The sequence below is a fragment of the Protobothrops mucrosquamatus genome, unplaced genomic scaffold, assembly GCF_001527695.2.
Source record: "Protobothrops mucrosquamatus isolate PMUCROS unplaced genomic scaffold, P.Mucros_1.0 scaffold942, whole genome shotgun sequence".
NCBI lineage: Eukaryota > Metazoa > Chordata > Lepidosauria > Squamata > Viperidae > Protobothrops > Protobothrops mucrosquamatus.
Genome location: NW_015387190.1, coordinates 167,796 through 237,594, shown reverse-complemented (window position 1 = coordinate 237,594; position 69,799 = coordinate 167,796). Strand labels below are relative to the sequence as shown.

At 46.2% G+C, this 69,799-nt stretch overlaps 3 protein-coding genes across 3 annotated transcripts in view; 2 read left to right on the top strand and 1 right to left on the bottom strand.

Moving 5' to 3' along the window:
• FOXK1 (forkhead box K1) overlaps window positions 1–22,230 on the top strand; it is a 39,679-nt gene extending 17,449 nt beyond the window's left edge. The window contains exons 2-9 of the mRNA XM_015819516.1: window positions 1,759–1,956; window positions 15,599–15,755; window positions 16,820–16,966; window positions 18,156–18,349; window positions 19,323–19,489; window positions 19,848–20,117; window positions 20,336–20,560; window positions 21,967–22,230. Coding sequence (XP_015675002.1) covers window positions 1,759–1,956; window positions 15,599–15,755; window positions 16,820–16,966; window positions 18,156–18,349; window positions 19,323–19,489; window positions 19,848–20,117; window positions 20,336–20,560; window positions 21,967–22,187 — 1,579 coding nt within the window. The 3' untranslated portion in view covers window positions 22,188–22,230. The remainder of the gene's footprint in view (window positions 1–1,758; window positions 1,957–15,598; window positions 15,756–16,819; window positions 16,967–18,155; window positions 18,350–19,322; window positions 19,490–19,847; window positions 20,118–20,335; window positions 20,561–21,966) is intronic.
• An 8,350-nt stretch (window positions 22,231–30,580) lies between these two features.
• AP5Z1 (adaptor related protein complex 5 subunit zeta 1) lies at window positions 30,581–41,862 on the top strand. The gene is made up of 17 exons (XM_015819529.1): window positions 30,581–30,630; window positions 31,653–31,790; window positions 32,170–32,356; window positions 32,880–33,024; window positions 33,201–33,310; window positions 33,781–33,949; window positions 35,098–35,238; window positions 35,669–35,706; window positions 35,793–35,955; window positions 36,204–36,382; window positions 37,227–37,369; window positions 37,946–38,092; window positions 38,186–38,297; window positions 40,068–40,165; window positions 40,365–40,497; window positions 40,924–41,138; window positions 41,410–41,862. Exons 1-17 carry the CDS (start codon window positions 30,590–30,592, stop codon window positions 41,693–41,695), a joined length of 2,445 nt encoding a protein of 814 aa, XP_015675015.1. The 5' UTR covers window positions 30,581–30,589; the 3' UTR covers window positions 41,696–41,862.
• Window positions 41,863–45,717: 3,855 nt separating this feature from the next.
• RADIL (Rap associating with DIL domain) lies at window positions 45,718–65,151 on the bottom strand. The gene is made up of 14 exons (XM_015819528.2): window positions 64,602–65,151; window positions 56,881–57,209; window positions 55,528–56,196; window positions 53,860–53,897; window positions 53,437–53,597; window positions 52,532–52,644; window positions 50,411–50,648; window positions 50,036–50,208; window positions 49,646–49,796; window positions 49,038–49,228; window positions 48,157–48,574; window positions 47,041–47,180; window positions 46,470–46,609; window positions 45,718–45,981 (listed from the first exon to the last, which is right to left on the bottom strand). The coding sequence occupies exons 1-14, from the start codon at window positions 65,149–65,151 to the stop codon at window positions 45,873–45,875; spliced, it is 3,420 nt and encodes a 1,139-aa protein (XP_015675014.2). The 3' UTR covers window positions 45,718–45,872.
• Between the last annotated feature and the right edge of the window lie 4,648 nt (window positions 65,152–69,799).

Here is a 69,799-nt window from a genome sequence, read left to right as displayed (position 1 = left end):
TCTGATCTCGGTTGTTTCCTTCCAAACATTTCATGACCCAACTGGGTAACGTTATCAGTGCCATTGGGTGATGTTACCCAGTTTGAGTAATGAAACATCTGCAAAAAAACATCCAAGCTTTGACAGCACCAAGGACCCCTTCCATTTGAACAGGTAGGCAAAAATGCCAAATGCTTGCCTGACTTTAGGGGGAGAAAATATATATAATTTACATTCAGTAATTGAACTGTAAAAAACGGCAACAGTTTATGATGGAGTGCCCAGAATCATGGTCTGTGCCTGTATGTCTTTTTTAGAAGACCCCCATGCTTACTAACCAGGCTTATGCCCTGGAGATAATATTGCTGCAAGCGCCACAGAAATCCCTAAGTGTAAACAAAGCTTTCCAACGCACATATTTCCAAGCAACAGTAATGTTAAGATGTCAGTAGAATTTACAGTTTGGCTGTGATTTATGGAAGTCCTCTTTATTGGGGTTTGCTTATAGTTCCCGCAGCCCAGGGAGCTGTAGTTGTAAAAAACGGGGGGAAAGCGAAATACAGAGGGATCAACCCCGAAGCAGCTCTTTTTTTACAGATTTCTTTCAGGGTTTTTTTAAAAAAAAATTCTCCTTTTCCTCTCTTTTTTTTATGGTGGCTCCCTTAAGTAAAGAAAAACACTGCGGTCTTTTATACTTCCTGTTCCTTGGTTTGTTTTTTTTAAAAATACTACTGTTTTTCTTCTGCTTCGTCCTTCCTTGTTTGGGCTTTGCATGCATTCCCAGGGTGGGTAGCTGACTTTTCAAAAGAAGTCACAAAAGAATTGCAGTAGGGGCAGCCCTTGACGTACCGCCACAACGGAGCCCAAACTTTATGTTGCTAAGTGAGGCATTCGTTAAGTGAGCCTTGCCCCCCCTATTACGACTTTTCTCGCCACGATTGTTAACTGCGAATCATCCCAGTTCTTGAATTAGTGACACGGTTGTTAAATGAAGCTGGCTTCCCGGTTGACTTTTGCTGGTCAGAAGGTCGCAAAAGGGAATCACATGATCCTGGGATATTGCAACCGTCTTAAGTACCTGCCAGTTGCTAAGCCATCTGAATTTTGATCACCTGACCAACCCTCACTTAAACCGCCTTGCTTAACAACGTGAATGTTGGACTCGGTTGCAGTCATAAGTCAAGGATTACCTATACCAGGGGAAGGCAACCTTGGCTCTTTTATGACTCGTGGACTTCAACTCCCAGAATTCCTGAGCCAGCCACGCTGAGGGGAAAGGGAGAGGTTTCCAAGCTGAGCCATGCTGGCTCAGGAATTCTGGGAGTTGAAGTCCACGAGTCATAAAAGAGCCAAGGTTGCCTACCCCTGACCTATACTAGTTGTTAGCTAAACTCCCATTGATGGAGGTGTCAGTTTCAGGCTAAGGTTTGGGACCCAAGATCTGGTTCTACATCAAGACCCTCCAATTCTGCATCCTTTAATGGTTCCGTGGAGAAACAGACCGGAGAGTGCGTGGTTTTGTGTGCTGCCTGCATTCCACAGATGGGTCTTTGCTTGTTTGTGTGGACCGGAGTGTGCGTGGTTTTGTGTGCTGCCTGCATTCCACAGATGGGACTTTGCTTGTTTGTGTAGACTGGTTGCTGGCGTGCCGCAGCCCGGTACCGGTCCACATTGGGGGTTGGGGACCTTGCTTTAAAACAGTGCCTGATGTTTAACTCCAGTTGATGTTTCACACACTCAGTTGTACCCGTGTGTTTTTTTTTTCCCTCCCTCCCTCAGGTGTATCATTCGGTTTCCAAGCACAGTCATCAAAATCCAGTTCACGTCACTCTACCATAGAGAGGAGGCGAGAGAGGACACAGCATCTCCTCCACTCCGGCCACTCTACCCCCAGATATCGCCGCTTAAGATCCACATTCCGGAGCCGGATCTTCGGAGCCTGGTCAGCCCTTTGCCTTCTCCCACTGGGACCATCAGGTAAGTAAGGGGGTGTGGTTCTCCAGCACAGGTGTGGCCAGCCCAGTGTCAACAAAACGCCACTTCGCTTCTTTTCCCAAAATTCTCATTTCTCCCCTTATACAAGGTAGTCCTCGTCTTACAGCCACAATGGAACCCCAGATTTTTGTTGTTAAGTTGGGTTTGGGGGTTTTTTTTGGGTGTTTTTTTAAAAAAATACTACTGTTTTTCTTCTTACCGCTTTACAAAGCCCTAGTAAGACCACACCTGGAATACTGCAGCCAATTTTGGTCACCATGTCACAGAAAAGATGTTGAGAGTTTGGGGAAAAAATTCAGAGAAGAGCAATTAAGATGATCCAAGGCCTGGAGACCTTACACATAAGAAGAACGGCTGTGGGACTTGGGTTTGGCTAGTCTAAAGAAAAGAAGAAATAGGGGAGACATGATAGCAGTCTTCCAGTATCTGAGGGGCTGCCACAAAGACGAGGGGGTCACGTTATTCTCCAAAGCGCCTGGAGGCAGGACAAGAAACAATGGTTGGAAACTGAACAAAGACAGAAGCAACCTAGAATTAAGGAGAAACTTCCTGACAGTGAGGACAATCAACTAGTGGAACAGCTTTGCCTTCAGAAATCGTGGGTGCTCCATCACTGGAGATTTTTCAGAAGAGGCTAGACAGTCACTTGTCTGAGATGGTATAGGTTCTCCTGCTTGAGCAGGGGGATGGACTAGAAGACCTCCAAGGTCCCTTCCAGCTCTATTCCATTCTATTCTATTCTATTCTGAATTCTATTCTATTCTATATTGCTATTCTATTCTATATTGCTATTCTATTCTGCTAAGTGATATAGGCCAATCACCAGGAGACTGTGGGTTCTAGTCCCGCCTTTGGCATAAAATCCAACTGGATGATTTTTGGGTCCGTTACCAGGAGACAAGGGAGTTCCAGTCCCACCGCATGAGAGCTTGGTGGATGACTTTAAGCCAGTTCCCCTCTCTCAACCCAACCCACCTCGGGGGGTTGTCGTTTGTGGGGAAAATAGGAGGAGGGAGGAGTATTCAAGTACGTTGCTGCCTTGAGTTGTTTATAAAAATAAGAAAGGCGTGCTATAAAATGATGATGATGATGATGATGATGATGATGATGATGATGATGATGATGATGATGATGATGATGATGATCTTGGACAACTTGGGTCAAAGCTCACGGGAAACTTGAAGCTGTGAAGTCATGAGTTATCTTCTGCAGGCTTTGTCAGAGGTCCTGGCTGGAACTATGGCGCTGAAGTGGGAAGGGGGAAGGCGATGGGTGTCTTTTTATTTCTGTGGTGACTTCACTTTTTTTCAGGAAGCAAAAAAAATCACGTGCCCCAGACTGATACGTTGAGCTTGACACGCCCTAGAGCCAGTGTTGACACAGGCAAGCTTGAGCTTGCTGGTCTGGATGGGAAACGAGTCATTTCCCAAGCTGGTGGAGGGAGAGACCCAAGATCTCCATCGCAGAGTCCAAGGGTCCTGAGAAGTGTGAAGTCTCCTCTGAACTGGAGATGCTGGAGACCTGCTAGAGTAGAGGTCTCCAACCGTGGCAACTTGAAGACTTGTGGACTTCAACTCCCAGAATCCCTCAGCCAGGTCTCCAACCTTGGCAACTTTAAGACTTGTGGACTTCAACTCCCAGAATTCCTCAGCCAGGGTTTCCAACCGTGGCAACTGGAAGACTTGTGGACTTCAACTCCCAGAGTCCCTCAGCCAGATCTCCAACTTGGCAACTTTAAGACTTGTGGACTTCAACTCCCAGAATCCTTCAGCCAGCTATGCGGGCGAGGAATTCTGGGAGTTGAAGTCCACTAGTCTTAAAATTGCCAAGGTTTGAAGGCCCCTGCTCTAGAGGCTGAGAGAGGACCACATCTGGCTGCATCAGCTTGGTTCCACTTGATGCTCCGTTAGATGGGCTGGAATTACAGTTTTCAGACTTTTCTTACCTGCGTCACTCAAGCAGGTGGCCTCACCTGATCGAGCAGCATCCTTCTTCTCTTTTGGGGCCTGGGTGGGACGCAGCAAGGAGGGAAAGGGGTGGGCCAAACTGGCAGCAGCTAAGCCCCCCCCCGCCACCTTGCTGTGGTTTTGAAATGCACTTTGTCATGGAAATGAAAAAGTGGGGAGGGGTCTTTTGATGGCTGCCTGGGATTGACCCCTGAGCATCCTTTTGAGCAAAAGAGTTAAGGTGGAAGTGGGGGCAGAGCAGCCCCCCCCTCACTATCCTATGGTCTCATTCTGAGTCTTAATACAAAATTTCACTTTCCCCTTCCCTTCTTCTCTCTTTTTTTCCTTCCTTCCTTCCTTCCTTCCCCTCCATTTCTTTCCCTCTTAACCTTCTTTCCTTTCTCTCTACCCCTCCACTACCTTCCTCCCTTCTTTTATTTTCTCTTCCTCTCCCTCCCTCCTTCCCTCCCTCCCCCTCTTCTTTCCCTCTTAACCTTCTTTCCTTTCTCTCTACCCCTCCACTACCTTCCTCCCTTCTTTTCTTTTCTCTTCCTCTCCCTCCCTCTCTCTCTCCCTCCCTTCCTTCTTCTCTACTCCTCCACTTCTTTCCTTCTTAACACTTCCTTCCTTCCATCCTTCCTTCCCCTCACCTTTCCTTTCTCCCCCCCCCCCCTTTAAAAAAATTTGTTCTTCCTTCCTCCCTCGCAAAGAAGGAAAAGTTTAAGCTCGGGCATTGCCCTCGTCCTATAAAGTCACTCAAAACTTTTCACTTCCGCTGAACGGGCTGAAAAAGGAGCCCTCCGGGTTTTCTCCTTCCCTGCGTCCTTCACTACTTCTCCTTTCATTCACTTTTACTTCCTTGACTGCAGGCAGCTGGGATTTACCCCCACAGCCCTGCAAGGGGGAAAGCCGGTGCCAAGCAGAGCCTCCATATTCCAAGGCACTCTATCTTAGCGCACCAGATCTCTCATTTTTTTATGCAAACGGGGGCTAGGGGAGGATCCGGTTGGTCCAAGAGGCTTTGTTACTCAAGTCTGCCACGACACCAGGCATCTCTCTCCCTCTCTGCCTTTGCAGGCTCGTTTTTTTTGAGGAATGCCAACCATCCCAGCAAGAAGGCGAGAGAGAGAGAGAAAGAGAGAGAGAGAAAGAGAGAGAAAGAGAGAGAGAGAGAAAAAACCTTTCTCTCTTCGGGTTCCTCCCCCTCCTGGTTGTGCTAGGAAACTGTTCTCCTGCGATCAGCTTTCCTTCCCTGTCCCCCCCACCCCACCCCATCCCATCCCACCCCTTTTGGCAGCCTTCGCTTACCTAATTTGGTGTGCCCGCACCCTGCGTGCTCCTGATTGGTCCCCGGGAAAGTTTTCCAACGCAGATCCCAAGTTCGTTTCCTTTTTGGAAATCAGAGACCGCCCCCTCCCTCCTTCCCTTCCCTCCCTCCTTCCCCTGTGCTGGCAGACACTTCCCAACTTTGATGATGATTATGATTATGATTCCTTCTTTTTTCCCCCCCCCTCCGTTTGTTTGTTTTGCTCAAGCTAAGCGGCAGCGTTTACCGGAATACGATTCGCAAACAAACAATCTGTTAGGCCATCCCTGCTCTGCTTCTCTGTGGTTTCTCGTTGTGGCTCTTCCCAGCCTTTTCTCTCTATAACTTTCTTTCTTTTTTAAAAAAAATACTGGGAAAAAGTTCGTCTGTTTTGTCTTGATTTGCTCAAGACCATCCTCTAACCATCTTGGCTTCCAAGGAAACGCAATTTAAATTCTACTAGCGCCCTTCGATTAAAGACAATCTGCCCCCCCCCCGTAGAAAACGTGTCCGTGTTTTTGCAATTCTCTGGAATTTCTGTTCCAGGGAAATTTTAATCAAAAGCTGGGTCTGGGGGGGGAAATAAAATCTATCCATCTGACGATGGTTCTCAAGGCAGAGTCAGTCCTAAGGTGGAGATGGTGGACTGTGTCCCATCTCAGAGAGTGGTGGGTTCAAATGACACCCTAGTCTTTGAGAAAGGAATTTTACATTCCTTCTTCCTTTCCAACACTCTACAAGTAGACCTCAACTTAACAAGCGTTCGTTTAGCGACTGTTCAAACTTGCAGTGAAAAAAGCGACTTATGTCCGTTTCTCACACTTAACGACCGTTGCAGCCTCCCCGTGGTCACGTGACCAAAAATCCAGACATTTGGCAACTGACTCATATTTATGAGCGTACCGGGTCACGTGATCCCCTTTTGCAACCTTCTGACAAGCAAAGTCCATGGGGGGGGAAGCCAGTTTCACTTAACGACGGTGTTTTACTAATGTTAACAACTGCAGCAATTCACTTAACAATTAGGGCAAGCCAGGTGGTAAAGTGGGGCAAAACTCCTTGAACAAATGTTTCGCTTAGCGACATAAATTTTGGGCTCAGCTGTGACAATAAGTTGAGGACTATCTCTCTACTCCTTAGAAATAAATTGAAGGAGTTAAGTCTGACACTCTGCTCTTCCAAAGTCATTTAAAATCGAAAGTATGGCGGTGGAGTGGTTTTTTTTTAATTAGAATTATGCCTTGCTTAGCAAGTCCTACCAGCTTTAGCAGTTTCAACAAAAAGAGCCTGTTGTGTTTAAGAGTTCTTTGCCTCTGTTCCTTCCTCCTTCGTCTTCCTCTTCTCCCACCCACCCCTCTGTTTTTTTTTTCCCCTCTTAGACCCTCACTTAAATCTTAAGTTGCTGTTTCCCCACGTTAAAGGCAAGGCAATAATAATTCGATTTTTTTCTCCAGTCCGTGAGAGCAGTAGTTAGTTGGCTTTGAACAGGCTAAAAGCCTTTGTTTTGAATTTGGAATTTGTTAAGCCAGGGACTATTAAAAAAAAGGAAAGCCAGTTATGTGTGGGCAATTTTCTGTTTTGTTTACTGCGTTGCAGAACAGAGAAGGAAACAGCTCTTGGCTGGGTGTAAAATGCCAGTAGGAACATCCTTCGCTGAGATCATGCTTTGTCTGCAAACTGCCAGAATAGAAAAAACGGTGACAAGCCAAGATTTATTTTTTTTTACAGAAAATATAAAGCAGGAACGTTGGGTGTACGGGCGTTTTAGAGGCAGAGGGGTGTTAATAAGGCCCTCGAGGTTTAAAACAAAAAAAAAACTTGAAATGCAAGTTGGTGTACCGTATTTCTTCCTGTTTTGTACAGGAGCTGGTTTACCTTTGTGAACAAATCCAAAGGTTAGGATGAGCTGCAAACCATTTAAAGCTGCAGGGTGTTAAAAGTCTTTTAATATTTTTAACCACGGCCTTCAGTTTTTTTGTTGTTGTTTTTTTTTAAAAAAAACAACAATAATACAGAAGAAAAACAGTTTAGTTAGAAACAGATCGAGATAAAAATGGCTTACAAAAAAAAGGAGAAAAAAACTGGCATGCCAAAATGAAAGTCAACCCGGTTAGAAATAAAGTAATAGATATGGGTGTTGTTTTTTTATTGTAGTAAATTTTGTTTGTAAGTGAAAATATCTAAAAATGATGTTTCCGTTGGGATGTAAGCAATTGAAGGACTGCCTGTTCGTACATAAACTCGTACATAAATTCGTACATAAAACTTGTTTTTAAAGAGCTTCTTGCAGGCTTGGCATCTTGTGTCTTCATGATCTGATTTTCAGCAATTTAGCAACTCACTAAGAGATTTCTTAGCGGTAGCATAAAAATAATTAGTAATTTTTTCTCTCTCTTTCAACTCCTAATTAGGCTGCTGGAGTGGACAGTTTTCATTTTTTGTGACCTTTTTTTCATTCTAATTGTTACATAACTGTGTCAACATCAAAAACGTGAGAGCTTTCTCTGGGGGGGCGGAAATGCCTAGAAAAACTGGGAATCAGTAATAACAGTCATTTTTGCAGCTCCTTTCACTGATCTGTATTGATTTTGCTACTTGAAAAACATAACACGCTTTATTATGAATGAGCCTTAGCATGCTCATAAAATTACCAGGTTTGGTATATTTATTAAATGTAAATATGAAGTTTAACCAGACAGAAGAAACCAGCCATCCTTACGATCATAAAATAGAGTTATACCTTCTGGCTTTCAGCTGTTCATATTTTTAAGGGGGGGGGGGAAACCTGGAATAGACAGGGAAAAATAAGATTAATGGTGTGAAGGCTTGGCTGTTGGGCATAGTGTGTTCACTCTTAATTTCTGCTTCTCAAACTTCATTCTTAACATCTTGATAGGTGTCTGAATTTAAAAACCTTTGCTTGGACTGATCTATATTACTGGTTGAGATGTTTCTCTTCTTGTTAGACAAACTGTGATTTTCTGTTGCTGAAACTAAAGCATCCCGATTAGAAAAACACTTTCTAAAATATGCATTACAGGTCCTTTTATGTGGCCTTTGTCTCTAAATAGCTGAGAAGCCACAATCAACAACAACGCCAGGCAATTGTTTTTTAAATATAAACAGAAATTATCAATCTCCCAACACAATCTACCAATCTGTCGATTCAATCAGTACTCAAAATAATCATAAAAACATAGCCCTGTTTCTTACCACAGAATCATCATGAATGTGGGTATCTATTACCCTGCCAGCTTGAAGTTGTGTGGACTTCAACTCCCAGAATTCCCCAGCCAGCAGGCTGCTGAGGAATTCTGGGAGTTGAAGTCCACCCAAGCTGATTAGGAAATCTGGAGGCTTTATCTAGCTATCTTATCTATCTAGAAGCCACCCATCTCCCTCATAGAGCAAGGATTGAAGTCCACCCATGTTGACTAGGAAATTTTGGGGTTGAAGTCCACACATCAGGTTGCTTAGGTTGAGAAACCCCGATTGAAATACAGACTTTTTAATCCAATGAATAAAGGAAGCAGATGACAAGCCTTAGGGAGATCCAGTCCAGTTAATACTTGGATGGCAGGTCTTTCCAGGAGTCTAGGGTTCTTGGCCAAACCACAGGACATTGAACAACCATCTCTAACCCAGAATTGGTAAATCATTTCTGTCATTGCCACGAGGTATGGATGGACACAGTCATCCAGACTCCAGTCCACCTTGAACTCACAAGGTTTCTTAAAATTTGTTACATCTTGGCCTAGGAGAGCCTCGTGTTTTTCTACCTCCCACCACCTTTTGTGGAACCATTAATGCCACAGCGGTGGTCCTGTTGCTTCAATTCAGCATTTCCAAAAGCTCTCTCTCTTCCCCCCCCCCTTTATCTACAGCTCTTGACCAATACAATCAAGGTCACAAAATTGAAAATCTAGAAAAACAAAAACCAGGCACAAGAAAGGATGAGGCCAGGGGAACCAGCTGTTTTCTGCAAGGCATAGCTGTTGCCAGGAGCAACCTTGAGTTCCACAAGTCACAAATTGCAGAAAGACCATCTGGTAGGTTGTGAGGTCGCTCCTTTGCTGGACCACAAACCATGACGTTGCTTTTCATTCCAAGAAGTTCTCTTGATGCCGCAAGTCAAGAAGTGCTTAAAGGGGGGGGGGAGGATATCTCTACTTCGTTCCGGGCCAGGTAGTAAGAGATGAACAAGTGTTTTCTTACCTCTTTCCTGCCTGACCTTAAGGTAATTTGTCTCTTCCTTAAAAGAAGACCAGATTCGAGTTTCTGACCATTTTTTAACTCTGGTTGTTAAACAAGTCAACATGGCCATTAAGCAAATCGTATAGCAAACGACGACGACGATGATGATGATGATGATGATGATGATGATGATGATGATGATGATGATGATGATGATAAAGTTGGAAGGGACCTTGGAGGTCATCTAGTCCAACCCCCTGCTCAGGCAGGAAACCCTATACCATTTAAGTCTCAGATCTGCATAAAATCTTGTTAGCCACTGTCGCCGTTCTGCTCTCCGAATGCAGGCTGTGTGTGTGCGTTGTGTTGAATGGAATGCAACCACTATGGGTCAGATCCTGGCTCGGCTACAGTGTGGAAGGCTTCAGACAGTCTCCAGGAAACGATCCGGGAAAACCCTTTACGGGTGTGGCTGTCTCTTATCTGCTGCACACATTTTGAGGTTCTGGGGCAACATTTTTGAAGCTGTAATGAAAGGTGTGCACCAAACTGACCAAGCCTGTTCCTTACACAACATGTCCCTTTCAGAAAATACACACACACACACACACAGACACACACATATATATACAGTATAAATATATATATAGGTGCAGTCTTGCTTCCCTTGGCTGGGTGCCTATCAAAAATTCAGACCCTCTCCTTTTGAAGGAGGGGTCATCGGCTTATTTCAGTGGAGCCCCCCTCCTTGTGTGTGTGTGTGTGTGTGTTTAGAAACAAAGAGAACCGCGACTGGAAAAAGTTTGCAGCCTTGAAAAGAACTTTTCCCTATCTTGGTCTAGTTTAGGGGTAGGCAACCTCGGCTCTTTTATGATTCATGGACTTCAATTCCCAGAATTCCTGAGTCAGCATTCCTATGCTGACTCAGGAATTCTGGGAGTTGAAGTCCATGAGTCATAAAAGAGCCGAGGTTGCCTACCTTTGGGTCTAGTTCTTCCCTGGAGTTGTCTATTCTGCTCTGTATAATTTTGCAAACCTTGGTCTGTTCCATGTACCCCAATTTCTTCATCGGGGAAGGCAAGTCGGTCAGTTTGTCTACTTAGAGCCCAATGCCAGATAGTCCTCGGCTTAAGACCACAATTGGAACCAGAATTTCCAAGGCGCTTATTAAGTGAGTCACGTCTAATTTTATGAGCTTTTTTTTTTTTTAACCACGAATTACTGCAGTTAAGTGAACTGCATGCGGTCATTAAATGAATCCAGCTTCCCCCGTTGACTTTGCTTCTTGGGCGCTGGCTGGGAAAATCACAAACGGTGATCACGTGACCCAGGGATTCTGCAACCATCATAATTACATACTCAGTTGCTAAGGAGCTGAATTTTGATCACCAAAACTGTTAATATATGTTACTATGCCATGCGTGATACGCCATAGGCTAAATAAATTGATCGCCAGTTCTTGGAGATGCCACAGAGGTCATAATTGCAGGACGGATTATTAAGTCAGTTTTTTCATAGCTGTTGTAACTTTGAATGGATGCTAAGCGAATGGTGTAACTTGAGGGACCACCTTTACTTCTGTGTCCATGCCATTCATGGTCCCTAAGAGACGTTGAACTTCCAACTCCCAGAATTCCTAGGGACCAAGGCCGAAAGGAATTGTGGGAGTTGATATCCAGAAGAACAGGAGGGGCCCCAGTTCAGGAAAAAGAACGACACAGCAACCTGTTGCTCAATTGGATTATGTTTAGGTTTGGATTATAATCCTGTTTTTCCTGTCGCTAAGTTGCATGGGTTGCTTGACGGGGAAAACACGAGGTGCACGGTCTTCAGCCAAATGTAGAAACCAACATCTCTTTCCATGGTGATGCCAAGAATCTTTCAGTTCTTTCTGAAGCTCTTTTTGCAAATATTTGAGAATCCAATCACCTCCTCAAACGGGAATTGGAAGCAGTTTCAGAGGATGGCCAGTTGTATTGACTGAAGCTACATATACCTGAAAGAGCAGAAATATGTTTTTGTAATTTCCACAAAGAACATACCTTTCAGTTTTGGATTCCTCATATCCCTTGTCGATTCTTTCCCACAAATTTCTGGTCTATATGATATTGCATCTCCGTTGGCTAAGTTTCAATGGAGGGTCCTTGATGATCTCTGCGTCTAGCACTGATGACGTTACTTAGTTCAGGTAAGGAAACATCTGCAAGAAAAGAACCAAGCTCAGAGAGCACCAAGGACAGAAGAGTCCTCCTCCTCTTCCTCCTGGCCCCCTTCCTCCTCCTCTCCACCAATCCTACTTCCTTCTGGCACTGATGATGTTATCTAGTTGGGTCACGAAATGTCTGCAAGAAAACCATCAAGCTCAGAGAGCACCAAGAACCCCACAGTCCTCTTCTCCCTCCTCCTCCTCTCTGCAAACCCCTCTTCCTCCTAGCACTGATGATGTTATCTAGTTGGGTCACGAAATGTCTGCAAGAAAACAACCAAGCTCAGAGAGCACCAAGGTCCCTTGAGCTACAAATATCCTCCCTTTTTTGGAGGAAAAACTTCAATTATTTCCTGAAGGGCAGTATTTTATGTTGCTTTTCTACTCATAGATAGCTTCTGGGTAATGTTCACAACGTCTCATAACCCATAACCAAGCATTCTGTTCAGCATACTTCGCACATTGCTTTAACTATGGTGGGTTTGGCCCATGATGGTTGAAGACAGATGAAAACACAGCTTACATGAAGGAGGGGCTACAAGAAGCAGTTAATCGAAGAAGTCAAGATGACGGAAGTAATTGTGGCCATCATCTTGACACCCTCTTGACCATCCCATGGAGGTGACCCTTGAGGGCCACACAGTATGGGCTTTGTAATACTTGCAGTATAGTTTTTGTGAGCCTGCGTGTGAAATCATCCCATTTTAGCCTGCCTTTCTTGAAAGATGGCCTCCCTCGGGTCAAACTTGACCAAGATTGTTGGCCTTGCTTGCTTCTTAATCCTCCTACAACAGACTCTCTCTCGTGTTTTCCTGAAAGAGGCAGGAGCTTAAGCAGCCATTACTTATTTTTTGTTCTGTGTTGTTCTTTGGCAATGTGTGTGTTTTCGTCTAGATTTACAGCTTGGGTTGTGAGTGCCCTCTTGTGGCCCTTATCCCCGGTAAGACAGTACTCTTTTTCAGCAAGAAATTGAAATACAACAAACAAAAGACTGTAACTTGACAACTTCTCCTCAGTGTCAACTTGCATCTTCTAAGCCAGGGTGTCCAACCTTGACAGCTTTAAGACTTGTGGACTTCAACTCCCAGAATTCCTCAGCCAGCCATGTTTGGTCTCCAACCTTGACAGCTTTAAGACTTGTGGACCAACTCCCAGAATCCCCCAGCCAGTCTACAAGTTGCCAAAGTTGGACATCCTTGTCCTAAGCTGGTTGGATTACCTGTGGTTTGCATCCACCATATCTTGTTGGGGATCACACAACACACAACGCCACGAAGAGTAGTTTGTAAAACCAATCTAAGCCAAAAGAAGCTACCTTATGGGATAATGTAAGGTGTGAACATACTCGGTTGGAGATCTGTCGTGAACCAACTCACTATTTTTGGCCTATCTGAAAAGATCTGCTCAGTTCCACTGGTTAAACATTGTCCTGTTACGCCCCAACCCTTGGTTCAATCATTAACTTCAGGAGGACAATAAAGATAATTTAATCATCAACAGATCTAAACTTCACTACAAATTTCTAAGGTAAATTATGCAACGGTGAGAGTTATATTTTGAAAATCCGTAGATCAGATTTTCAAAATATAACTCTCACCGTTGCATAATTTACCTTAGAAATGTACTATGGGCTAACCATCAGGAAAAATAACTCAGTCCTTGCATTGTTCCAAAACCATTGTGTGAAGACAGATCGTGGTATTTTGTTCACCAAACCGGGATTAAGCAAACCATAACTTGGGATACAAGCAATCTAAGATAACAGACTGCTTATGCCTGCCCCCCCCAAAAAAAATCCCAGAGGTGCCCCCAATTCAGCCTTGGCAGCTTTTAAACCTATTTAGCTTTTAATAGGTAAGCAGTTACATTTGGATCCAGAATCACAGGAAAAATTAACATTGTGGTATAAAACCAAACCTGAAGACTTCAGGGAAGATAAACTCTTGAACACTTGAGTCAGACAGGATAAATTACTTAAATCAATTTATTTAGCATGATGGTTGCAACGAGAGATGATCTTGTGAATGGGATTTAGCTTTCAATTTCTCCTTTGGAAGATGTACATTTAAAACAGGAACTGATGCTTTGTTTATATTTACTTTAATCACCAAGAATATATGTGGCCTTTTTCTCATTGTCTATTAGGATTATTATTTTTCCCCCTGCTGACATTGTCGCGGTGTGTATTCCATGATTTAAAAAATATTTTTTTAAGAATTAAAAGGTGTGATTTCCCCAGTGGGTTCTCAGAAGGAACGGCTCGTAATGTTTATTGTGAAAACACACACAGCCCACCTTTGCGAGGTAGGACCGCCATCGGTAGCCAGTTAAACATCAACCCGAGCAAAATCGCATGTCGTATGCCAACTCTTTGGAAATAAATCTCCAGTGTACCGGTAAAGGGCAAAAGGTAGTTTTTCTATCGCTCCAAAATAACACCGCTTTGTTGATGGGGCAGAGGTTGGCCGATTATTTTAATGTAACTTAGATGCAGCTTTCAGAAATTAGTTCAGAAACAGCAAAACACAACTAACAAATCTCGGTCTGCATTAGGGATGGGCAAAATCCATGGATCCAGAAAAGGAACGTTGTAGAGCCTTGTGCAGAAGAAAAAAAATGGAATATTCCACCCTTCTCTTCCAGAATTTCAGTGGTCTCTGGAAATTTGCTCTCCAAACTGGAAATTGTTTAATGCTAAGGATAAAACAGCCTTGTTTTGGAGCTGGGTCAACAAAGGTTGCCCTCTGTGCCCAGGTTAGGCTGAAATTCTTAGAAGTCCTCTCATAAATGGGAAGGAAACCAAAGAGTTAGGATCTTCGTTGACTTCTTATGTTAGTTTTGAAGGAAGTGGACCTGAGGTCAAATCATTAGGAAGGTCTAAGCTTCAACAGGTTCATCTTATCTTAGTTTCTCTTTCAGGTTGATTTGTCTTTCAGTCTAACAAAATCATGTGACGGTATAAAAACAGAAGACCTGGCTAGAAGTATTTTAGTTGGGTAAAACTTCTAGAGAACCACAAGTTCCTTATCTGCAGTTGTAAATAAATGTACCTTGTGGTTTTAATTTCTTTTGCACCCTCTTGATGGCTCTTCAGAAGAAAAAGTCAGTTAAAAAAAAAAAAATTATGTGAAATTCTTAAAAAGGTGAGACGGATTGTACTTGTCTGCTTTTTGCAGGATCCAAAAGAGACTTACTTCTCTTAATTGGATTGATGGTTGATAGGTTTGGCTGCTGGGTTGATGGTTTATCTGTTTATTTTTATTTATGTTTGACTGTTTTTAGCTTGTCAGGGAGAGTTTTTAGCTGTTGTGCCCTGCTGCCCAAAGTCACATGTTTGTGAGGTGTAGAGCTATATAAACATACTAAATAAATAAAGGCATTGATTTATTGATACGATTTATTTAGCTGCCCATCTCGCACAAATAAATCAGGGTGGCTTGTAAGATTAAAACGGATGAACCCACCCGTTGCTTCTTGTCCTGCCTTCAGGCGCTTTGGAAAATAGCTTGACCCCTTCCTTTTTGGGGCAACCCCTGAGATATTGGAACACTGCTATCATGTCCCCCCTGGTCCTTCTCTTCATTAAACTAGACATACCCAATTCCAGCAACCGTTCCTTATATGTTTTAGCCTCCAGTCCTCTGATCATTTTTGTTGCTCTTCTCTGTACTCTTTCTAGAGTCTCAACATCTTTTTTACATCGTGGTGACCAAAACTGGATGCCGTATTCCAAGTGTGGCCTTAACGAGGCCTTGTAAAGTGGTATTAACACTTCACGTGATCTTGATTCTATCCCTCTGTTAATGCAACTCCAAGCAGTTGCTAACCATTAACTGAGAAGATTTCTGTGCATAGACAGGAGTAGCAATAAATCACCTGGACCTTCACGTGTGAACCTGTTGTTTTGTTTTTTTTTGTACCTGACACTAGCAGAGTGAACAGCCCTAACATCTCTGTCTTTCCTCCCTGCAGTGTTCCTAATTCCTGCCCGGCTAGTCCCCGTGGTGCTGGTTCCTCAGGTTTTCGCTTTACCCACAACGTTACCTCTGATCTCCAACTGGCTGCCGAATACGCAGCAAAAGCTACTTTGGAGCAGCAGACGGACGCCTCTGGGGGAGACAGCCCCAAGGTTGGAAGACCCTTCTCCTTGTCCATTTTGCAAAAGCCGGGTCAGTGTTCGGGAGGGTAAGGGGCATAGATAGCAAAGAAGAGAGGAGGCCATCTTGAGACCTGGAGAAACCTTGGGTCAGTGGGATCTGGTCTTCTTCTTGTTCCCTAGTAGGGGTTGTAGAAAAGATGAGGGAAGTCAGGAGAGAGGATCAGCTACCACGTCTTCTGCTCTCTCACCTTGTCCTCTGCTACTACACCCAAGTTGACCATCGCCTTGGCCAACAAGAGCAGAGTTCCCATCATCCAATGCCTCTTCATCCTCCATTGAGGAAGCAATATTGTGTGGTGACCAAAGGGTGAAGGAGAAACTTCCAGGAATTCAGACCCACAATTGTGGCAGGAATAGGCAGAAAGCAACTGTGTGACCCTCCTCCCTTTCTCCAACCCGCTCACAACTGCCCTCTCCTGACTCCAAAAATCACCTAGGGTTCAGATGGTTGAACTACCACCCTTGGCATGGCGTTCAAACCAGCTTTCTCCAGCCTGGCACCCTTCCAACACGTTTCCAAGGCCAGCCTGGCAAAGCCTCAAAGCTCCTGTTGGATTTGAGCTCTTGATATTATGTCCAAAGCTGGCCTCACTCTGACAGACTCACGAGGAATCGTTTTAAGGCGAGATTTCTCAAGCTATCTGTTAACTGCGCGGATCAATAATCTATTTTGTCTGGTATTACACGGCGCTCCGGGGCTTAGCTAGCAACTCTAAAAAGTCCACCCAGATTATTGCAACCACTAAAAAGGGTTTGCAAAACACAGTAGCAGCAATGGTGGTTAAATGGCAAGCCTGTGGCTATTTGGACGTGCGTCTGAGGTTAAGAATTTCAAGTGGGTTTGCAGATCGAAAAAACGGGGTCTTCGGTTTTTATTTTATTTTATTTTTTCCCAGTCCTCCTTTACTTTGAAAAGCAGCTGTTCAGTTGCCTCCCATCTTGTTAGACAAGCTCAGGTCTAAATTATTAATGATTTGCGAAGCGGCTAAAAAAACCTCCCTTGCGTCTTTTGTGTTTGTGTTTCTGGTCCGCAGGATGAATCCAAGCCACCGTATTCTTACGCCCAGCTCATTGTTCAAGCTATCTCGTCAGCTCAGGACAAGCAATTAACACTAAGTGGGATCTATGCTCACATTACGAAGCATTATCCGTATTACAGGACAGCAGACAAAGGCTGGCAGGTAAGGGACTCGGAACGACTCATCCCATGTTTATTTTTTATTTACTTATTTAAGAAAATGGATCTGGCCGTCCAACTCACTCTCAGTGACTCCAGGCAGCTTACAAAGATAAATCCCCAGTACAACGAAGCAATAATCTTCCACAACTCTCGCAACGACAATCAAACCAGCCATTTGATGGGCTCCGTATTACTCTGGGTTCCCCAAGCCCATTGGCAGAACCGTGTCTTCAGGGCCTTGTGAAAAGGTGTCAAGGTGGGGGCCAATCATATCTCTGCAGGGATGATGTTCCACAGGGAGAAAGCCACCATTCCAAATTCCCTTCTTCTGGGTCCCTTTAGAGCAGGGGTGGGAGACTATGGCCCCTTTATGACCTGTGGACTTCAACTGGCTGGCTCAGGAATTCTGGGAGTTGAAGTCCGCAAGTCTTGAAAGTTGTCAAGGTTGGAGACCTTGGTTGAATTCAGAGAGTTGAAGGCCACAAGTCTTAAAAGTTGCCAAGGTTGAAGAGCCTGGCTGAGGAATTCTGGAAGCTGAAGGCCACAAGTCTTAAAAGTTGCCAAGGTTAGAGACTCTGGCTGAGAAATTCTGGGAGTTGAAGTCCACAAGTCTTAAAGTTGCCAAGGTTGGGGATCTTGGCTGAGGAATTCTGGAAGTTGAGGTCCACAAGTCTTAAAGTTGCCAAGGTTGGGGACCCTGGCTGAGGAATTTTGGGAGTTGAAGTCCACAAACCATAAAGGGGCCATAATTCCCCACCCCTGCTTTAGATTGTCCTTCTTAAGACGGGATCTGTAACATACCTGTCTCCCCGCTCTGTTGGGTTGGGTAGATAGGACTAGGAAAAAATGTCTCAAAGGTGGTTTTGTTGTTGTTTTTTCAACAGGCAACTGGACTTCCTTTGTTTTTTCTTTGAAGACATTTTGCTTCTCATTTCCTTGAAGAAACGTCTTCAGGGGGAAAAACAAAGAAAGTCCAGTTGCCTCTTGGAAGAAAAGAAAAAAAAAGCAGCTTTGAGACAACCATGACCTGGATGGCTGAGAATCCCCACAGACACAACTAGGAAAAGATGGTCCTTCAAATAACCTGACCTCACGCCATGTAGGGCTTTCAAAAGGGGACAAACAACACCTTAAATTGGACCTGTCAGTTTTTAACCGTACAGCTTGGATAACCCATTTTCCTCCTGCAGAATTCCATTCGGCACAACCTATCCTTGAACCGATACTTTATTAAAGTCCCCCGTTCTCAAGAAGAGCCGGGAAAAGGCTCCTTTTGGCGGATAGACCCTCCCTCCGAAGGCAAGCTAGTGGAGCAGGCATTCCGAAAACGGAGGCAAAGAGGGGTGTCCTGCTTCCGAACCCCATTTGGACCCCTCTCTTCCCGGTAAGTTCAATGTAACGCCTGAAGGCAGGACGAGAAGCAACGGGTGGAAACTGATCAAGGAGAGAAGCAACCTAGAACTAAGGAGAAACTTCCTGACAGTTAGAACAATTAACCAGTGGAACCACCTGCCTCCAGAAGCGGTGAATGCGCCAACACTGGAGGTTTTTAAGAAGAGACTGGACGGCCATTTGTCCGAAATGGTATAGGGTTTCCTGCCTGAGCAGGGGGTTGGACTAGATGACCTCCAAGGTCCCTTCCAACTTTATTATTATTATTATTAACAGCCAGAAACCACACTTACCACTATAAAGAAAAATTGGCCAAGGGGATGATTTATCAAAACAAAAATTTAAAGGTTAAAAAAATTTAAAAACAGAAACTTAAACAATAGAAGCAATGACTATTTCCAGTTTTCTTCCTGTAGCCAAATTTGGGGCACAACTCTTTGATATTGGAAGGAAAGGGGCTTGCTGTATTTTGCTCAATTGAGTAGAGAAAGTGAGGTCAGTAAGATGCTATGGACTAGCTACTTAGTTTAGTAAAATGAAAGAGATAGGGATGAATACAAGATGCTCAACCCTCCCAACCTGGCCAGTTAGAAAAGAAAGACCCTCAGATCCATTGTTAACGAAAGTTCACTTTACTAAAGCCGAGTGGTTACAGAAGGAGCAAAGCTGGATCTGAAGTTTTCCTGCCCAAAGCATAGGGATAACTTTTTCCTTGTTACCACTTTCCTCCCTGCTAACAACTTGTTTGAGTAAGGGTCCCTGTCTTCATGGGCTGGATGGCTCTGCAGTCCATTGTTTGACCTTGGAACCACAGCCCCCTTGTCCCACCCTGCAGCTCCCCCTCCCGTTGAGTGTGGCAGGCTGAGAGCAAGCAATGCATGGCGTAGCAGGATGGCAGTCCTGACGCACACTGCCGTTGCAAAGAATGTTTGCTTTGATTTGCACTCTTCTCCGTTCTCTTCCAGGAGCGCCCCCGCCTCCCCTACTCATCCCGGTCTGCTTTCTCCCCACACGAGTGGCCTACAGACTCCAGAGTGCATGTCGAGAGAAGGATCCCCGATTCCTCACGACCACGACTTTGGCGCCAAGCTTGCTTCTGTCCCAGAGTATCGGTATTCACAAAGTGCTCCTGGTAAGGATGCCTCGGGTGGAGAAGTGGGCTCTAACCAGCGTTTCTGCCGCCCTGATAGGCTCCTGGATGGAGTAGGTGCAAAGCAGTAGAGGAATATCCTGCAAAAAAAATCCCAAAAGAGTATCATGAGCAACAGAGTGCCCCAGTTTTTTCACATGTTGAGAATCGTCAAGTTTGGAGAAAATGGTTCTTGGTTTTTAGTGGAATGTTGTTTAACTTTATTTGGGAATTTTGGATTTGAATCTCCCGTTGTAGCCATTGATGAGTCTTGTCTTCTTCCCTCCCTCCTTTCCTTCTCTTCCCCTCCCCTCCCTCCCTCCCTTTTCTCTCCCTCCCTCCCTCTCTGTCCCTCTTTCAGGATCCCCCGTAAGTGCCCAGCCGGTCATCATGGCTGTTCCTCCAAGGCCTTCAGCGCTGATGGCCAAACCACTCGCCTACCTGCCCGCCTCCATCGTGACCTCTCAGCAGCCTCCAGGCCACGCAGTCCACGTGGTCCAGCAAGCCCCCACTGTTACAATGGTCCGAGTTGTGACGAGTTCGGCAAGCTCAGCAAATGGATACATCCTGACCAACCAGGGGCCAGCTGGCAGCACCCATGACGCGGCAGGGGCTGTCCTGGACTTGGCCGGTGAGCTTCGGGGTAGTAGCTTGTCCCCAGAATGGCGAAGATCCTCGCTTAACTCAGGGCTAGGCAAATTTCTCCAGCTTTCTTTCAGGCTGTTTAATTAATTGGACACTCAAAAATAAATGTATGGACATCATAAGAAAACTAAGAATACAATCACAATTGAGCCCAAACTCTTGGTTGTTAAATAAATAAATTTCAAAAATTCTCTCTCACTGCAGGGCTGGATGAGAAGCCCACCATCACATTTGCTGCCATACCAACTGCCAGTCGGGTCATCCAGACAGTGGCCAGCCAGATGGGTCAGGGCATCCCTGGACAGACGGTCACCATCCTGCAGCCAGCCACCTCCATGGCCCTCGGACAGCACCAGTTACCTGTCCGCACAGTGACCCAAAACGGAAAGCATGCCATTCCCACAAACAGCCTAAGCAGTGGGACTTACGGTATATATACAAATTCTCCTTTATTCTCCCTGCCTTTAGAATCTTTCTGCAAAACGAGCTTGCTCGGCCTTGCAAAACAGGGGTCCCCAACCCCCGGGATTGTGGCCCATTCCCAGACCGTGGCCCATTCAGAACCGGGCTGCGGAAGCTACACTTGCACAGACACCGGGCGCACACACACACGCGTGAAGTTCTGTTGGCGTGAGTGGGCGCGTGTAATTATTTTGAGTCATTGAATTATTAAATCCTCCCGCAGCGAGTTGCCCCACGGCAAGTTGTCCGTGACGAGTTGGATGCAGCAAGTTGTCCCATTCTGGCACTTGCCCAGCTAGCAGTTCAAAAGCATGCAAATGCAAGTAGATGAATAGGTACCACCTCAATGAGAAAATAGCAGTGTGGCGTAGAGCAGGGCTTTTCAACCAGTGGTACAGGTACCACCTGTGGTACATTGGCACCTTGCAGGTGGTACGCCACCATCCTAGAAAAGTGGTAGTGGGGGAGGGGAATGAGCTGAACCGGTGGCAGCACCGCACAAGCCTGAGCGAGAGATGGCTGGAGCTGCAGGGCTGTCAGGGCTCAGTGGAAGCGCCAGGATCAGTGCTGCTTTCCAGCTGATTGGCGCTTCTTCGGGGCTGTCAGGGCTCAGTGGAAGCGCCAGGATCAGTGCCAGGCTCCAGCTAGAGCTCAGCGCTGATCCTGGTGCTTCTGCTGAGCCCTGAAGAAGCGCCAATCAGCTGGAATGTTGCAGCATCTCCAGGGTCTTGTGATTTACATTCAGATGCTTGGCAACTGATTCATATTTATGACGGTCACAGTGTCCCAGAGTCATGTGAAGTGACCAAAACCTGCTGCAATCACCCAGCAGACGGGGGGAATAAAAACTGAACACCCCCCTACCCCACCCCCACTGCCAATCCTCGACAGAAATGCTCACAACAATGAAAACCTCGGACAGGAGGAAGAGCGCCGCTGGGCAGGCAGGTGTCTTGCTCGGCTGTGGCTTGGGGGGCACTTTTTTCAGTGCCATTGTAACTTCCAACAGTCACTAAGCGAACTGTTGTAAGTCAAGGACTACCTGTACTTTATCACTTTTTTCCTTCTTTTTTTGGGGGGTCATCATGTTTTTGACACCTTGCTAGGCGACTGGTGGTACTCGGATGTTGCCCTATCCTAAAAGTGGTACAATGGCTGAAAAGGTTGAAAAGCCCTGGCGTAGAGTCATCCTGGCCACATGAAATAAATGTCTTCGGACAATGCTGGCTCTCTCGGCCAAGAAACAGAGACGGGCACTGCCCCCCGAGTCGGACACAACTGGACAGGGGGAACCTTTTACCTTTCATCTACATAGACCCTGTCCAAGCTTTTCTAAAGTCCTTTCTCTCTTGTTTTTTTCCCCCCGGCTCCAGCCCTCGCCAATCCCTTGCAGGTGCTTGCGGCTCAAGCCAGCTCCTCCACCCCCGTGGTCATCAGCCAGACGAGAGAAGCCGGGCTGAAAGATCCTGAAGAGCTTTTGAGAGAGCCTGAGGTCAAACGACCTCGAATGGAAGACCCTAGAGCGGTTGTGGCGGCGTTGCAAACTGGTGTCATCACATCCACAGCCCCCTCGGGACAATCCGCTGGAGAATGAGGCCGCAGAAAGATCAGAAAAGGCACCGAGAGAGAAAAATCTCTTTTTTTTTTGTTTTGTTTCCTAGCAGAAATCTTTTCTTTCTGCAGCTGTTAACACCTGGATCATTTCAGTGGGGTTGTGGGGGTTTTTTTGGTTTTTTTTTTTTTGTGCTTTCCTTTTTTTTTAAAAAAAAATCTCCTTTTGAACATTTTGAAGGACAGGCCAGCGTTTGTCAAGATTGTCGAGGTGCCAAATGAATTGGGCAAAATCTTCCATCGTTCTGGACCCAGGGAATTAATCCTCTTCTGCTTTTTATTTTGGAGACATCCTCCTGCCCCCCCTTCTTTCTTTCTTTCTTTCTTTCTTTCTTTCTTTCTTTCTTTCTTTCTTTCTTTCTTTCTCCCTCCCTCCCTCCCTCTCTCTCTCCCTTCCTTTCTTTCTTTCCTTTCTTTCTTTCTTCCTTTCTTTCTTCCTTCCTTCCTTCCTTCCTTCCTTTCTTTCTTTCTTTCTTTCTTTCTTTCTTCCTTCCTTCCTTCCTTTCTTTCTTTCTTTCTTTCTTTCTTTCTTTCTTTCTTTCTTTCTTTCTTTCTTTCTTGATTTAAAAAAGAAACGCAGACCGTTTTGATTGTTTGGGATATTTCTCTATCCCTCCTCGCCTTCCTTAATTTCATCCCTTCCTTGTTTTCCTTTAAAAGCATGGTAGTTTATATGTGAGCGTACTAAAAATGCCAGACAGAGACACAAACTTCAGGTGGGAACGTCTGACCTCAAAAACAGGTTTATTTTTTACTTTTTTTCACTCTCCAAGGAAGACAAGCGCATCCGGTTTGTATCTCGGAACTCCAATTTATGAAAATTATTTGCAAAAAAGAAAAAAGAATTATTTGCAAAGCAATATCACACTTCGGTAACTGCCACCTAAAAGGGCAGAAACTTGTTTATATTTCCTTCTTGTTGCCTACATGCAGTACAACTCATGTTCTGACAATGGGGAGTCACATCCCTGTCCAAAGTTTTGATCTCAGAGCACAGAAAAATCAGTTTATCCCAGTTAGATGGCTTCCCAATGCATTTGAAGCCTATACTTCCCAGAATTCTTAGCCTACTGGACAGATGGGGGGATTCTGGGAATCACAGTCACAGCCTACCTCATTGGGATGGCTGACCTACACAGCACTTGGCCCCCCACAGGTGCCTTTTGGAGAAAGAGAGAAAAGTTTATTTCAATCCTTTGAAAATATTGTCTGTTCAGTGAAAACAGCCAATTGTGTGATAAGAAGGTCTGGAATTTGTGGATCTTGTTAAGAATTGTCATACCTGCAGGCTTGTGAAACAACCAAGTGGGTTCCTTAATTTCATTCCTGTTGATTTTGAGAGAGAAGGAATAGATTTTTTTAACATTTATAACCTTTAAGGACAGTTCCCCGGAGCTCTCTGCTGTGTTACGGTTCGAGCGTTGGACTTTAACGTCTGGAGAGACCAGGTTTAAAAACATGAAACTCCCTGGGTAAACCTTGGACCAGCCGTTGTTTGTTTCAGCCTAACCTACCTCACAGGGATGTTGTGAGGACAAAGGGGAGGGGTGAGGAGGAGAGCTATGTATGCCACCTTGAGCTTGGAGGAAAGGCAGAATTTAAAAAAAAAACGTAATAAATCAGTAACCATCAACGCGTTCAGGTCACACAATCCCTTGTCTCACTTCAGAGTGTAGGGGTTTTTTTATGTGCGTGATGAACAAGACAGGAATGTCGATCTGTGTTCCTCTGGTAAGTTTTGCAAGCCGGTAATCCTAGCGGAAATTTCTTTAATGGCAGGTTTGGGATCATCCCCGATAAGGACGAATCCCATAATGGAAGGTGAAATGGAACGGAATCCCCTTACGGTCCACTTCACAGGTGAAACGGAGTCCAAGTTCCGAGGGCTCCAGTAAGACAAAATCGAAACAAAAGGAGTTTTTAATATTTAAATATTTATTAATAACATTTATTATTTCGGTGCTAATATGGGAATGAGATTAATATTTAAATAATGCAGGCTTCCCTCCGTCTGACTTTAGCAGCCCTTTGGTACTAAAAAAAAAAAAAAAATGCACCCCTGATGAACATCATGGAAGAAAAGAAATAGCGGGAAAAACTTTTAATTACTGTGGGTTAAACCGAATGTCTTCTCTGCAGTTTTCTTTAAGCACTTAAACTCTCCATATGTTGGTTTGCATTTTCCCTTTGCAAATAATCATAACCCAGAAACCGGCTGTCCCCCCAAAGTCCCTGTATTTTTTTTTTTCTATTTCAGGCTGTAAGTCACGCCAAGCAAAGTTGCAAGAACAGGTCACGTCACAAGAAAAGAGTGTGATAGTCTTAATTTACAAGTGGACCATTAGCCTTTTATTTGACCCTTGGGTTCATCTGCAGCTGGCATAGGAATTTGCAGAGGCCCAAAGGCACATAAAAAAGGGAGCCAGGCCTCAGTGACCCTACTTCCGGCAAACATTTATTTCCGGCTGATGAAGAGATGATGAGAAACGTCTATGGAGATTCTCAATCCTCCAGGTTCATGGTTGTCCCAAATGGGTTATCCCATTTCACTTCTGACCCGAGAAGCTTCTTCAACCCAGAAGGAAGAAGAACTGAAGAAGCTTCTTGGATGAGAAGCGAAACGTTCTCAAAGAAAATAAGAAAGTCCACTTGATTTTTGGAAAAAGCACCTTTGGGACAGACGATGAGAAAGGGAAGTCCAAAACAAGTGAATTGAGTCCAGCTGGAACAGGAAGCTGTGAGAAAAAGCAGAGGTGCACCCACATTTAACTGCTGTAGGACAAGCCACAAGGTGGGGAACGGGGACCCGAGTCCTCCATCCATTCCCTCAAAGCTCCATCTCCAACTGAAGTGCCCACAAACTGGGAACACAGTTCCTTGATACATGGAGATGGGAAATAAGTAATGGTTCAATCAAGTGTAAAAGTTGGCTGGCTGGCTGGCTGGCTGTCTATCGAAAAAACCCAATTCCAACATCCACGCCACCCCCAAAACCCCACGTCTCTGCACATACTATGAAGTTGGTCACCCAGAAAGTACTAAGGACAGATGCCGGCCATCGTAAAGTTGAGCAGACTGGTGTTTCATCTTAACACCAATGATTGATTAGTCCAGAGAGATGTTTTGCACTGGAGATTTTTGTGCTCAGGATCGTGTTTACTTTCTTCCCTGATCTTGTGAGATCCCGTGTAATTAGTTGCTGAGTACACACACCTTTGAGTAAACCCTAGTTTCCTTTAACCAGGGTTGGTTGAGTAACTGATGCAGCTGGGTTGGAGAGGCTTCTGCAGGGCTCAAGTTGAGCTGGTTAAATTGAGCTGGTTCTTTTGTTTTCAAAAGCACTTGTGAATTGATTGGCTGTTTTGTGTCACTACAAGATCTTATTGCGGTAATATTTGCTTTCTTACTTGGGTGTTTGAAGCTGAGCAAGAGGCCTGTGTGTGTGTGTGTGTGTGTGTGTGTGTGTGTGCTGATGCCAGTTTTGCTTTCTTCGAACAGTTGAATCTTTAGGATCAACTCCGGATCTAACAACCTTTGGAAACCATTGAAAAGCAGATTATTTGGAAATGAATCTCTGCATATAAGCGCGCTGTTTCCTGAGAGTAAATATTTTTTCTCAAAATGTCGACAGCCACATTCTTTGTACCTTGGTATATTTTGTTCGTTGTTCCAGATGCACATAAATCAAAGAAAGGGTAACTTTGTGGCCTTTTCACGCTTGCATTTTAACATTTTAATTTACAGATTGTTTATCACTGCTTAATATGTTTGCAGACTCCTGCCGTGCAGGTGATAACCCACTTTTCATTTTTAATTGCCAAACGCCCTGGGTCGGAGTTCCTGAATTAATGACACAGTCAGCTTCAACCAAAATGTAAATGTCTCTGCTCTGGTGCTGAAAGAATAATGTGTTTGTGTAATGGAGCATTTACCCAGGCTGAATTTCTATCACCTTAAGTATAGGAAAAGGACTGACCCAGAAACCAAGCTGCGGTTTGCAACCTGCTTGTACCAGCATTTCCCCCCCCTCTTGATTTCCATATCAAAAACACAACATTTTAATAACGTCAGGGCAGAAAACTGACAGGGGATGACTTGCTGACCTGAATTTGCATCGAGTTGTCGAAACAAACTTGAGCTTATCGCAAGTGACAGCCAAGTTGTGTTGGATTTAATTTGCCCTTCTAGTTTCTGAGCTGAAAGCTAGGCATTGCCATCTCTTATGGTGGAAATTGTCGCAAAGTGCAGATAGTCCTCAACGGCCACAATGGAGCCCCAGATTTCTCTTCTTAAGTGAACTTTGCCCCATTATATGACCTTCCTTGCCCACGGTTGTTAAATGAAGCCCTGCAGTTGTTAAGTTAGTGACACGGTTGTTAAGTGAATCTGGCTTCCCAAATGAACTTTGCTTGTCAGAAGGTCGCAAAAGGGAATTCGCATGACCCTGGGATACTGCAACCGTCATAAGTACATGTCAGTTTCTAAGCATCTGAATTTTGATCACCTGCAATGGCTGCAACGGTCGTAAGTGTGAAAAATGGTCATAAGTCACTGTTTTCAGTGCCGCTGTAACTCGGAACAGTCCCTAAATGAACTGTTGTAAGTCGAGGACCACCTGTATCATTAATTACAAAAGATTTATGTGCAATGAAGCAACGGGGGTGATTTAATGGATTGTAGCTAGTTTCATTGTGGGGGGTTTTTTTTGTCAATTGTTCCACTGTCTGGGTGGTTAAATTACTGACCGAATTGGGACATTGCAGAAAACGTTTGGGTAATTGGCTTGACTTTAACCGAGTATGTGAATGTCGTCACACTTTACAAAACCAGCGTGCTCTTATTTTTGTATGACACATCATATTTGTCCTTTTTTTTTTAACGCTGTGCTGGGGAAGCTGAATTTCAAGACAGAGATAGGGATCCAGACAAAAGCCAAATTTGACTTAATTGACCTTGAAATGTAACTAAAATTAATTTTAATACAGTTAATGTAATTGCTGCCCATAGCCTTAACAATTTCCTTCTTTCATGCTAAAAAGGATAAATTCTGGGAGTAAGCAGTGGTGTCTCCCAAGCCTTGGGGGTGGTGGGAGGGGCAGAGATAGTTTTTAAGATGCCAGATTCTGCGTGCCTGGTTTGTGCTAAGTAAATTATGGGAATCTCATACATTGCCATTTGTTCAACTAACACCATGGTGAAAACGAATTACAGGGTGATGTATAAAAGAGATCCTGATTTCTCTATCACAGGGCAGTTGTAATAAAATTCAAGGAAGAAAGCCGTGGCTATCGATAGGGAAAAGGCAGTTTAAAAGCATAATAAGAACAGAATTGTCAACTTGGGAAGAGGATAAGAAATAATTATCTAAAGGTGGATGCAGTTAGTGGAGAGGAGAGCTTTTTAGGGTGATCAGGTCCTTCAACCTGCCCATTTTCAGCAAAATCGGTGAATAATAAATTTATATGCCACCCGACTTAGCCAAGTCAACTATCTCAGAGAGACAAAATTTACACACAATCCCATTTACTGTGTTGTCAGAACAATATTCTTTTGAATAAATAAAAAGGTCTCAAATCATTTTGAAATAGTTTTTTTTTTAAAGAAAGAAAAGAAAAAAGGAGACCAGATTTTTAGATAACCATCTTCCTAGGCTCTTGGTGTACTGTGGCAATCTGGGAGGATTTTTTTCTTGGTGGGGAGAAAAACCCAATAGTAAATTGTACGCAGTTGTCAAGTCACTTCCAAAACAGCCCCATCTCCAGAAAGCATGCTTTGCATTTATACTGCCGTATAAATTCCTGAAAGAAGGGTTGGTTAGAGACATGACCAAAATATTCATGAAAAAAAAATAACCCAATATATCTCTTGGTAGGAAGTATTAACATTTTTCTTTTCTTTTTTTCAAAAAAAAGATCAATTTTCCCAGCATTTTTTTTTTAAATTCCAGATGTATAATGCAAAAATACTTCTAGTGAGTTTTCTCTCCGTCCTTGGTTAGCGTTCACAAAAGTTGAACGGGTGTCCAGTCTCCCATCATGTCAACATCCAGGAAGAGAAGGGAGAGTTGAGGTAATTCAATCCATCTGGCTTGGAGAGATGATGATAATAATAACAACAACAACAGAGTTGGAAGGGACCTTGGAGGTCTTCTAGTCCACCCCCTGCTCAGGCAGGAAACCCTAGAGTGAGTGTTTCTCAAATTTGGGAACTTTTAAGATGTGTGGACATCAACTCTCAGAATTCCTCAACCAAGAATTTTGGGAGTTGAAGTCCACCCATCTTGAAATTCCCAAGTCTGAGAAAACTACTAAAGGAAATGAGAATGGCGAAAGTGAAGGACCGGAGATTTAACAGCAGCCTGGTGAATTTTCATACTTGGTCTTCTTTTGAGATCTTCAACTAGTGACTTCCTTTCCATTATGTGAGAAGCTTGGTGCTTATTGGCAAGTTTATGCTTTAAGCTTGCCTGTTATTACAGAGTTCCTGTCATTGCATGGGGTTGGGTAGCACATCTATACAAATCCAGATTTGCTGGAGTATAATATAAGCATGGCCAGTTGTGACAGATGCTGTGATGGGAGTTTCTAAAACAGCTCCAGGTTACCTGTCTGGCAAAAATAATAAATCTGTGGACATCAGTCTGAATTTCAGCTGTGAGATGCCAGAGAGGAAATAGAACAAATGGGCAAATACATTTTTTTAGGCTGTTCTCCTGGGCACACTTACCACGGAGTAACCCTGCCGAGTATGTTTTCCTGAATATTATATTTAGTACAGCATTATTTATATCTAATGTTAGATGCAATATGACTTCAGAACATTAATCCCAACCCAAGATACCTCAGGAACTAAGGTTGTGTCTTGGTTGACTTTTCTACTTGATGTTCAAATTGAGAACACGTTTGTTTTAAAAACAGGAAAAATACAAAAGATTAAAACCAAATCAGTGGAAAACTAAAGAGTCAATTCATGTCCAAAAGCTGTGAACTCTTCTATTGTTTTCAGGAACGCAGGTTACACTAATTTTAAATGTAGCGTAGAGATGCAATAAAATCTTTTAAGCTGGGATGTCATTTGGATTACCAGCTAACCCATCAGCCGAATGAACTGTGCATCACCTTAAAAGAAGCATTCGCGTTTGAAGCTTGCTGCATTCAGAAGGTTAATTAAAACAACTGACTGGGTGAGAAAGAAAAATCACATTAGCTGACTAGGGCTAGGCTAAAACCATTGACAAGCTTTTAAAAAGCAATTTAGTGTACAGCACCTGCAGAAGAGGCAATGAGCATCATCTATTCTACACAGAAAGCAAAATGGTTGGAAGTTAAACTCCAACACTCGTTATTTTAGCTAGGTGCAGAACAGAATAACAAAATTAGAAGGGACCTTGGAGGTCTTCTAGTCCAACCCCCTGCTCAGGCAGGAAACCCTATACCATTTCATTATTGCACATTATTGTTAAATTTCAGGTTTCAAACGTGTAGCTGGGTTCATTCAATGCACTAGGATAAAATAATGGCTAGTCATCTTGTGACGAGTGAATCCTGTAAATGCAGACTGTTCTCCTTCATACAGTGATCAATTTTTACCTGGAGGTTGCAAGGTGCTATTTACCCATTCAGTAGACTCTAGAGGAAAGCTTTGTTCCTTTCAATTTGATCGTCCTCATTTAGCAACAAAAATTGAGACAGGCAAATTGGTCTTTTAAGTGAAACCGTCACGAAATGAAACCACAATGGTGTTTATAACCGTAAGGTGTTTTTATTTGCATTTTCTATGGTTTTTAATTAGCTCTACCCACCCTCCTCCTGCGGGTCTTGACTGTATGAGATTGATTTGAGTTGAATCCACCTATCTTAAATGGATGAAGTTGAGAAAGCCTGGCATAGACAAAGGCTGTCTCAGCCTCTCTCCATCTGGCAGTCCTTAAATGCATCAGGACTATAATTCCCAAAACACCCAGCAGGCTGGTCCACTTCTCCCAAGCTGCCAGACTGGGAAGCATTGCAACAACCTCTTCTTGTTCCTTGTCTGCTCCAGCCACTTCCCTCCCTTTTCTTCCTCTTCCTATGCATCTTATCAACTGATGCCAGGACTGAAAAGCCCCCCCCCCTCCACCTCCTCCCCGACGTTTCTCCCTCCCCTCTTTCTCCTCTTCCATTTATTTCTCCCGATTTCTTGGCAAAGCAGCGCCCAAAACGTCACCCGGAACGTTGCGAGCGGGAGCTTCGCGCTCGGCCCGGGCGGATTTTAGGGCCGGACTCGCGCGCATGCGCAGAGTCGTCTTCCACTGGGCTTGGAAAACTAACTTGGTTTTGGGGTTTGGTCGGGTCTGTCTTCCTCCTCCCGAGTAACCCCGGCTCTGGGGCGGGACAGGAGGGCGGGATGTACTCGGCGGGGACGGAAAGCTTGCTGCGGCAGGCCAGGTAGGAAGGAGAGGAGAGGAGGGTGGGGGAAGGTTTACATAAGCCAGCTTCCCATCTGCTGGCTGGCACCTGGACCATCCTAGATTCATCCTGGCTTGTGCAAGGCTCCCTGGCTGGCTGAGCTTTGTCAGGCCGCCTCCTGGGGCTCCAGGGGTCCTCATGCCTGTCTGCCTATTCCCAAGAGGCTCAGCCTCATTGCTCAAGAGGGATCCATGGTGCTCTCTGGGCTGGGTGGCTTTCTTTGCAGGCGTTTCATGACCCAGCTAGGTAACATCATCAGTGCTAGAAGGGAGTGGGTTTGCAAGGAGGAGAAAGAAGGTGAAGGAAAGGAGGAGGAGGACTGTGGCGTCCTTGGTGCTCTCTGAGATTGATGGTTTTCTTGTAGATGTTTCATGACCCAACTGGGTAACATCATCAGTGCTAGAAGGGAGTGGGTTTGCAAGGAGGAGGAGGAGGAGAAAGAAGGTGAAGGGGAGGAAGAGGAGGACTGTGGGGTCCTTGGTGCTCTCTGAGCTTGGCTGTTTTCTTGCAGGCATTTCATGACCCAACTAGATAACATAATCAGTGCTAGGAGGAAGAGGAGGACTGGGGGGTCCTTGATGCTCTCTGAGATTGATGGTTTTCTTGCAGATGTTTCATGACCCAACTGGGTAACATTATCAGTGCTAGAAGGGAGTAGGAGCGAACAGCCGTTTTAAAATAATTCCCATTATAACGTTTGTCCTCTCTTGTGGCACCTGGTCGCTGGGACCACTTCCTGGTTTGTATAGTAATAGTATTTGTGCTAGGGGAAGGTGTGCATGTGTGCGCACGCATACTTTTGAGTCAGCATTGATTGCGTACAGCTGCCTGGATAAGTTCCCACAGTTTTCTTGGCAAGGTTTTCAGAAATAAGCTTTTTCCTTTCCTACCAACAAGATCCTAAGTTGAGGACTATCTGTAGTGGGGTGTTTGATCAAAATTGACTTTGAATTGTATCAAAAATGGCACTTCTTAACTTGTCAATTCCTCTTTCCTGCTAGAGAGATCCAGGATGACGAACTTAAAAAATTCACTTCTCGGATCTCAGGCTTCCTTCAAAATCAAGACTTTGGAAATGAAACGGTTGATTCCTTGCGAAGACTATTTCTTATTGTCTCCGCCAGCAAATGTAGTCGGACGTGAGTGAGAACCAGCCCTGCATATAACATGTACTGTACTTTGTGGAATTTATTTTCCTAATCAGATTTACTGCTTAATTATTTTTGGCTTGGGTGGGGAAGGTAAGAAAATGGCCTTTTTTCAATATCTATCCAACATTCTTTTTAAAAAGATGAAATGAATTAAGGGGCATCTGAAATCAGGAATTTGTGGTTGACAACAATGGGGTAAAAATCTAGAAAATACAATGAAAGGACTGCCATCGTAGTTTCATTCAGTTGTGTCTTTTATTCTGGAAGATTTTTTTATGGGAAAACATCGCGTGGATAGTACATTGTTTACGCATTTCTCTTACATTAAACTTCCTGTTTTTGTTCCTTTGGATGACTTTTCTTGCAGATTGGAGGACAGACTTGTTCAGCTTCTGCAAACAACCCTATACCTACCAAAGTCTCCTAAGCAAATCCAGATACTTTGTAGTGCCATATTAAGAGAGGTATCATTTTGCGATGATTTATCTCTGCCTTGGGATAAGTTCCGGGACACCAGGCTGTTGAGTTTAGCTTTCTCCATCGTGCAATCCCAAGTAAGCAAGGCATTTTATTATTTCTAATTTACTTTTTTTTTCAATTTATTCTATCTGGTTGCTAGGAATCAAAAACAACTTGATGGTACATAATCAACTCTGTTCCAGTTGTCCACTAACTCTTAACAGCTTTCAGCCCTATCATATGTAATCAAGCAATAGCAAAAAAAGCCAAATAATAATATTGCATAGTAAAATATTGCTGTTTCCTTTTTTTAAAAAAAACCTGGTTTTGCAATTGTTTTCCATTTGGCCTCTGTCACACACACACCCTTCCATGTTGCACATGATAAACACATGCAGAAGGATTTTTTTTTAACGCTTTCTTTAAGCTCCCCCGTGTGGTGGAAAATAGATATTTTTCAAATTCTGGAAATCTACAAAAGTACCAAAGATCCTCTAGTTGCTTTGGGGTTCTTAATTGGTGTGCAACCTCTAAAATACCTCTCCAGAATTCCGATGACTTTCTGGTTGACTTGATTCAATTCTGCTGTTGGATATTGAATCATTGCTTTATCCAAAGTGCAATAAAAAGACAACTGTTGAAGAAGTGGGACAGCACGTGGTGAAAATTCTGGAAGGCAGACTGCCTGAAGATCAGAGTGCACGCCCTCTTCTCCCCATTCTGTCCAATGTCATCAGTTCTGCACCGCTGAGCCTGAAGGAAGGTGAATATTTGAATTCTAAAATTTTTACACAACTTCTCAACCCTCATCAATCAGACTGAGTGGCTGGGACGCTTGGACTAAAGAGTTGTCTGATTTTTTAAAAAAAACACCTAATAATTAGAGTTGCAGATATCAGCTGCAGTCTCTTTAGTGGCATCTTTCTTTTGGGTTCCTAGATCAGATCAACCTGATCAGCAAAAGGATGGTGGACTGGCTGAGGTATGCCAGCCTTCAGCAAGGAGTAACTCAAGCGACAGGTGGCTTTTTCAATCCAAGAGGAAAACAGGTATTCAGCCCAGACTGTAGGGCAGAGTGGGCAATGATGGCCCCTTTGTGACCTGTGGCCTTCAACTTCCAGAATCCTGAGCCAACATGGCTGGCTTAGGAATTCTGGGAGTTGAGGTCCATAAGACTTAATATTGCCAAGTTGGGGGGGTGGTGCCTTTATCATCATCATCCAAGTTAGGAGAGCCTGCTATAAAATGACATGAGCAGCCATTTTTCCATGACTTAGAGCAGGGGTTGGCAACTATGGCAAGTTTAAAACCTGTAGGTTTCAACTCCCAGAATTCCTGAGCCAGCATGAGCACCCGTGCTTTAGGGGCTCACCCCTCGATGGCTTTGCCTGGCTGGAGGTGGGTAACCCCCTTGATAAACCCTTGGGACTCCTCACATTTAAACCTGGAGTTACTTTCTCTGCCCCTTTTCTCGCTCCCAGAATCCTACAACTTAACCTGCCTTTTGCCTTTCTCCCAGCCTGGCCCCATCACCGAGGTGGACGGCACGGTAGCCACTGACTTCTTCACCGTGCTCTCGGTGGGCCAGAATTACACAGAGGACCAATGGCTCAACATGCAGGCTTTTTCCATGCTGAGGAAGTGGCTCTTGTGTTACAGGAGTGACGCAACAAGCAATCCAAATTCTGGTGAGGGTTTTTCTTGGGGCTCCGTGTGGAAGAGAAATGGGACTTTGGGTTCCAGGAAAAGGTGGGCTGTCCAGTTGAAAGGCTGGCAAAATTTGTGGGAACTGAAAAACAAAAATCCCTCTTGTTTATCTAAAAAACACTGGAGGTTTTTAAGAAACTGGACAGCCCCTTGTCTGGAATGGTACAGGATTTTCTGCTTGAGCAGGGGGTTGGACTAGAAGACCCCCAAGGTCCCTTCCAGCCCTGTTATTCTGACTATATTCCATCATAGTGAGACTGTCTAAAAGCTGAGCAAAAAGAACACAGTGTAACAAAATGGGACAAATTTAATGTGGGACAAGTTTAATGAAAAGAAGGACCAGGGGGGACATAATAGCAGTGTTCCAGTATCTAAGGGGGCTGCCCCAAAGAAGAGGGGGGGTCCACCTAGTCTCCAAAGCCCCTTAAGGCAGGACAAGAAGCAACGGATGGAAACTAATCAAGGAGAGAAGCAACCTTAGAACTAAGAAGAAATTTCCTGACAGTGAGAACAATTAATCGGTGGAACGACTTGCCTCCAGAAGTTATGAGTGCTCCATCACTGGAAGTTTTTAAGAAGAGACTGGACATCCATTTGTCTGAAATGGTATAGGGCAGTGGTGGCGAACCTATGGCACGGGTGCCAGAGGCGGCACTCAGAGTGCTCTCTGTGGGCACCCGCGCCATCGCCCCAGTCCTAAGCCTTCATCTGGGTTTTATAAAACCATTTTGCTTTAGGCCTCCACCGCCGTATGCAAAAAAAAAAAAAGATTCAATCAATCAATTTCAACTTCTTGCGGGAAGAAAAAAGATCTTGCAAAGTTGGAATTGATTGATTGAACTTTTTAGTTCCATCCAGTCTGCTGTTACCACTGAAGCCACGCCCACCCAATTGGCCACACCCAGCCAATCGGCCACACCCATCCGGCACCCGACGATGCATAAGTAGATTTTGGGTTGCAGTTTGGGCACTCAGTCTCTAAAGTGTTCGCCATCACTGGTATAGGGTCTCCTGCTTGGGCAACGGGTTGGACTAGAAGACCTCCAAGGTCCCTTCCAACTCTTGTCATTCTGTTATCTTGTCTTGCTAATCCAGCCCCGAGCTACCCACCTTGTCCCTTCCCTTACAGATGACAAGTCGGAGGTGGATGGCTCCCTCGTGTCAATGGTCTCCGTCACATCCACCTCAAGTCGCCTCCTTTTCCCACGGGAACGCTTGAGAGAAAAGGCCTTTGAGTACTGCCAGCGGCTTCTGGAGCAGAGCAATCGCAGTGAGTGGCAGCCCTGGTCCCAGGCCAGGGCTCCTCAAACTTGCCCACTTTAAGACTTGTGGACTTCACTGGCTGGGGAATTCTGGGAGTTGAAGTCCACAAGTCTTAAAGTGGCCACGTTTGAGGTGCCCTGGCCTAGGCAGTAGGGGGCAGATATTGGGGGGAAACCAAGGGCGGTCATATAATGCCTTGCTTAGCAACTGCCCTGCGTAAGGATGAACTTCCCGGTCCCTGTTGTCATAAGCCAAGGTCTATAACACTCGCTTCCTGCCATTGAACAGGGTTTAGGATCAAAGGGTGTAGAGTTTGCCGCCTCGTAAGCTCACCCACCGAGCTTGTTTACGCCTCACTGCACGAAAGTAGCCGTGCAGTCAAACGTTCTCCCTCCTAGTGGCCAGGAGTCTGAGCTCCGTTCATTTTTGTCCCTCAGGGGCTCTGAAGAAAGCCGATGGGGAGCTGCAGAAAGCCGTAAGTATCGCCGACGGATGGGGCTGGTTTAGCAGGAACCCAGAAGTTGACAAGACAGGGAATTTTGGTTCTCTTTTCCCTTCCAGTGTCTCATCGAAGCGGTCACCATTATGGACATCATCTGCCGACACGACTCTTCTTACGTTTACCGCTCCCTCTCCAGCTTGAAAAACCTCCAAGGACGGATCAGCGGGGATCCTTCTTCCGCCCGCGTGCTGATTCCCATCGCCCAGTTTTTCCTGAACCACAGTGAGTCAGGAAGCTTGGATGTTGCGGTGAAGGGGGCCTCGCTTTAAAACAAAGACCCCCTTTTTTTAGCTTCTTGGAGTGGGGTTTCAGACTCCACAAACATTTCAGTGCTTTGTTAGGTGGGAGGAAAGAAGGAGGGGTGACTTTCAGGCGGTCCACGCCCGGCATCCACCCCGGCGGGTGCTTGTGGGTCACTTCAGCCCCATCTGGACCTGCAGAGGGATTTAAAATCTTCCTTCGTCAACCAGGCGAGACGGCAGCGGTGGACTCCGAAGCCATTTATCGGCATCTCTTCGCCAAAGTTCCCGCTCAGCTTTTCCACAACCTCATGCTGGCTTATGAGTTTCTCCAGTTCTGCCGGCAGAATGTTGGACTCTTCACGGGGCATCTCAGCATCTTCCGACAAAGCACCCCGAATCTGTTCAAGGTATCAGACCCCGGACTCTTTCATCCTTCTGAACTTTTGACCTCCACACAGGAGGCATTTTGTCAGTTTTGACCCACACCTCCACAGGTCCCATAGGTGCCTCTGCCACCATCTAAGGCAGTGATGGCGAACCTTTTAGAGACCGAGTGCCCAAACTGCAACCCCAAACCCACTTATGCATCGTCGGGTGCCGGGTGGGTGTGGCCCATTGGCTGGGCATGGCTGCGGTGGTAACGGCAGGCTGGGTGGGACTAAAAAGTTCAATCAATCAATTCCAACTTTGCAAGATCTTTTTTTTTCCCCCGCGAGAAGTTGAAATTGACTGATTGAACCTTTTTTCTTTTTTTTGCATACAGTGGCGGAGGCCTAAAGCAAAAAGGTTTTATAAAACCCAGCTGAAGGCCTAGGACTAGGGCGATGGCGCGCGTGCCCACAGAGAGGGCTCTGAGTGCCGCCTCTGGCACCCGTGCCATAGGTTCGCCACCACTGATCTGAGGTCACCTAATTTCCACATTCCGGCGAGAACCCCAGAAAAGTTGCTAAAAGAGAAACGCCTGGCAGTGTGGCTTACCATGATTTTGGCCTGGGAAACCCACTCAAACATTAGCAGGGCTGGCTTTTAAGAGTCTTAAATGAGCTTTTTGAAAACCCTGAGAATTCAAAGAGAAGCCAGAAGCTATAAACACTGAGGGGGAGCAGAGAATTCCCTTTGGGAATTTCTTTCTCTGTTTTTCTGCTTCTGTCTCTCTGGATCTGCTCTACTTTCTTCTCAGAACCTAGATCTCTTGAGTTTTCCCCAAGAAATGGATCCCATGCATGGACGCTCATTTGCTTCCCTTTGCAGTTCTTGGCCTGGAATAGCCCAGCTCTGATTGTTGATTACACAGATCTTTTACCAGCCCTGCTCGGTCCGGATAACGCCTTGGAAATCTTCCACTTGTTGCTCGACCTTCCGTGTTTAACGGCTGCACTGGACACCCAACTCAGGTACTTTGAAGGTTGTTAATCCACTTGTAAAGGCCTATTTCCATTCTGGTTGTTGTGGTGGAAAAGTCCAAAGAGGTTTCTCATAATTTAGGTCTAGGCCCCGGTGGACTGGATGGGGGAAAGCTTTTTATGAGAAGGGGCAAACCACGATACCCAGACAGGCTTCAAAGGATGATCCTTGTGAGGGTCCTCCAGACGTTGTGAATAGGATAGGATAGGAATAATTAGAATAGAATAGAAGAGTAGAGTAGAATAGAGTAGAGTAGAGTAGAATAGAATAGAATAGAATAGAATAGAATAGAATAGAATAGAATAGAATAGAATAGAATAATAGTAGAGTAGAGTAGAATAGAATAGAATAGAATAGAATAGAATAGAATAGAATAGAAAAAAGAAAGGGACCTTGGAGGTCTTCTAGTCCAGCCCCCTGCTCAAGCAGGAGAACCTACACCGTCTCAGACAGGTGAATGTCCAGTCTCCTCTTAAAAATCTCCAGTGATGGGAGCGCCCACGATTTCTGAAGGCAAAGCTGTTCCACTGTTACATCTGGTTCCAGTCTCTTAAATCTCTCCCTAGGTCTGCCCTGACCCCCCTGTCTGAGAGGGCCACCATAGATCCAACTACAAAGCCTGTCACCTTCCTGGAAGCCTTCCGCCACCCCCAATATAGGGGCCTCTTCCATTATCTCCTGCGGGTTGAGACCATTCCAGGTGACCCTGGCAGGTATTGTCAAGATTAAGCCTGGTTTTTTTAAAAAAAATGATGTGGCTAATGTGTGGTGTGCATTGTGACTTGTGTTTGTTTGATTGTCCGCAGGCTGACTCCTCTCCGGCAGCTTTTGGGGTCCCTGGCCAGCCACCCTCGTGTTGGGCAATGTGCCAGGAGCGTCCCACCCTTACTACAGCTCTTCTTCAGGTTGGTGTCCAAGGTAAGATCCCACCTGCAGGATGCCCATTGCCACATGGTCCAAAAAAGGTTATTGCTGGGATATGTTGAGGGCAGCTCAAAAGCCAAGGCTGTAGCATTCACAATTTAAAAATACAGAATAACAGAGCTGGAAGGGACCTTGGAGGTCATCTAGTCCAACCCCCTGCTCAGGCAGGTAACCCTATACCATTTTGGACAAATGGCTGTCCAGTCTCTTCTCAAAAACTTCCAGTGTTGGAGCATTCACAGCTTCTGGAGGCAGGTTGTTCCACTGGTTAATTGTTCTCACTGTCAGGAAGTTTCTCCTTAGTTCTAGGTTGCTTCTCTCCTTGATGAGTTTCCATCCGTTGCTTCTAGTCCTGCCTTCTGGTGCTTTGGAGAATAGCTTGACTCCCTCTTCTTTGGGGCAGCCCCTCAAATACTGGAACACGGCTATCATGTCCCCCCTCATCCTTCTCTTCATTAAACTAGACATTCCTAATTCCAGCAACTGTTCATTCCAGTTGGATCATTGCTGGCCACATCAAATAAAAACAGCCTGATTTGAACCCAGATTTTCTTGGTCTTAATCCAGGATTTCTTCCCTTGAAATACATCAAGAATCAACATTCATGGTTTGTTTACTTGGAGAACATCTGCAGCATTAAGCACCAGCCTTAGATAGTGATAATACTTAACCATGATGTAAATAATAGGGAAGGAATGCTTCATGCATTCCAGTGATTGCAAAAATCACTGTCTTTGCTAAAAGAGCTATTTTTTAAAAAAGGGCTGCAGCACTGAAGACCACAAATTATATTAAGATGCACTCAAAACCTTCTCCATCAGGTTTGCTGCAATGATCCGGGGGGGTCTATTCTGATGAAAGACAAGGGTGAAGGCTGCAGGAAGGCCAAAAGGCAGGAGAATTGCCCCCTCCCAAACTTTCCTTTCTAGCCCTTTTTATTTTACAACCTCAAAAAAGACAAGGGTAAAGATTGTCCTAGTGGACAATCACCTAAATAGGAGCCAGCAGTGTGCTGCAGCTGCCAAAATAGCCAACACAGTGCTGGGCTGCATTAACAGAGGGATAGAATCAAGATCACGTGAAGTATTAATACCACTTTATAATGCCTTAGTAAGGCCACACTTGGAATACTGCATCCAGTTTTGGTCACCACGATGTAAAAAAGATGTTGAGACTCTAGAAAGAGTGCAGAGAAGAGCAACAAAGATGATCAGGGGACTGGAGGCTAAAACATACAAGGAACGGTTGCTGGAATTGGGTATGTCTAGTTTAACGAAGAGAAGGACGAGGGGGGACAGGATAGCAGAGTTCCAGTATCTCAGGGGCTGCTCCAAAGAAGAGGGAGTCAAGCTATTCTCCAAAGCGCCTGAAGGCAGGACAAGAAGCAACGGATGGAAACTCATCAAAGAGAGAAGCAACCTAGAACTAAGGAGAAACTTCCTGACAGTGAGAACAATTAACCAGTGGAACCACCTGCCTCCAGAAGCGGTGAATGCTCCAACACTGGAAGTTTTTAAGAAGAGACTGGACAGCCATTTGTCTGAAATGGTATAGGGTTTCCTGCCTGAGCAGGGGGTTGGACTAGATGACCTCCAAGGTCCCTTCCAACTTTATCATCATCATCATCATCATCATCATCATCATTATTATTATTATTATTATTATTATTATTATTATTATTATAAAGACGTTTGCTAAAGTGTGTTGCAATCATCCCGCAAGGAAAAGAATTAACTGGCTGATTCTTCTGAGCTTCTCCCCCAGTTTGCAGATGAAGCTCTTGCCAAGAAGCTGACCTTGGCAGCCCTGGAGAGGAGTGATCAGCTTTACGAGATCCCCGGGTTCAAGGCCGAGGTGTTCAGGTGAGGGGGAGAACTTTCTAAATCAAGAGACAGGAGCTTTAGATTTGGATCCGCTCAGACCGGCTTCTACTGCAAACATCTTCAGAAACTGGAGTTAATTCTGGTCCTCTGCTTGAACCTTGGTTTGGGGATGTGCCAGGAACTCCCTTCCTCTTTGGAGAGCATCTTTACATTCTCAGACTCTCCCTTTACCCCATAGAGTGATGAGTTCCCAGCTACGAGTCTTATGCAAGCAACACCCCTCCTTGGTGGTGGAGCTGTCCAAGCCACTTCTGGAGTTTTCGGGAACGGTGTCCAACATCCAGACCAAGGAGGACCTCTTCATTCACGTGGTAAGGAGATACCTGCATGTCCCAGAGACTTCCCCCCCCCTCCCCAAATTGTCCCCTAATCCTTTTTCCATCACAGGGAACTTAAATTCATTCTTGAATGCGTTGATTTTTCTGAGCTGGCTAGACTACATGTTCCTCTCTGTTGCTGTTGCCACTAAGAGAGGTGGTGCTAACGATTATGTTCCTTTGATATCCTGCCAAGCTGCTCCGTGGAACAGTTGCAGGTCACCACAGCAGGTCAACCCAATGAGTTTACAGGTAGTCCTCCATTTACGACCGCAACAGAGCCCAAACTTTCCGTGGCCGAGCAACACGGTTGATAGGTGAATTTGGCAACCGTTTTGACGGTCGTTAAGGTCATAAAACAGAAAGGTCATTTTACGGCAAGGGTCTTCCATTCCATTCCATTCTTCTTTTCTCTTCTAGGTCTGGGCCATTGGGGAATATGCATCGGTGACCCACGATAAGCGTTGCACGGTGGAGCAGATCAACACCTTCTTTGACGTTCTGGAAGCCATGCTTTTCGAGATCACCCAGCTGCGCCCTTCAGCTAACATCCCCAGGTCGTCCCCTCGTGTGATAGCTGTCCTCATGACCGCCTTGACCAAGCTAGCTTCTCGCAGCCAGGACCTGATTCCCAGGTTTGAATGGTCCCCGATCAGTCAGTCAGTCAGTCAGTCAGTCAATCAGTCTCTCTCTCTCTCTCTCTCTCTCTCTCTCTCTCTCTCTCTCTCCCTCTCCCTCTCTCTCTCTCTCTCTCTCTCTTCCTCTCTTCCTCTCTCCCTCTGCCTCTGCCTCCCTTCCTCTCTGGATCTGTGGAGCAGTTGGTTCTCTCTGAACTTGGTTCTTTATAAACCAATTGTTGCTGCTTCCGAGTGACTTTATGCATGACTTATCTGGTCCTCTCTGCAGAGTTTGCCTGTTTCTGTCTAAGATGAAGATATTCATCCAGAGCACGGCCGTGTCCTCCGTCTACTGCGCCGAAGAAGCCGAGGCCATCCTAACCCGGGCGACAGAGCTGATGAACTTGCTGAAAATGCCCAGCGTGGCTCAGTTTGTGCTCAGACCATCCTCCGGGGACATAAGCCAGAAGGAGACCCACATCCCTTTGTTGCTTGCCATGAAGATGACCAGCCAGCTTTTGGAAGGCGGAACCGGGTCCGTTCCTGACGTGAGGAAGCTCTCAGGACCAACATAAGGTTGCTTCCTGGTGACAGGTAGATCTCGTTGATGCCTTCTCCGTTTCTGAGGACTCTTCGGGTCCTACTTCCCCATCTCCTAGCACACCTTGGTGTCTTTACCGTTGATGGCAAATGTTCACTCCATCAGCACCTCTCACATATTAAAAGACTTTATGGTATACGTCTAATAATAATAATAAAGTTGGAAGGGACCTGGGAGGTCATCTAGTCCAACCCCCTGCTCAGGCAGGAAACCCTATACCATTTCAGACAAATGGCTGCCCAGTCTCTTCTTAAAAAGTTCTGTGTTGGAGCATTCATCATTTCTGGAGGCAGGTTGTTCCACTGGTTAATTGTTCTGACTGTCAGGGAGTTTCTCCTTAGTTCTAAGTTGCTTCTCTCCTTGATTAGTTTCCACCCATTGCTTCTTGTCCTGCCTTCAGGGGCTTTGGAGAAGAGCTTGACTTCTTCTTCTTTGGGGCAGCCCCTGAGATATTGGAACACTGCTATCATGTCTCCCCTCGTCCTTCTCTTCATTAAACTAGACATACCCAATAGTTCTAGTTGAGTCCTCTAGTTCTACTTGAGTTCAACAAATTAAGTGTCCTTCACGGATGGGCGGCTTTGGGAAGGACCTCCGGCTTCCTGTTTGGGTGGGGAGGGTGGGACCTCTTGGTTCCCAGGAGCAAGGGGAGAAGTGCAGACTCCCCGTAGATCCCTCAAGGACCATCTTCCACTTCTGAGTTTGGGTCCGGATTAAAAACGGTGCTTTCATTCCACGCCTGACTTCAACCATAGAGGAGATTGCAGCTAATCCTCGCCTTGACAACAATTCATTTAGTGAACGTTCAAAGTTATAACGGCAACGGAAGAAGGGACTTATGACCGGTTTTCACACTTACGACCGTTGCAGCATCACGTGATCAAAATTCAGACGCTCGGCAACTGACTCATATTTACGACAGTCGCAGTGTCCCCCAGGAGTCACGTGATCCCCTTTCGTGATCTTCTGAGAAGCAAAGTCCATGGAGGGAGCCAGATTCACTTAACAACCGTGTTACTAATGTAACAACGGCAGTGTTTCGCTTAAAAGCGACAAGAAGGGTCGTAAAATGGAGCAAAACTCACTTAACAACCTGTCTCGCTTAGCATCAGAAATTTTGGGCTCAACTGTGGCCGTAAATCAAGGAATGTCTCACGTCCCAGGTGGTTATTCCTTGTCTCCTCCTCCCCCTTACCCGAGTTTGGAAGCACAAACGTGGACACAAGGATCTGCGATGTTCTTATTTTACTTCCATCCCGTTCTTCGACACAGAAGGGAGCAGTTCGAATCCGCCCACTAAAGTCCTTTGCAGCATTAGAATTATATACATCCCCCACCCACCTGCAAGATGCAGAGCAGATTAAGAAATACGAACGCAAAAAGGCAGCTGCCCTTAATTCTTACATGCCAAAGATTCACATTCTCTGGAAAATGAGTGACAACCTCTTTATCTCTCTCCTCAGCTTTCAGGAAATGGTGGACGAATTTGCCCAGGCAGAGGCATTCATGGTTGATGGCAGGGGTCTCCAACTGTGGCAACTTGAAGACTTGTAGACTTCCAACACCCAGAATTCCTCAGCCAGCCAGGAATTCTGGGCGCTGAAGTCCACAAGTCATAAAAGTTGCCAAGGTTGAAGACACCCCTGGTTTATTATGGTGGTACATAAGGGCGCTACTCAAGTGTCCTTAGAAGCAGGACTTTGTGGTTATGAGCAAGTTCACGATCGATCGGTTGACCCTCTGGATCTTGTTCTGTCAAGTGTCATCAGATCTGTGAGGGAGGGGATGGGATCTGTGGTTCAGGAACAGTGGGAGAGCCACATAGATCCTCCCAAATTTTTGTTCGCTATGGAGATCAATAGAAGAGATAGACAATTGATTGCAGGCCTACAAAGAACGTGGCATTAGCATGGAACAAAACAACCCTTAGCTTGGCTGAAGGGCTGGAAAGAACAAAATACCCAGCAAATTTGGAGGATTGCCAACACCATTTTAGACCATCATCCACTTCTATGGGTCTTTTTTTTTTTCAGGCCAATAATGCAGATGAAATTTGTAAGCTAGTAGAACAGATGAATTTGATGTCTTGAGGAGGATCCCTCGGCCAACTCTGGTTTCTTCCACCTATCAGATCACATGTGGAGATTATATTCTTCCAACGTTCCCCAACCCATCCTCCCCAGCTGCTTGAGATGGATTGCCAGGCCCCAGGTAGCACTGATCTCCTGATCTTGAAGATTTTGGCGCCTTCAAGCAAGCATCTGGGAAGCACCACGGTTGGGCAACGCTGACCTTTTCGATGCCACGGTCTTAATTTTCTACTTCTCCTGCAGTCCTTGGCAAGCAGCCCGGAAGAGAGTGGGTAGCTAAGCAATTAAAACCCACTTTATTTCAGGAATTATTTCTGCAGCGTTACTACCAGCCACCAATCCTGTCTGCCTTTGTCTGGGTTGGAAGCTCTTCCACGGCCTCCCCTATCGGATTGCAAAGGGACTCGGCAGCCCAACAGGGGGCAGCACGGCCTCGCCAAAGTGGCAGCCGCCCGCTTGTTGGTCTTGGCATCCATAGACAGTTGGAAGAGCTGAGCGAGGCTCTTGGCTGTTGGTCCTCAGCAATTCGAACCATCTGATGTTCCTAAGAGGAAAATCTTTGAATTTGAGTCTAGTCATACTTGAATGTCATCACCTGCCCAGGCGTTGGCCGCTGGTCTTTCAGACGCTGGCGAAGCTTATCAATGAGTTCGGTCTGAGAAGCCCCCAAATGGAATGTCCTGATCGAAGCAGGACATTAGAAGGCAGCCTTCGGGTCCTGTACAGTTGATTTTCCTGACTGTTGCACTCTGGACAGCCACTGGATGGCAGCAGAGATTTACTGTGTCGTGTATCTGCTGCTGTCTAGTGGTAATCTCGGTTAGTGCAGCCCAAATCTATCTATCTATCTTTCTTTCTTTCTTTCTTTTCTCTCCTTCCTTCCTCTTTCTTTTCCTTCCTTCCTTCCCTCCTTTTCTTTCTCTTTCCTTCCTTCCTTCCTCTTTCTTTCCCTTCCCTCCTTTTTTTTCTTTCTTTCTGTCTGTCTGTGTCTTTTTTTCTCCTATCTCAAGTGACTCTAGGTAGCAACCTACACCGTCATGTACACTCTCAGATACGATAACTTTACTGGAAAGCCCCGTGAGATTGGCTAAATTGAGAATGATCAGCCGGGAGGGGTCTTCATCCAACTCTCTAATCCCAACTCAGAATTCCTGTGACGTCCTTTTTCAGAGCTATGCCTCTTACTTCTTTTGGTTTATCCCACGGATGATCCAAAGAGAGAAATCCTGTATGCAAATTAGCCATACTAGCAAGAGAGAACCGCCCATTCTATTTTTGTTTAAATAGCCCATTTTCCCTTACGTACATAGCAACATTCCCTTCTTACTTAACCGGAGGAAGGGAATGTTTTTATAAAGCATCCATCTTTGGTTACCGGCATGCAATTATTATTTCCCAAACCTCGTTAACATGTCCTAATTTGATTTCCACACCCCGCAGCAGGCAGCTGGTTCCAGACCATTCTGAGCTGAAAAAAGGACTATTAGGGCAAAAAGCAGAATTGAAAGCTTCAGGGCCTCCAAGCACAATGGAGTACCACCACCTCAGTACTGTATCCTTAAAGTCCGTTCACTTGGTCAGTCATTGCAACAAATATCAATTGGTGCAGTGGCCAAACCAAGATATCTGCAACCGGTGAAGTCCTTAGCAGCAGCAGCAGATCCCAAGTGACCAGCTGGGACTCTTTCAAACTTTGCATTAAAAGGACTGTGTGACACAGATGGAATTCGCTGCTGCAAAGCAAAGCAGAGATGGGCTTAGCTTGTTCTGAATTCCAGTACTTGGGAGTTGCTAGAAGATCAACTTTTTCACGTCCTCTTGAAAAATGCTTTGTAGTCAGTACTGGGGCACTTGGTGGGAAACCTCTGGGTCTCAGAATACCGTGGCACTGTGTCCCCCTCCCCACACATACACACAAATTGACCAATTGCAACTCCAGGCAGCGTTCTGAACTTCCCAGTGTGTCGACTGCTGATGGTCCTACCAAGCTTACTCCGTTACCCTTGGAGCACCTTCCAACGGTAGATGAATGCCGAAGGACGCTTTTGACCAGTTTTGTTTTTACGGAGAAGGGGAAGAACTATAGCTGATCTTCTTGGCGACTTCCAGATCAGACTTGGCCACCAGGAAGCGCAGTTTGTTCCCCCCAGATCGAATGAGGTCTACAGCGCTGAAAGAAAAAGAAAGAAAAACAACTGAAAAGGACGAGAGAACTCTGAGCTACTTCTCCCATGAGACTTTCATCCGTTGCGATGGGTATCTATAGGATGAAGCTCCACCCATTAAAGGCTACAGAAATCTGGAAGTTGTCTTTGGAATATGAAGGGTCTGTATCTCTAGGCTGCATCTTGAAAACTGAATCATGCAGGGTTTTAATCGTCTTGTGTACGGAGTTTGACCTTTTTCACATACAGTCCCGGAAATAAGTTTACCCCCAAATCCAAGATTTGCGAGGGATGTTTGATATTTTCACTGGGGAGAAAGGAAATTAAAACCAACTAGCAAGGATGGACCTGGGATAGCACACGCTGCCAAATTGGGTTGCCTCCAAAGATCTCTGGACTACAGTTCCAGAATTCTCTGTCAAACGCCACCAGAGAGAAGACGCCGTCACAGATGGGTGTCCTGCAAAACCCATCAACCTTACTTTGCCCGTACCTCTGGTAATGAGAGCCAATGAGGCTCGTGCCGTTGACAGCAAGGATGCGGTCCCCAATGGAGAGTCTGCCATCTGCTGCCGCTGGGCTGTCTTGGATCAAAGTCCGAATGTAGATCCCAGGAGAACTTAAAGGGGTATGCTACAAGACAGAGGAGAGAACAGCAGAAGAACATGAGTACGTTCCAATATACCAGGTCAGCCACAAGCAGAGTAATTAAGAGAGAGAGAAGAACCCAGGACATCACAGTTGAGATGTTTCAGGTCCTCTGTGCTACCTTATTTCCATCCTTCCTTCCTAAAACAGACGTTTTTTTGGAGTCCTTCCTCAATCCAGCAGTCTCCAAGTGGGATGGACTGGAATTCCCACTGGCTACGGCGGCAGGAGGAAGATACAAATTCTAGTCCTGCACATCTGCAGAGCACTAATTCAAGAAAGGCCATCGAACCAGCAAATGTTCAGCTACATCTTCCCTCCATGTCAGAGACCAGGGCCAGCAGAGAGCAACATGGGAGCTATCAACCACAGCTCCTGGAAGCTACCCCTTGCGGTCCTCACTTTGTATCACTCACCAAGCCGTCGATCAGCCCCATCCCCAAACCGATGGGCCCCTTTTCCAGTTCCACCACAAAGACGTAGCAAAAATCGTCGGTGGCTGAGCTGCGATTCGAAGAAGCCGGAGTAGGAAAGTCGTAGGGCGTGGGAGAAGATCCTGAGGCCAAGGAGAGAAAAAGTAACCCGATTGTGCTTTTATAAACATCACACGCTATTGTCAGCTCCTTTGAATTTCATAAACCATCCTCCCCCCCAACCTGGATCTAGCTGGATTTCTAACCTGCATAATCACTGGGAATGTTGAGATTTGCTCCACAGGGATGGAGTGGGTTGTGTTCTAATTCTTGAATTTCGTTTCCATTTCTGCCCCCTTTCTCTACTAAGACGGATAAGGCTGCTTCGGGCGCAATTAGCACAGTGGGATGCAGAGTGCAAAGCCCCCGCCCCCACTGAAAATGGCCCAAAGCGCTGAAGAAACATTAGCCCAGCAATTTTTATAAAAGCAGCAGCAGGTAATTATCGCCATTATTATAATGTCAGAGATTTGCAAAAAGCACGCCTAAATAAAACTAGATTTGCAGCGCCTCGAAAGAATAATTTCCTGCCACATTGCTGGGAAAGCATTGTAAATCTTTGTTGTTCTCTTGCAGACGCTTCATCTCCTAACATCTGATGATGTTACCTAGTTGGGTCATGAAAGGCCTGCAAGGCAACGACCAACCTTGGAGAGCACCAAGGACCCCACAGTCCTCCTCCTCCTGCTGCCCCCTTCCTCGTCCCCTCTGCAAACCCACTTCCTTCTAGCACTGATGATGTTATCTAATTGGGTCATGAAATGTTTATATGAAAACAACCAAACTCAGAGAGCACCAAGGACCCCAAAGTTCTCCTCCTCCTCCTCCTCCTCCTCCTCCTCCTCTGTGCAAACCTCACTCTTTCCTAGCACTGAAGATGTTACCTAGTTTGAGTAATGAAACCTCTGCAAGAAAACAACCAAGCTCAGAGAGCACCAAGGACCCCTCATTTCAACCTTGAGTTATAAATATTCTCCTTTAATGGTTTCCTTTCAACAGTCTCCTCATGTTGAAGGTCAAACTGTTCACCATCCCATCCTGATTAACAATCCTTCATACCTTCCTGGGTTGGGGTTTTGGTGCCATTGAGTCCATTCCTCCGAGGCTCTGGGATGTCCTTCCCAGGAGTAGCTTCTGGGGACAATTCCAGACCAATGGAGTCAAAGATCAGAGGTGTGTTGGGCGGAGTCAGCAAACAAGAAGAGTCCATGGACACAGTGACCGCCTTAGTCCCGTTCTTCCTCTTTGGTCCCTCAAGATGGTGCTGTTGGAGGGTCTTAGCTAGCTGTGTCTCACCAGTCCCATAGTCTGGGGTGGATGGGTTGGTCCCAGTGACCTGGGAGACGTTCTCCCCCATCTTTGGCTTCTCACAGTTCATCATCTGCCTGCCATTTGTCCAGTCAAAGGCACTCTCGACTGATCCAACTATTGTCTCAGACTCTGCTGGGGGTGTCACTTGGCAGCTGATTGTTTCCGTCTTTAAGAAGATAGTAGGAAAACAAAGAAAAATATCAGGCTCCAAAAATCAAGAAAGACACGTTGAGGTTCTTCTGAGCAGATTCTTTTATTGTTCCTCACCTACAAACAGAATCTTGCCAAGCTAAAGCAACTACTTGCATCAATAAAAGTACACTCTTGAGAACCTCTAAGGAGGACCTATTCTGACCCTCTTCCTCCCAGCCAATCTATCTAAACTTTGCAGTCTCTTGGTCCTCTGGAATGCAGCTCCCCACCCTCTCCTGGGAATCCAGACCACATTCCACCCCAAAAATTATTATTCTCCTTCAAAAAAATTATTTTATGTTTTTCTACCAACGTCCCACATTATCCTTGGCATAGCCTCCAACCCAACTGAACTCAAAGGAGACTATGCTTCTATAAGATTGACATTCTGCTGAAGCAGAATTTTTGAAATCCATCAAAACTAAGGGTGGGGTTACCTTTGGGGGTTCTGCCTCCAGAGAGTCACTGGAGTGGGGACTTTTGCTGCGTAGGCTCCACAGGAAATGGCGGATGTACAGAAGGTGCCGGTAGACATTGTCATCAAGATGATCGGTCTCCAGGTCCACCTTGAACCCTCCAGTGGGCAGCATGATGGGGGGATGGTTATCAAAAGACTCCAGAATGTCATCTGCAAGGGACAGCCCTCCCATCAAACCATTTTGTTTCAATCTGCGCTTGAATCCGCATTGTTCTTAGATTACGTGGGGTACAACGTCCCTCAAGTCAACACGCCATCCAGCTTTGCATGTCAAGTCCAAAACGGGGCAGTGCCAAAGACTCCATTTGAGAGGGAGGTTTGGGGCCTATAAACATCTGCCAGGCTGAGTGGAACCCCTTTGTTCCCAAGATCCAGCTGTTTCACCCACCCACCCCATCTCCAGGGTGCACCTCTGAAAACCAGGTAATTTCGCAAACCGAAACATCAGCTTGTCTTGGAAACCTCCAGAACAACATGTTAATGGACCTTCTACTAAAGCTTCTCCAGGGTTCTAACCTGAGGTTTCCCAGGTCAACCAGCCCAGACGAATAGCATCTGAAGCCTCACCTGTCCTCACAGCTGCAAGAGCATCACTGTTGCTGGGTTGCCATGCAGAGACACACCCCATGGCAGATGAAGTCTGGTACTGCATCAAAATGTGATGGAGCTGTGCTGCGTTCAAGGCAGGAAACTCACTTCTCAAAACTGGCCAGGTCATCTGAGCAAAGTAAGGAAGCCTCAAGTAAGCTTTCTTTTTTAAAAAACTCTGTTTATTTCTAAGTTGTGTCAGTTGGGCTAACGTGCAGGTTTGGGGAAAGCTTCCCAGAAAGCCGTGTTTCTGATCACAACAAATGCAGGAGTGACAAACCTGCTTAAAAAAACATTTCCATGTTTTTGACTGTGTGGCCTTCAGTACGTGGTCAGCCAGGCAAAACTTACCCTCGTCTACACACTCACCTGCAGCAGTTGAGAATTTGGCATGGCTAACAGGCTGGTGATGCTGGACAGCTTGATGAAGAACTGGTCAGCTAACGGCCCCAGGCCCACACTCTGGGCCCATTCCAGAAGGAGACGTAAGGTGGCCCGTATCCTGACCCCTTTCGACCAGTGGAAACAGCCCAGAGAAGAACCTGGACATGAGAGAGTAGGAACAGGAATGGATCAGCCACACCTGACCGACGTATTTCTAGAGTCCTTCAAGTTCCACAGAAGGAAAAGGAGATCCTTGCGTTGCAGGTCACTGGGAGACAGGGGGCAAAGTGCCCCGTGGTTTTATGAGTTCCCCAAGCCAGGATGAACCAACTGTCCCTGCCTTGGTGGGAAGCCACTCACCTTTTTCCATGAGCTGGTTGAAGAGGAGGGTGTTGGAGAAGAAGAAGAGGTAGGCAAACATCTGGGAGGTGACTTCAGGATGGACATCGTACTGATGGAGAAGGTCCAGGGCGGCTTGGTAAATCAGAACCACTTTGCGGATTTCCTCGGGCAACTGAGGAGAGGAGAGCCAATCGTCCCGGCCTTCACTTTGGAAGGGGTTACACTCCAATAACGGGGGCAAAGCCACATAGAGGGACTGGGAAAGAGGGACAGAGAGAAGAAGGAGAAACGAGAAACAGGAGGCGTTGAATTGGATCGGGAGACTAAAACATATGAAGAACGGTTGCAGGAATTGAGTCTAGCTAGTCTAAAGAAAAGAAGGACTGGGGGGGTGACATGATAGCAGTGTTCCAGTATTTGAGGGGCTGCCACAAAGAGGAGGGGGCATCAACTTAGGCAAGACAAGACACAACGGATGGAAACTCATCAAGGAGAGAAGCAACCTGGAATTAAGGAGAAGCTTCCTAACAGTGAAAATTAACCAGTGGAACAACTTGTCCTCCAGATGTTGTGGGTGCTCCATCACTGGAAGTTTTTAAGAAGAGACTGGACAGCCACTTGTCTGGAATGGTATAGGGTCTCCTGCTTGAGCAGGGGGTTGGACTAGAAGACCTCCAAGGTCCCTTCCAGCTCTATTCTAATTGTGAGTGCAGCTCAGGTAGATGCAAAGGTGAACCCTTCTTGTGTTCCAGCTCAGTTTCCCATCTGGGGTTTGCCTAGACCTCAAGGTCACCCCACCCCCACCCCGCCTCCTGATCTTATTTGTTTCTGCAAAGAGGAAAAAATGCATTTAAGGTTTTTGTTTGTGTTTGTGTTTTACTGCAGCTTCTCTCTTCTGCTGCCCCTACCCCATCTAACATCTGGATTGCAAATTCCTGGGAGGCGAGCCTTGCTCCCATCCCCTCTCGCTTACATTTTCTGCTATGCGGCAAAAATTCCGGTCGGAGGCCCTTCCCGTGCCTCAGGACGTGCTCTCAAATCTGCTCTGCTCCCCCCCCCCAAGCAGAAGGAATCTCCGCCCAGCCCCCCCTTGGAAGATGGGGAGGAACAAACCCAAACAGAGCAGCCTGTTGTGCAAAAGGGAAGAAAGGAGACTTCTGTCTGGAGGACAGGGTGACGTCCTGCCCTAAGGAGGAACTCAACCATTTCTGGACTGACTCCCAGCCTGGGGTGAAATGGGAGCCTCCTCCAACTTGGGAAGCTGTCCAGATGTTTCTCCTTTCACCGACTCCTTGGTCTTCCTCCCTCCCTTCTTTCCTTGTGGTGTACAATCAGTCTCTTTTCCAACAGCTCTTCTTCTCCCCTCCTGGACCGGTGAGGAACCAGGAACTCAGCAAGGAGATCTTTGCCCATTTCAGCCATTCATGAAAGGAGAGTCCCATTGCGAGCATAAGAAAAGTTCTTAGCTTCTGAAAGCAGAAACTCTCCTTCAAGCTGAAAGGGATTTCTGGTGACCCAATCGAGGCAGATGTGCTGTTTTCTTGGCCACAACATGGGAACAACACTTCCTGTTGTGCCCTATTAGTCTACAAACACAGGACGGGCAAAGAAGAGAGTCACGGATTCATAACGTGCCTTGAAGATTCCAATTTTGTCACATGTTACTTTCTCTCGAAGCTCTGAAGGGATAGTCCTTGCGTGCTGAGCCAGAAGCAACGACAGGCCCACTCTCGGATTCTTATTTGTTGCTGGCTGTGGCTGATGGAAATTGTGATGCAGGAACATCTGGAGAACCGCTGATGGCCCACTTTTCAAAGTCTCGCTTCCCTTGTTTAATTTGCAATACTGAAATCTCCCGTCCATGTACAGCCCAACTGAACTTTTGTAAGAACGGCCAAGATCAACCAACAAAATTCCTGAGTTTTTCAGCCCCTATCATTCACACCAAGACGGGGGATCTAATTCCTCTAACTGACCCTCAGCCTTGCAGGGAGAAAGCTAGTCTCAAACATGGGCTTGGTTTCTCCTTGTAAAACACACCTTCCTGTTTTAGCTAACTCTTTAGTTGGGAAGGAGGGAAGGGATTCCGCGAACGTCCCCATTTTCCTGACTCCCTGGAGCCATTTCGGGTTGACGTACCTTGGAGATGTAGTAAACACACTGCTGAAAGGTGTACATGATCACTTCCTCAAGAACTGTCATGGCTTCCTCACTGGCTGTGATGGTCAAGGAGAAGAGGGATTCCTTGGAACCTGTGGAAAAAGAAAGATAAACCTGTATGTGGAGATTTCAGAATCAGACTTCTGGATCAGCTCAATTCAGAGGCCTACTTTTAGAAGTCTTCTTCCTCCTGACATGCTAACTTTCTACTTTGATGGGGTGGGATGGGGGTGGGGAGCTATTGGATTGAATCCACTGATTGAAGCTGAATTTTCAGTGGAATTTAATTCTCTTCCCTTGACCTTCTTCGCTGTACTATCAGCATGGGAACTAAGATAGGACAAAAACATGGAAGCCGTCCAGAACATGGTTTGTTTGCTCTCTTTTTCCCTTTGGGATGAAGCTGGGCAGGGGGGCGGGAGGAGGAGAAGTACCCAAGATAACACAAGGTCAACCAGCCAGTTTTCATCCAACTCAAGCTTGGGAATTATTTCTGTTAAGTTGAGTGGGGATTTTTCTTTGGCTAGACAACCCCAAAGGAGAAAAAGATGCACGTGGTTTTGCCTTGTAGGACCTTTCGTGGTCCAGCTGGTGGCCCATACATTGGTTGCTTGCACAGCAGAGATAGGGAACTAGTGACCCTCCACCGGCTTGATCACAATAGATCTCCAGGTGGATTGCAATTAAAGAAACCAAGAGACATCTCCAATATCATCCAAAATGGCTGAGGATGGAAGGAAGTGGCGTTCAGGAATATTTGGAGGGCCACCGGCTTCCTCAATGGCATTGGGTGAAAGTCAAGTTCTACTCAACGTTCTGAATCAAACTTTTGAGGAAGCTCTTAGTGACACCTCAACTCCATGGATGGACGTTCCTCCACTTACCCTTGATGTCCAGCTCTTCTTCCATGTTCTGGATGTAAACGGGGGATTTCTGCTGAATGAAATACAGGATTTCGATGGAGTTGGACATCCAGAAAAGGACATGCTGAAGGTCGGGGAGAAGGTCTGTGATGGTAAAGTGGGAAAGCGATGCTGGATCCTGGCTGACAAAACAGACCAAGAATTAAAAGGAGTCTAAGATGGCTTAGACCTTTATTGTCAATTTTTTTTTTTACTGTGGGCACAATGGCCCACATTAAAAATGAAATGGAGTTGCTTGCCCTCAAAGCGTACACATACATAACACACATTTAAACATGCTATACACAACATATGTACAGACCTACAGCCTTACATACAAATAATATATAAATATGAATCCCTGTTCAACTCTTCTTGAAAGAAATATGAATACAGAGAACTTACTGTAAGGATTGTTTCTCTGCAAGCTCGTTTGTTTTCTCCTAGAATCAGAAAGCACATAGGAACAAATTTAAAAAAATTAAAATCTGTATGAGTGATCTACAGATCTGTGATCTCCGGGAACGTATGGGTTCCATTGCATGGGATAAGCAAAACAGGACCGTTTATGTGCAAGAATTAATGTTCTTTTTGAAGATTTCTAGCTGCTGGACCACACATTCCATTTCTGGTGGCCGTTATGAGGATAACCAAAGATTTCATCTACATTTTTATGGAAACCAACCCAATTCACACTGCCTAGATGAGCGTGGCCATTAAAATGCAGATTCCATTCAGTGCCTGCACTTCTGGAAGGGCCCTACAAATCATTTCAACCTCAAACGGTCTGGAATTCAAAACGCCTGGCTCTTAATTCAAAACGGTCCCTTCAAGTTTGACATGAGCGTTTGGGCATGTCGAAGAGGCTGCTTTGATCGCTCTGAAAGTGTTTTGATCTCAAAAAAACCCCCACCATTTTGAATTCGAGGTTGTCGTGCCAACCGCAGCAGCTTTTTGAAAAAGAGCAAAACTGATAAACGGTGCATATTTTGAGAACCGGAACACACAAAATGAAGTTTTACCGTGAACCGAGTACAAAAATGAGGAGCTTCGTGCGAGCTGTGTAATTTGCATTTTCTGAAAAAATACCATGCAAATTTTGACCTGGAAAGAGGGGAAAGGAACCTTGAAGATCAGAGAAGCACCAACAGGAGATCATATATGTGTAGCTCAGGGTTGAAATGAGGGGTCCTTGGTGCTCTCTGAGCTGGGTTGTTTTGCTGCAGACATTTCATTACCCAAATGGGCAACATCTTCAGTGTTCGGGAGTGTGGAGTTGCCTCTCTCTTTATGTACAAGTCATTTGCCTTGTCAGTATTGGTGGGAGTGTTAACCCCTAGCAGTAAACAATACCCCAATCAAGGAACTATCAGCTCAGACAACAAAAAAGTAAATGAGCCTAGTCAAAGAACCACCAAGAAGGTTCCCATCAACATATAAACCCACAGTACCAAGGTCCCCACAGCTGTCCTTCTCCTCCTCCTCTCTGCAAACCCCTTCCTTCTAGCACTGATGATGTCACCTAGTTGGGGAAAGAAACATCTGCAAAAAAACAACCAAGCTCAGAGAGCACCAAGGACCCCACAATCCTCCTCTTCCCCCTCCTCTCTGCAAACCCACTCCCTTCTAGCACTGATGATGTTACCTAGTTGGGTCATGAAACATCTGCAAGAAAACTACCAAGCTCAGAAAGCACCAAGGACCCCATAATCCTCCTCCTTCTCCACTCTGTAAACCACACTCCCTTCTAGCACTGATGATGTTACTAGTTGGGTCATGAAACATCTGCAAGAAAATAACCAAGCTCAGAGAACACCGAGGACCCCACAGTCTTCTCCACGTCTCCCCATTCTTAATTCTCAAACCCCACTCTCTTCTAGCACATGATGTTACCTAGTTGGGTCATGAAACATCTGCAATTAAACAGCCAGGTTCAGAGAGCACCAAGGACCCCTTGGATATGAGAGAGGGGGGGAGTGAAAACAGACTGAAACAAGGACTAAAAATGTCCCACCATCAAACCCCCAAATTGCCAATCCTCCCATTGTCTCCTCTTCTAACCAATCTACTGACCCACACGCTCTTCTGGATCATTTTCGTTGCCTTGAGGAGCAGCTGCCCAAAGTCTCCCAGCCGAAAACGGGTGGCCGAGTGCTGGATGCAGAGACACAGCAAAAAGGCCGGCGCCAACTTGTGGTCATCTCCTGTGGGTTCGATGAGCGTCATGACCCTTCTCAGCAAGAGATCTTCGTTGGCCTTGTCAAACTCCAGCTGTAGCTTTCTCCGGCCATTCTTCCGGCCAGAGTAGGACTGGACATCCTGCTTTTTGGATTTGTCTTTGAAATGGGTGCCACACATCTTGCAGGTGGACGACGGCTCGGCTTCAGAAGCCCGGCGCAGGGCTTTCAGCCTCACCAGCGTCTGGGTGGGCAGCAGTTGAGTTTTGAGAGGGTCCTTGTAGAGGAACAAGTAGGAGAGGCCAAGGGAGATGAGGTCCCCGTGACGGAGGACCACCGCCTTTCCCACCTCGGAGAAGTTGATGGAGACGCTGGCGCCGGGGATGGGTTCCAAGATGAGTCTCTCTTCGGAGCGGTGGTGAGAACGGGTGGGCAGCTTCACCCGCCGGATGGAACAATGGAGAGGAAGGATGTCCGGTGCCGAAAGGCTAATGCTTGGCTTGCTGGCTTGAGTCCTTTGGCCAACCGTGTGCTGCTCGCGGTTCAACAGGTACACCAGACTGTCCTACAGAGTCCAACACACAAAGCAGGTAGACAGGGACGAGCTCAGGGCAACCTGTTCTGACTGGGGGGGGACCCTCGTGCCACGTTCAGGGGGGGACTTCCCTTTCACAGCCCAACAAGGGGGCTACCAAAAGCAACTTAGAACTTCCCTCCCTCACACAGATGAAGGATCACATACTGGGATGGTGGACAATCTCCTGGGGTTGGATGGAGGGGATGCTGGCTGAGAAGGGAGGCAGTTGAGAAGAATGGCAAAGGTATGGATCTAGATCAGGGGTCTTCAAACTTGGCAACTTTAAGACTTGTGGACTTCAGCTCCCAGAATTCCTCATCCAGCCAGGGCTGGCTGAGGAATTCTGGGAGTTGAAGTCCACAAGTCATAAAAGGGCCAAGTTTGAAGACCCCTGATCTAGAGAATAGCAGGATGGGGAAGACGTCTGGCTGGGGGACATGGGAGTTACAGTCCTATTCTTCTGAAAGGAAGGGGGTCACAGAACCTGGCTAGGGAGTTCTTGTTGCAGTCTAGAAAACTCCAAGGCAGAGGAGCATCCTGACCACCATCAATCATGGCCATGGCTTTCCAACACACCTGGGAGTTGGCTGGGGATAATGGGACTTGCAGTCCAAGGCATCTAGCAGGGGAGCAGCTTGAAAAAGGCTGCCTTAGGTAAGAGGGGACACTTACATGTTGCTGGCTGTATCCCTGCAGGAGCAGAAGATGTGGGGACTGATAGAGGGAGAGTCTCAAGGTGCTGCTTCCGTTTGCTTCTTCGGTGGCGGCAGATGCCCGCCCGTCTGGCGCCCCCTCCATGCATCGGAGGGTCTCCGGCAGTGTGGAGTAGTGCCGCCGAAGAGGCCCCTCCTTTTTCTGGTCCTCCGGGGGGCCTGCTTGGCTAAGGCTGGTCTCGCTGACAGTGCGCCTAAGGCTGGGGGGCGAAGTATGGCAAGCTGCCAAGAGGGTCATGGTGCCTTTGGTTCGGTTGCGCTGGAGTTTCCGAGCCTGGGCGTTAATTCCTGGGGGTGAAGGAGAAGAAAGTTGGCAGATAAGACCCATCGAACCATCTGCACAATCTAAGCCAACATCCTGTCTTGCCCTCTGGGGCCCGGATGCTTCTCTTACTCATGATGCATTTCTCCTGACCTTGGAGGTTCCATACAGACGCAACTAAGATCCATCTGGATAGCTGGTCATCATCCCTCCTTGAAGCAAGGAATTCCATCAGGAACCCCTTATCCCACCTCCGTTACTTCCCAGTTGGTTGGGATGAAGGACCCAGCTAAACAGATGCTCCTCATTGATCCTGGCTGGTCTTTAAAATGAAACGGGAAGCATGAGGAACCTCAAGAGATCTTCAGACTGCAAGGTGGACATTGAAACAACATCCATGAAGAAGGCAAAGGTAAGATTTTTATACTGTTGCCAAGGGGATGTCATGGACATGTTCATGAAGTCTCTAGAAGACTTGAATTTAGTTCAAGGTCCACTTCTGTCAAATTACCAGCTCTGAGCCCTGATTGTGAAGAACAATGCTAGACATTATTTCAGAATAACAGAATTGGAAGGGACCTTGGAGGTCATCTAGTCCAACCCCCTGCTCAGCCAGGAAACCCCATACCATTTCAGACAAATGGCTGTCCAATCTTTTCATAAAAACCTCCAGTGATGGAGCACCTACAACTTCTGGAGGCAGGTTGTTCCACTGATTAATTGTCCTCACTGTCAGGAAATTTCTCTTTTATTCTAGGTTGCTTCTCTCCTTGATTAGTTTGCATCCGTTGTTTCTTGTCCTGCCTTCAGGTGCTTTGGAAAAATAAGTTGACCCCCTCTTTTTTGTGGCAGCCCCTGAGATATTGGAAGACTGCTATCATGTCACCCTTAATCCTTCTCTTCACTAGACATACTCAATTTCATATATAGGATAGGATAGGATATATACAAATACACATACATGCACATACATATACATATACATATGTCATATATATAGATATAGACATATAGATATTCACGCACACACATATAGGCACTTCATTGCAGAAGAATCAATACAACTCAACTCTAGTGGGAAATACCAGGATGACGAAATGAGAAAACCTCAGGTCTGACTTTAATTAAAAGGAAATGAAAAAAAAAACAAAACCCCACAATTCCAGGGAGAAGATCTAACGATGAAGTTGGAGTCCTTTTGCAGATGGCTGCTTCACCTCATCTCAACCCACTTTTTTGCGGTAAATTCATGCCAATTTCAACAGGAACATCTGGGGACCTCTAGTTTTGTTTTGTTTTTTCCCTGCTAACCTGGCGCCTTCTGTGACCTCTTGTAAATGGCCCGCATCCTGGCGAAATGCAGATTCCTTTTTAACTTTAGGAAATACGCATTTGAAACAACAACAAAAAAAGTTTGGGATGGCGGGTCAAGGAAAAGGAGGGGGCCGCTTATCCATCATCGAAATCAAGCTGCCGGGATAAAGATGTTTCCCTATTTCTGCTCTCCATTCTGGCCTCCCTCCCGAGCCACGCTGCAGAACAAAAGCCCAAAATATATTCCAAGAGAGATTGCACACAGAGAGAGACACACCCACACACCCCACATACCCCAAATGACCATCTGGCTGGGCCAGGCAAGTGCCATTTCTCTTTGCTTCCCCCCCCCCCACTCTCTTCCGTCAGCCTTTTCCAGGTTCCCTTCTGCCCTTTCAGCAGCTCCGCTCTCTTTCTTCTGACACACGAACCACAAAACACACACAAATCCAATTTTCACATCTTGTGCAGCAACCTTTCCCAGCCTGCCTTCTGTTACGGGGGGTGGGGGGGGTTAAGAAAAGGGGAAAATTCTCTTCCTCCCTTGCTCTCCCTCCCTCCCTAAATCCCTGGAAAGAAGCCAAAGCTTGAATGCAGAGGACGGATCTGCTTCCCTGGACTGGAGAAGGTTGAAGAGCATCAACGTCTTACCGCAAAGTTGAACCAAGGGCTTCCCAGGGTATCGGTCTCCCTACTAGCTTGGAGCCAAGCTCATTTGCCAGCACACTGGCTGGTTGACAGGACTTGCCGACTGCAGTGGAGACTCTGCGCATTAGCTGCAGAGGAAAGGAACAATTAACTTCTCCACACCGTCTCTCCAGGAGAGAGAGGGAGAGTGTGTCTCTACCCCGGGGCACGACAATGCTTGTAAATGCAAACGCAGAAGTCCGATATACACCTCATGCAAAACCAGAGGAGCAATCTCTCTTCTCCTTTCTCCTATCTCTGACACCTTGGCTCTTCAACCATCAATGGAGGACCAGCGAAGGTACCTTATTGCTAGACCAGTGGTTCTCAACCTTTTTAATGCCGCGACCCCAACCGGTCGTAAGTCGAGGACTAAACCAGTCATAAGTCAAAGACTAAACCGGTCGTAAGTCGAGGACTAAACCGGTCATAAGTTGAGGACTAAACCAGTCGTAAGTCGAGGACTACCCAACCGGTCGTAAGTCGAGGACTTTCCCTGCCCGGGAGCACCGCGCATGCATGGTTCCGCTCCCTGCACCGGCCGAGGCGTAGCTGGCAAGTGGCAGAGATGGAGCAGGCCGACCACCAGCTGGCCCAGCTCAAGGGAGGTAAGGCACCCGCTGGAAAAGGGGGAAAAATGGCGGACAAAAAAAATGGCGGACGCGGACAGCCTTGCTTGGCGACCCCCATGAAATGGTCGATCGACCCCAAATGGGGTCCCGACCCACAGGTTGAGAGCCACTGTGCTAGACAGTTCAAGCAGTCTGGGTGGACTCTTGAAGAAGGAAGCCCCAAAAGAGTTTGGGACGTGGGGCGTGGATACAACTATGCCAACCTCAAAAAAAAACAAAACGATAGAATCAAAGGGAGCTTGAAGGTCTCCGATGTTCTGCCCAAGGCAGGAGGCCTTCTACCATCCTGGAAAAAAATGGTTGTGCAATCTTTTCTTGAGGACCTCCAGCAATGGATCACCCACCTCGAGTATGGGTGAACCCACAACTTCTTTTGGACCCACACATGCATTGAATGGATTTACCTCTGTCCTCCATTCTCTGCTGGTCCTGGTGATCGCTTCTCCCATCGTCTATCCGCAGTTTTCCCGCAGAAGCAAGATATCGCCGCCTTCTTGAGGTGGACCACCACTTTCCGTAAAACTTTCCATTATCTTCCCCAAACTAGATTTCTCAAGTTTTTCTCACAGTCCCTGAGTGGGGGACTAAAAAAATAATAAACCTCTGCGTTTCCCGGACAGAACCGAAATTTAGAGATGGGACTCTCTCCCCACCCCTGCCATTGGAAGAAGGTGGAGAAAGACTGAAAAGAGCCAGCTTCTTCGTGGATGAAACAAGAAATCAGGGTCAGAAAACTCTCCAAGCCCATTTATAAAGGAAACGGCTTAGAGTCCACCAAGCAATCTACCTTATTTGGTGAGGAACGGCCTTAGCAGTGCTCAAATACATTTTTTTGTTGTTTGCTTTAAACTCTGCCTTTGCTGGGAAACTCAAAAGAGGTGACTGGAGCAGGGATTGGCCAGAGATGCTTACTGGATCTGTTTATATGTCTCCAGATTAGGCAAAAGAAGGACAAATAGAGCAGAATAGTCTATCGCAATAACAAGCAACGATTTCAGGTCAAGATGGACCACAAATGACTGGTAGGAAGGAGGACTTGGCCACCAAAAAAGAGGCCGAAGTAGCCTCCCAAGAAGCAAAACTGAAGCATGGAGGAGAAAAAGTGGACATTTGACACTCAAGGTTCAGGCAATGAAGATTCTGGACTCCCAGGAAGAACAACTGAAAGTCCAAACTTAAATCTAGAGCTGGAGGCAAAACGTAGGTTGAGTTTTGAGTAGGTTATCGATACTTGCAGCAAATGTCTATGGAGCTTCTCAATCATCCAGGTCATGGTTTCTCCAAAGGTGCTTTTCCCAGAGGGCAACTGGATTTTCTTTGAAAATGTTTCACTTCTCCTCCAAGAAGCTTCTTCACCATTAGGTGCTTCTTCAGAACTGAAGAAGCTTCTTGGATGAGAAGCGAATCGTTTTTCAGGGGGGGGGGGAACCAAGAAAGTCCAGTTGCCTTTTTGGAAAAGTACCTTTGGGACTTGTGGCAAATCTTTTCCCAGCTGGCACTGTCCACAACCACCTTAATTCCCAGCAACGTGGTTTGGGAAGGTAGGGATTAGCAGCCCATCAGTTAGCAACCCAACTGATCCAAGCTGTTGAAGATCTTGAAGCTTTTCCAAGCTTTTCAGGGGATTCTGTACCTCCCGGAAGAGCAGCTGAAAGTCCAAACTTTAATCTAGAGTTGGAGGCAAAGCTTAGGACACCAATACTTGCAGCAAATGTCTATGGAGATGCTCAATCATCCAGGTCATGGTTTCCCCAAAGGTGCTTTTCCCAAAGGGCAACTGGACTCTCTTGTTTTGTTTCTTGAAAAATGTTTTGCTTCTCGTCCAAGAAGCTTCTTGAGTCCAATTGACTCAAGTTGTTTAAGAACCTTCTTGATCTTGAAGCTTTTCATGGGGGCAGGAGGGATGACTATGCATTGTAAAACAAGCCCAGGGTCAAAGCTGAGATCAAAAACCCTGAGTTTTGGAATTAAGGCAGTCCCCAGAAGGTTGAGTGGAGGGAAGAGAGGGAAAGCTTCAAGGATGGGCCAGCCTGGAAGGATTTTAGCTTGTTTTATCTTTTCATCTTCCATCGTTCTTCTGATCTTAATAATCTGCCAACAATATCAGTTCACCCTAGAAATCAATCCTGGATTTTACCCTGGATTTTAAGTAATGGATGAAAGCTTGTTAAAGAGAGAGCCTAAAACTGAGGAGAAATTTCCTGACAGCGAGAACAATTACTCAAAGGAGTAGCTTGCCTCCTGGAGTTGTGGGTGCTCCATCCCTGGAAGTTTTCAAAAACAGACTGGACAACTTTGATCGGGGACGGTGTAAGATTCCTGCTTTGAGCAGGGGGTTGGACTAGAAGACCTTAGAGGTCCCTTCCCACCTTAGGATTCTAATCTTCGCTGTATCGTTCCAATTTTAGTATTATGTGCTGCCGAAGCGAGCACACCGACCTTAGGATTCCATGAAGGAAAAGACTCAAGTCCAAATGAAGAAAAAGACTCAAATCCAAATGAAGAAAAAAAAAATGAACTTCAGTACTCTGCCTCCAGCTTCCTCTGCTAAAGAAAGCCAACTTTGAATTTCCTTATCTGTAGGAAAGGAACGTTCTGTATTGACTTTGGGTCGCCGAACGAAAGCAAAATAGGGGAAAAGAAAAAAGGAAAAACAGCCATTCCGGAGTTTTCGCTCTCCAAAGAAGACGGTTAAACCCTGCTGAAACTCCCCAAGCTTTGCTGGAAAAACAAACACCAGGATTTTTCCTGGATGTGGCCAAATCTATCCCTCTCTGGGTCTGGCCTGGGGGTCTGAATTTCCCTCCCACGCTGCTGCTGCTGCGGCTGACGCTGGACGCTGGGTTGCAAATGAAAACATGGGTTTCTGGGCGTGATGTGACTCCTCCTGTGCCAAGGGGGGGGGACTGTTTTGCTCTTTTGGCCCCAACGTTTGACTTGGCCCTACAGCTGGACGTATTTCTTGACAACAGCCAAGCAGCTTCTGCTTTCAAAGCCCACCAAGGGTCACTTGGTGTAGGGCAGGGGTAGGCAACCTTGGCTCTTTTAGGACTGGTGGACGTCAACTCCCAGAATTCCTGAGCCAGCCACGCTGAGGGGAAAGGGAGAGGTTTCCAAGCTGAGCCAGGCTGGCTCAGGAATTCTGGGAGTTGAAGTCCACGAGTCATGAAAGAGCCAAGGTTGCCTACCCCTGGTGTAGAGACTGGCCTGTTTTCAGCCCCTCGGGCCTGTGGTTGAGAGGTTTGGTGCTTCACACTCCCCTTGGTGAGCAGATGCCACCAGACGGGGCTTTCAGACTGAATCAAGTTCAGACAACCTGCTAGCAAGAGGGTTCTGCAACCCCTCTAAGACCTTCCTCTCTCTCTCTCTGGCGTGCCCAAAGAGTTCTCACCTTTTTAAAGCTCGGGGTTGAAATGAGGGGTCCCTGATGCTCCCTGAGCTTGGTGGTTTTCTGGCAGATGTTTCATGATCCAAACTAGGTAACAATAGCACTGATGGTGTTGCCTAGCTGGTTCATGAAACGTCTGCCAGAAAACAGCCAAGATCAGGGAGCAGTGAGGACCTGACAGTCCTCCTCCTCCTCCTCCTCCCCCTCCTCCTCCTCCTCCTCCTCCTCTACGTCTTTCTAGCACTGATGATGTTACCTAGTTGGGTCATGAAACGTCTGCCAAAAACCAGCCAAGCTCAGGGAGCACTGAGGACCTGACAATCCTCCTCCTTCCCCTCCCTTCTTCTTCATTCCTTCTTCCTCCCCTTCATTCCTTCTTCCCCTCCTCTTTCTCCTCTTCACAAACCCCACACTCTTCTAGCATTGATGATGTTGCCTAGTTGGGTCATGAAACGTCTGCCAGAAAACAGCCAAGCTCAGGGAACACTGAGGACCTGACAATCCTCCTCCTCCTTCCTTCTTCTTGCTCCTCCTCCTCCTCCTCCTCCTCCTCCTCCTCCTCCTCCTCCTCCCTCCTTCTTCCTCCTTCCTTTTTCCTCCTCCTCCTCCCCTTCATTCCTTCTTCCCCTCCTCGTCCTCCTCTCCCCAACCCCCACTCCCTTTAGCATTGATGATATTACCTAGTTTGGGCCCTGAAACACCTACAAAGAAGCAACCCAGCTCAGAGAGCACCCAGGACCCCACAGCTCTCAGCCTTCCTGCAACTGCCTTGCTTAGCAACAGAAATGTGGCCCCAAATGCGGTCCTAAACCGAGGACTGTCCAAGTTAACCGGTCTTGACTGCCTGCCCTTCATCTCCCACATTGTTTCGACTGTATGCACCGGTGCAGCCTTACGAATAAACGCTGCTGGGATTGCTGCTGCATTGCAGTCCTCACCCATCAGCAAGGAAGGGATCCAGTGCTGATCCTTTGCTTGCTAAAACATCCATCTTTTTTAGGGTCAAACCAACAAACAAGGCTAGTGATCCAGTTTGAAGGGCTTTTGGCCAGGCCAAAATTTCAACCCAAACATTCTCCCCTCCCACCCACTTCATCCAAAGCCTAATCCATGGGAAGTCCCAGAGCCTCCAGCTACACCTTCCAAAGCTTCTGTAAGGTTTTCACACTCAGCGTACCTATTTGGCTGAATAATTCGTCTCCACCAGGTTTTCCCCAGGGTAGATCCTTGAATGGCCCCACTTCTCTAGGTCTAAGCTATGTGTTGATATATCCTTCCCACCCCCCACCCCATCCCCATCATGGCAGTTTTGCACGCTAAGCTCAAACCCAACAAACCACAAGATGACGGCTTGCTCGCTGCTGCAGAGACGGCTCTCAACTTCTCCTGTTGCTCACCTGCTGTGATGGTGTCCTTGTCCTCGGCCGTCATCTCCTCCACTTCGGACCTCTTCCGAAGCTCAAACCTCCGAGAGAAACCTTCCCGGGGCTTCCAAAGTTCCTGGATCAAAAGAGGTTTCTCGTGGTCCCTCAAGATTCTCAAACCTTCCGTCTTCCACTGCTTTTCCGAGCCAGCAAACGTCCCAACGACATCGCAGAGAGCGTAACGGCCCACATCCACCCTGCTGAGTCCGTACCGCTCAAGAGCTTCTTTCAGCAGCTCCTGGGCACACGAGCTGGCCGTGGCCAAGACACTCTTGTAGTGAGTCCCCACACAGACGTGACATCCAAAGATCTTGAGGACCCCCGGGGCCGAGACCTGGGTGGACAGCTCCGACGGATCCTCCTTGCTTGACCCCGAATAAGTGGCCACCGAGCTGCGATCCTTGTAGCTTAGCGTCCGGTACAAGACCTGGGAGAAGATCCGGCTTTGTCGCTTGAATCGGTTTTTGGAAGGTGGCGACATGGCTGAAGGCGATCTGTAGAACATCGTGCAGGTGGGTGTCATGGAGGGTGGCTGGACAGAAAGAAAGCAGAGCCATCAACGTGTCGTCAGGAGGTCAAAAACAAGAGACAAACGGCTGACAAACTGCAGAGGTTCACAGAACCTCTGCAGAAGAACAACAACCCTGGAGCACAGGTGGCTTCTAGACCCTACAGTTGGCTGGAGCCCCAGAGGGAGTTTGCTAACGTGGTTTTGAGAACGGTCCAAGAAAACCAAAGGAAGCCTGGTGAAGTCACCCAAGGCAGGGACTTTCAAACGTGGCAACTTTGGGATAAACACTGCTCTAGCAACCATCATCCAGGTCCCGATTAATCTCCTGAACTAGAACCCCTTCGAAAGAGGGTGTTTCCTGAGCATTACAATGTTCTCAGTCATTCTGGCCCTCCCGTGTTGCTTTCAGCGACGTGACAGCAGATCAAACAATCATTTCGTCCTTGCAAACGTCGTTGAACACGGCAGCCAACCATCTGGAGAACTTGTCACAGATCCAATCCTCGACTGACCTCGACCTTCTTCCATCCCACTGTGAACAAAAGCCAGATTTTGAGTCAAGGGAAGATCGGTCCTTCCAGAGGACTGGAGACTAAAACATCTGAAGAACGGTTGCAGGAATTGGGTATGTCTAGCCTAGTGACAAGAAGGGCTGGATGGGGGACACGATAGCATAGCAGTCTTCCAATATTGGAGGGGCTGCCACAAAGAAGAGGGGAGTCAACTTATTCTCCAAAGCCCCTGAAGGCAGGACAAGAAGCAACGGATGGAAACTAACCAATGAGAGAAGCAACCTGGAACTAAGGAGGAATTTCCTGACAGTGAGAACAATTAATCAGTGGAACTGCCTGCCTTCAGAAGTTGTGGGTGCTCCATCACTGGAAGCTTTTAAGAAGAGACTGGACAGCCATTTGTCCGAAATGGTATAGGGTTTCCTGCCTGAACGGGGTTGGACTAGCAGACCTCCCAGGTCCCTTCCAACTTGGTTGTTTTGCCACGTGTAAAAATTCCCCAAACAAATCTGAATAATTTTATTGACTTGCCCATCTTATAACAACGTCACCAGCCGCCTTCATTTTGCACCCAGAATTATCTGGATGCAAAATGTTTAACCGTTCTGAGCTCTAAGTATCCTTCAGCCTGGCAGGGGGACTAGTAGAGCCGCAGGCTCCCTCTGGGTTCTTTCTAAATATATTTCGCCTTTTTGTCCTCCGCGAAGAATGCCGAAGACGTTCCCAAGGCCACGAGACTGGCAGAGCTGATCCTTCTTCCCCCCGTTGGGAGGTTAATGAAATCTGGAGGGGATCTGCCATCACTTGGCTGTTTTTATCAAGCCCCTGCTCCGTGTGGGGGACCACGGCTGGAGGGAATGGACAGCTACACGCCAAAATCTCAGCTTCTATTTTTAGGAGAAGGGAACCACCCTGCCTGCTGGCTGAGACAGATTTGAAGCGAGGTTCTTTATAAATGTTTCCAGCACAACCGAGGCATTAAACTCGGGTGGAAAGGCACCGGGGCGAAGGGGGAGGCAGAGAAGACAGGGGAAGAAATTTTGTGACTTTGCTGGAGCTTCTTAACCATCAACATCTGCAAACCTCTGTCACTTTGATATTCCCACGTTCTGCAGAATAATACGCAGGCAGTCCTCAACTTACGGCAGGTTGCTTAGTGGTCATTCGATGTTATAACAGACACACACACCCCCACACCAAAAAAAAAAAAGATGTTTAGGACCCAGTTCCAAAGTTTCCACGTCTGCCTCTCCTCCCCGGATCACGTGACTGTGTTTTTAGCGCTCAGCAATTACAGCTAGGGTAATCTCCCGGCGAGAGAGGTTGCAAATAAATTTAAAATCTATTTAATTTTTTTTTTAACTACAGTTAAAAAACTACAGTTTTTTGACTACAGTTTACGATGGTTTTTTTTTTCCAGGTTACCGGTCTTTACATCCTTGCGTGATCAAAATTTGGAGGCTTGGCAACTGACATGTACTTAGGACAGTTGGACCGTGCCAAGGTCACGTGACTGCCATTGGTTAACCTTCCCAGCTGGTAAGTTGAGAACTAACTGCTCTCTTCTCTCATCTCTCCAGCTAGTAACTGTGGGTCGTTTTCTGCATGGAAGAGTGGAGAATTTAGGACTTCAACCTGCAAAAAAATACGAATTTTCCACCCGGATAATGGACATGTACTCAAATCCGATTTATGTCAGGCCTAGTATATTATTTTGGTAACTGCTTCCCCTCTTTTATTCCATCATCATTTGAGAGAATGTAATGTTTGCTTTGTTAACCCTCCTAAGAGCTATAATTTGCAGATGGCCGTGACAACGAATCAGTGGGTTGAGGGAACGTATTTGGCAGCCTTCGTCTCTAATCCTGCCCCTTGCTCTTTTATTTTAACGAAGTCCGTGGGAATCCGTGAAACCTTGACGGTCGTCGCGGAACGAAAAAGCCGATCAGAAAATGTAAGGGGGAGGAAGAGAGAGGGAGGAACTGTTATTTCAGAGTCGCAATGTGGAAAACATTATTATTTCCAAAACAGCAAAGGAAATAGAAGGCGGGGGGAGGGAGGGAGGAAAAAAATACGAAACCGAAGCAATATTTTGCTTTCTGCCAAATTTTATATCCTGTCCTTCTCTCCCTGCCCAAACGAAGCCTTCAGCAACAGGGTGAAGCATCCTCGGAAAAAAAATAAAATCCTTCTCCAGGTCTTTCGTGATCTGACCCCACTGAAATAAAACAGCTGTGGAGCAGACTGCCAAGGTGAGGTCAAAAAAGTCAAAATGGCGGCCCCAGTGGTGCAACTGAAGCTCTGACACGCATAGAAACAGACCGGGCTTGATGGAAGCTTCGCGGTGGCTATATTTTCTGACCACACCTGATCTAACAACAGTTTAGTGACCGTTCTAAGTTACAAGAGCACTGAACAGAGTGACTGATGGCCGTTTTTCACACTTACGACCGTTGCAGCCTCCCCAGGGTCACGTGATCAAAATTAAGGCATAGCTTTCTTTCTTTTTTAAGGCATTGACCCTCAATCGGAGAACCAAATGCCACACTCGTTAGATTAAATTAATTCCGTGGAATGAAGGCCTTTGCTCCCTGGGTTTTTTTGATAATTCTCCCCTTTCCATCTCATCAAAAAAGTGCAATCCAGAGAAATGGACAGACTGACACTAAAAACGAAAGAGAAAGAAGATTCAGAATACCTTAGAACACGGGATACCTTTTATCAATGGCTAGAAAAATGAGGTAGAGAGAAAGGAGTTTAACCTCTATTAGTAAACTAAACATTGGAACCCAGACAATAGGTTGCTGATAAAATATTAAGGGCTTGTGACTATAAAAAAATAATAAAATATTGACCAAAAAACAAAGTGCAATCCAGAGGCAGAATCTGGAACAATTTGGGGGGGTCACGTCCCTCATTTTCATGGCCTGTACCTAAAACTTAAAGCTGGACCGTCTGCATTTGGGCAGAACCGTGCCGGGGAACTCAGCTTTTGCGAAGTTCACAGAAATGTTTCTGGCAAAAAGTCTGAATTTTTTTTTTTTAAACTGCTTTGTTTCTGCTGACCAAGCCTTGTTCTAAGAGGCTTCAGAGCAGGACAGTGTTTTTTTTAAAAAAATAAAATAAAATAAAAATCGACAGATTTATAATGCTTGTGCCAACTGACTGGCGTTTCACGGTTTCTCTTCCAACGCATCCCACACCACGTGGGCTAAAACTGAAAATCTCATCATCTGAATAGCTTAAAAACAGAGCAAAGAAATGAAAAACAAAAAAACAAAAAAAAAACACCCCAAATTATCGAATTGCTGGAGCTGGAATTTTGGCTGCTTAAAAATTCACGCTGGGTGTAGGAATTTTAAAATGATTTTCCAGTCCAGGCCCAGGCCATTGAGTTGTTGTGCTCTTTGCTTCTCAAAAAGCACCACACGAGAACAAAAAGAATGTGTTGGGTTTGTGTTCCAGCTCTTCCCAAAGGCCACAAGTCTCCGAAGGTTGCCTAATAAAGATTTTATTACAGCCATCGTCCTTAGGCAATTGCACGGAGCAGCGGAAATGATCATCGTAAAAAAAATGTTCCTGGTCTTACCCCCTAGGACCGGCCCAAATAACGCCACGTGTCCCGAAAACCACCAGCTGTATGCTGGCTCTTTGCAAACACACAACAAACACACAACCTGGAAAGCCGAATCCAGTCCTTCCTTCCTTGGACTTGAGAGCAACTTTCCTCTGTTTTCGAAATTTCTCAATAACTGCAAAAGTCAAGGAAGGGAGAATTCACTGCCATAACAATGCGGCTTTGATTTCCAACACACACACACACACACACATGCACACAAACCTCCCCAGCCTGACCAGCGTCTTGTGTCTCCATGGAGCAGAAATGTCAGGGGTAAAATTCCTTCTCCTCCTTTCTCTGGAACGTTTTAGTCACATTGCAGCCTAAAAGCCCAGATTGAACCAACGATCAGAACTGCTGGATAATCACCTCCAAATCTTGGATCCAGATCCAGCGGAAAGACACGATCCAAAGCCTTTGGAAAAGACCCCCAAGCCCACCCCAAGGCCAGATGACCCCAGCTGTCCCAGGGCTCAATTTTAGAGGCGAGGGAGGGCAGAAACGTTCTCACTAGGAGCCTCCCCCCAGC

What these genes read in the sequence shown, in the direction of transcription:
- RADIL (XM_015819528.2), bottom strand. Translation starts at nt 65,151, where the DNA reads ATGACACCCACCTGCACGATGTTCTACAGATCGCCTTCAGCCATGTCG. An exon ending in TGATCCAGAAGAGCGTGTGG is followed by an intron (nt 53,898 to 55,527) that starts GTCAGTAGATTG and finishes TTCTGATTCTAG; the next exon opens with GAGAAAACAAACGAGCTTGC. An exon ending in GTGTTTACTACATCTCCAAG is followed by an intron (nt 50,649 to 52,531) that starts GTACGTCAACCC and finishes CCTCTTTCCCAG; the next exon opens with TCCCTCTATGTGGCTTTGCC.
- AP5Z1 (XM_015819529.1), top strand. Translation starts at nt 30,590, where the DNA reads ATGTACTCGGCGGGGACGGAAAGCTTGCTGCGGCAGGCCAG. An exon ending in TCAATCCAAGAGGAAAACAG is followed by an intron (nt 33,311 to 33,780) that starts GTATTCAGCCCA and finishes CCTTTCTCCCAG; the next exon opens with CCTGGCCCCATCACCGAGGT. An exon ending in TTCAAGGCCGAGGTGTTCAG is followed by an intron (nt 40,166 to 40,364) that starts GTGAGGGGGAGA and finishes TTTACCCCATAG; the next exon opens with AGTGATGAGTTCCCAGCTAC.